Here is a 72,089-nt window from a genome sequence, read left to right as displayed (position 1 = left end):
TCACTTCAAGATTCTGGGCAAGTTTCCAAGAAGCTATGGGAACTCATTTGTCGTTCAGTACTGCATTTCATCCTCAGCCGCAAGGACAATTTGAACGTGTTAACCAAGTTCTCGAAGACATGCTTCGAGCTTGTGTAATTTCCTTTGGCAAGAAATGGGAGGAATCACCTCCATATGCCGAGTTCTCTTATAATAATAGCTATCAAGCTAGTCTGAAGATGCCCCCCTTCGAAGTGTTATATGGACGAAAGTGTTGGACCCCTCTGAAATGGTCAGAAACTAGGGAACGTCCACTCTTCGGTCCGGATATCATCCAACAGGCCGAAGAACAAGTCTGCATTATTCGCGAGAATCTGAAGACTGCTCAGTCACGTCAGAAAAGCCAGTATGACCATCATCACAAAGACATGGTCTATCAACCTGGCGAAAAGGCTTATCTTCGAGTTACACAAATGAAGGGTGCTCATTGCTTCGGGATCAAGGGCAAGCTAGCTCCTCGCTATATCGGCCCCTTCACTATTCTCGAAAGGCATGGAAAAGTGGCATATCAACTGGAGCTTCCGCCAAACCTTTCTCAGGTTCATGATGTGTTCCACGTGTCATAGCTCCGCCGCTGCTTCAAGGACCCAATCCGAGCAGTGGATCATGAAGTGCTCGAATTGCAATAGGACCTCTCCTATAAAGAGCATCCGGTCCGCATTCTCGACCAAGCTGAACGCTGCACACGTCAGAAGGCGATCAAATTCCTCATGGTCCAGTGGTCACATCACTCAGAAGAAGAAGCCACTTGGGAACACGAGGATCGCCTGCGTGATGAATACCCCGCACTGTTTCCTTCTACCTCCTAAATCTCGGGATGAGATTTCTTGTAGTGGAGGAGTTTTGTAACGCCCGGATAATTAGGCTACAGTAAATCTCTGCTAAATATGCCACGTCACCTCCGCCATTGTTTAATCTCGCGTCGGTTCGAAATGTTTCAAATTCAAAATTTAAATAATGTCAAACAACAAATGGTTTCAAACATTGAATCATAAATGTTCGGTGGGTTTCAAATATTACATAGGTAATTATTGTAAAGAGAATACTTTTTTAGAAAATGCCTAAATATTTTAAAATGGTTTAAAATAGAAAAGAAAATAAAGAAAAAGAAAAGGTGAAAAGGAAAACAAAACAAAAGAAAAGAAAAGGGAACCCCCGCACTAGGCCAGTCGGCCCAGCTGCTAGCCAGGCCGGCCCAAACCGGCCCAGGCGCCCCCCACTCCCCTTATCCCCCTCAGACCATCGAAACCCTAACCGACACCCACCCCACTCACTCCCACTCCCCCTCTCCTCTCGATCTCATCCGGATTGGGGAGGGGTCCGACCCCGACGCCGCCCGGGTCAACCGCGCCCACCGCCGCCCGAGGATCATGACGTCGCCGCCGAACGCCGTCACCACCTCGCCGACCTGCCTACTCCTCCTCGTCGGCCTGCAACTCGTCACCGCATCACCGTCGTCTCCGTCTCCTCCCCACGCCCCACTGCCCCCGACCCTACGACCCCGGTGAGGCCATGACCTCCACTCCCTCCTCTCTGTCCGGTGCCGCCTCCCATTCATCCCCGCGCGCTAGCACGGGCCGCTCCGCCCTGACCTCCCCCACACATGCCCACGCCGTGCGCTGCTGCCTCTACTGGCCACTGCTCGGCTCGCTCTTGCCGCGTGCTTGTGCGCCGCACGCACGCACCACCGCGGACCTCGCCCTTGCACCGCGGTCACCATGCTCGACCGCGCGCCTCACGCGTCTCGTGTTGCTGCGGCCTGCAGTCACTGCTGCGCTGCCACCGCTACTGCTGCCCGCGGCTACAACCGCGCCACCCCTCGCGCCTCCCTGCCCAGCCGTGGCTCGCTGCTCGCCGGGCCGACCGCTCCATCCGGCCGCGCCTCGCTGCTCGCCGAAGGACGCCGGCCTGCGCCTGGGCATCCCGCCAGCCCACACTCACCATCACCGGCCCCGCTAGCGCCCGCTATCACGGCCACCTACAACCACCATCGCGCCACTGGCCGTCGTCGCTTTGGCCAGCCAGTGCCCAGCCCCGCCCGCACCGCAGCCGCCCTCCTCGCCGGCGCTCCCGTTCAAGTGGCGCCGTGAGATTTAAATTTTGAATTTGAAAAGTTTCGAACCGACGCGAGATTAAACAATGACGGAGGTGACTTGGCATATTTAGCAGAGATTTACTGTAGCCTAATTATCCGGGCGTTACAATATGATACCACATCCTCTCTTGTGTGCCACATCATCTAGAAAGTCTAGTTGGCATGCATGATACCGCTTATGATAATACCAATACAACCAGCATAAACCGGAAAGAAGGGAGTATGATACTAGCCACAATGGAGACTAGTACACTAGTAACATACACATATACCTAGACTATGTATGTTACTACCTTTATAGTGGGTAGTAACATAAGTGTAGTGTCATGCAAAGCTTCATTTCTTAGGTTACAGACTCATATTGCATTAGGACATGTGATGCTATAGTAACTAGCAAAGTTACTGAAACTATCTCTCTCCTCACTAACTTATTGCCACATAAGCAAGTTTGCTGAGTTGGAGTCGGTGTTACTGCTGAAGTTACTCCCAGTGTGGCTAGTCTGATACTAGCTAGTCGTCTATGATATACTAGCTACCTCACTAAGAGCATGGTTAATAATACAGCCAAGGGTCGGCTATAGGAAGTTGCCATGTCATATACATCCAACCTCTTATCTGGCATGTACAATAATAACTTTTATATACATACTAGTTTATCAATAGTTGGCCCACCTTACATCCTCACAAAGTGTCTTGGGTGTCGTGTTGCAGCTGGCTATACTAACCAAGAGCCCGCTTCTCTTCTCTTTCCTCCAACTAATAAGCACATATATATTATTCTATTCCTTATAGCCAGACTACCAACAGTGGGAGTAACATAGGTAGTAACATCACACATATCTAGATAAAATAGATGATGTGGCAAGCAATAAATGAAGAAATGGAGGAAAGTGGATATGTGTGATGTTACTACCTATGTTACTCCCACTGTGGGTATAGTCTTACTATAGTACCTCCTCCATTTTTGTATACAAGGCCACAAACCCATATTACAGGTACCAAGGTAGAAACTAATGGTCATTTAAGCCAATGTTGCAAACTAGTCTTTTCTCCTCGCTTGACGTAACATAGACTAGTAACATTCTATGTTACTACCTGTTGTGGCTAGTCTTATGTCACTCTATTGTGTACTTACTTGCTCTAATGCATAGTATCATAGAGTAGCTAGTATCACATGTAGTACTTTATTTATATTGTCATGCATGACACATAGTATCATAACATTTATCATGATACGGTTTCATGATATGATACTTAACCCTCTCTTTCTTCATTTAATTAATTCCATGACAGCTCATCAAAATTGCCAAGTTGGCATGCATGATACTAGCTATGATACCCCCTTACTATCATCCTAGCAAAGGTGTATAGATCATTTGTGCGTCGCTTTGTGAGTTTTCATCCGTTTGTTCGAGAAGCGGGGAGAAGTTTCAAACATTTCGGCCGCGAGGTGCGGGTAGTGGCGTAGGCCTAGTTGGTATTTAATTTACAGAAAATTCAGATGGAGTTCGGACATCATCAAAATCGATGTGTGCCTGTGGCGTGCTCTCACGACCCCATGGAAAAAAATTGGTAAAGTTTGGCACACGTTTTGATGACCGCTCCTTCCAAACCGGAGCATCTCACATGAAGGATCATGGTTTTCCAAAAGGAGACATGTTAATTCAAACTCCGGTGGCCTGTGACTTCATCGTTTGACCTCATAAAAATTTCCATGGTACGCAATCACCATTATACCACAGGTTCGATTTTCTGGTGCATTTCAGGTATCATTATCTATATTTAAGACATTTTTTGAGATTAACGTGCATTTTGTGCATAAAAATAAAATTACAACCGGAACTACATGTGCTGTCGAAAGGGATGAGGATCGTCGTTCGATCTGGGAGCATCCAACGGTGCAGACGTATGATCCGTAGGGTTTGGGTTGTGGCCAATCAGAAAGCACGACTCAGATCATGGGCGGGGTGGCGGGGTTTGGTTGGCACACGACTTTCATCAACGAACCGTGTGCTATTTGCAAACCAGATTGCATATTTTTGTTCATATATACTGTAGTGAGATTGATTGAGTGTGCTACCTGTATGATATAATAATAATAATAACAAAAAACAGTTCATATTCATTGCCTGAGCTGACAGCATATCAAGGTCAACATATTAACGATTCTTACATCAACAGAAAACCGGGCATAACTCACAAATTCAATACACGCAACAGTTCTAAATTGAACGAATTAAGTTGTAGGGTAGGCATAAAGACTAGTCTCACGGCTTAATTCCCATGTACATGGGGGAACTGGGATCATTAAGTTGACCCCGAATGAACATGTGTTTTTTGATGATTTTACGCTGCTCTATTAGACGGGTGCGCGATTCCTTGGTTGGCAACTCATCAAATTCATCGTACTTGTCCTCATCGGCAACATCGTCGACACCCAGTGCCCTTCTCTTCCCATGCATCACTAAATGGCCGTTCTTATGCAAGAGGTATACCACAAAGAAAATCTGGGTAGCATCGCTGACAAGAATGAATGGGTCCACGTGATATGCCATCATTGTCCTATTAACACAAGTCTTCCTGTACTCATCAATCCTTACTTGACCAAGAGGGATCCATGCGAACCTAAATAATGCCACCTTAACTTTCACATAGTCAAGCTCCCAAATCTCTTTGATGGTTCCATAGTATACCCTTTTATCAGCTTCATTTACAGTCATGCATTCTATTCGAACAGAGCTGTTCTGATACGAGGTCTTCTTATCACGTTCCTCGGTGTAGAACATGTATCCATTTATGTCATATGCTTGGTATGTCAACACCGTAGGTGATGGATCCTTGTGCCAAACGATTCTTCAACCATTCGGCGAACTTCTTAGTGTGCTCCTTCATCCCCACTTCTGATGAAGGCACCATTGGTAAGAAGCTTTGGCGTATCTCTGCCAAGTGTTCTTCGGCATAAGCGATGAGAACTGGGCTGTTAAGTAGTACCGTCAAATGGGCTTTCTCTGCCAATTCTCCGGGTGCAACCATTTGCATGCCAGGAAGGACTGGCTTACCTTTCAGCCTTCCCTCATGGAGAGAGAGGGGCAAACCTATAGGTCTTTGTTTCCTGTATTCGGTGCAAAACTCAACCACCTCCTCTGCGGTATAACCTTGTAGGATGCTTTCCTCTGGATGGTTTCGGTTCCAACAAAAGCGCTTTAGTATTCCCATGAACCACTCGAAGGGATACATGTTGCGAAGAAACACAGGACCACAATACTTTATCTCGTCGACAAGGTGCACCGTGAGATGGACCATGAATTCAAAGAATGATGGTGGGAAATACATCTCTAGGTTGGACAATATTCTTGCAATATCATCTTGCATATGATCCAACTCTTCAGGATTTACAACTTTCTGCCATAGTTGGTTGAAGAAATCACAGAGGTCAATGAGTGTGTTTCTTATATCTTTGTCCATCAGATTCCTGATGGCCACCTAGAGGATTTGTGTCAATAATACGTGGCAATCATGTGACTTCATGTGTCCCAACTTCATTTTACCTGAGCTCACATCCACGAGACTTCTAATGTTTGCGCAGTAGGAGGAGGGTGTCTTAAGTGACAACAAATAGGTGAAGAATTGTGTTGCTCCTTTTGTACTGAAATTGTAACTCTGCCGAGCTTTGATGAATTTGTCATCATCTTCTGCTTCACTCTTGAGTTGTGATTGATCAGCAAGCATATCGAGCTGTGAACTATCACCATCCTTTCTTTTACCTTTAATCTTGAGAAGAGTACCAAGGATGCTTTCACATACATTCTTCTCTATGTGCATGACATCGATGCAGTGACGTACATGTAGATTCTCCCAGTAAGGTAATTTCCAAAACACCGATTTCTTCTTAAACACTTGATCCTTGGGTGTTAGTTTCACCGTTAAAGGGTGGTTCTTGCCAAGCACAACATTAATTTTTTTAGCCATGTTGTGGACCACCTCCCCTTCATAGGGTCTTGGGCCCTCAGCTGCCTCTGCCGTACCATCAAATTCATCTTTCATGTTTCGGTATGGGTGATTTTTCCGTAAGAACCTACGATGACGCAAATACAATGTTTTGCACGAGTTGGGAAGTCTTCTGCTAGCTGTCCTATCCATGCATGTGACACACCCTACATCTCCCCTTGTTTTCTGCCCTGATGTGTTGCCTAATGCCGGCATATCTTGAATGGTGTGCACCAGCATCACATGTAGATCAAAAATCTCCTTTCTGTAAGCATCATAACATTTTACAACAGATGCATCTGTCCACACTGTCAGTAGTTCTTGTACTAGTAGCTTAAAGTAAATGTCGATGTCATTTCCAAGTTGCTTCACGCCTTGGATAATCATTGACATCATAATGTATTTTTTCTTCATACACAACCAAGGAGCTATGTTATATATGCACAAAAGCACCGACCACATGCTGTGATTGGTGCTCATATCGCCAAAAGGATTCATCCCGTCGGTACACTCCCCGAGCCTTATACTTCTAGGATCCTTGGCAAAATTTTCAAACTTGTTGTCAATTAATTCCCACTAAGCCCCATCTTTCGGGTGCCTCATAAACCTATCCGCAATTCGCTCATCATGATGCCATCGCAACCTCTTTGCCTCTCTAGGGTTTGCAAACAAGCGCCTCAACCTTGGAATTACAGGCAAGTACCAAATAACCTTGAATGGGATTCCTGTCTTGATCTCATCGTCCAATTTGTACTTGTCCTTTGCTCTCCTACGTTTGTATCATGCATGCTTGCATGTGGGACATGCACGATAATCTTTGTACTCACCATGGTAGAATATACAATCATTCACACAAGCGTGTATCTTTTGTACTTCAACTTCCAATGGGCAAACAATTTTTTTCGCTTCGTTCGTGCTTCTGGGGAGCACATTATCTTCCGGAAGAATTTCTTTCAAAAGACCTAACATCTCTGTGAAGCCCTTGTTTGATAGACCGTTTGCTACTTTAAATCTAAGAAGCGCCGAGGTGGCACTCAACCTGGAATATTTCTTTTTGCAAACTGGATACAATTCTTTCTTGGAGTCCGCATCAATGGTTTGCAGATCCTTGTAGCCAATCATATCCTTTTCTGGGCCCTCGAAATCTGCAATCATAGCAGCAAAATCTGGCATATCAAGATTGTCATCATTTGCGTGGATGTCTTGGTTTTCCAGTGGGCGTTTCAGGTTTCCGTTGTTCCATGGGTAGCTTGACGCCTCTGCCCCGATGTTAGATTCAACATCCATGTGACACTGATCGGGGTTTGGATCTCGCTGCCCTGGGTATCTTCATCCATGACCTCCTCTTCACCGGGTCTGGTCCAACGTGTATATCCATCCATGAATCCCCTAGAGACTAAGTGCATCGGGACATCTGCAACTTCATGTGAGTCTGTATTGGCACAATCAATACATGGACACATGATGTAAGCCGCATCACCAATTCTCCTCTTTGTACTTTTAGCCAAATTCATTAACTCTGTCATGCCACTAATAAAATCTGAGGTTTTCCGATTCTTCATCCATCAAGATCGTTCCATCTGCAGCAGACAAATGGAAACTAAAAACAAAACAACAACATTAATACACGGATTAACTGTTGCCCGGAGATGCGTGCATAAATCACAAGGTTTTATTTTAATAATTACTGAGGGCGCCCCATGTTGTTATCCAGACGTGCCATGACAAAAATTAATGGCCAGTCAATTTACAAGCAGAGTACTAGTACAACACTACACTTAGGAATTGAATACCTTAATTAAGCCACTCATGAAAAGAATACCTTAATTAATTAGCCGCGCGGCGACCTCCACCCAGCAGACAGACAAGCGCAATGCGGCGGCACGCCAAGACAGCAGGGTCGAGGAGCAAAGCTTAGTGTGGTTGCCGCCTGAAGTTTGACCTCCACTATCCCGCCATCGACCGCGATGGATGTGCTCGAATCACGCCGTCACCAACCTCGATGGTTAAGCTCCTCCTATCTCCCGCCGCAGACCAAGGATTGACGTCCTATGATGCCACCACCGCCCACCGACTGAGGATTGACCTCCCCTCCGGTAGCCGCTGCCTAGGCCGCCGACACCATCTCTATATGCAGAGCGGCTATTTTTTTGACGGATATCTGCGGAGCGGCTGTTTACATGGTATCTCACTGTAACTCAATTATATGGACAGGGTAGTACATCACATACGGTTATGTAACGGCAACCGTTTCTAACCTACATTTTCTTCTCACACGGTTTGGTGCAGAAATCGTGTGTGACGTTGTAATACCTAACACAAATGACATGTACAAACAATGTGTCGTATACAACATATATATAGTGCCATTAGTAGTTGCCGACTGTTAGCTTATCTCCACAGTTTCCCCATTTCCCCCCAAATCCCTACATAGCCTCCAAATTCCCTCGCGTGGTGCTGACATTGGGGGAATGCGGACGAGTGGTACTGATGGTTTCGGTGCGGCTGCTCCTTCTCGTATCGCCGCCACGACGGCGGTCGCCGCCGAGCACTTTCCTAAGGTCATCAGAAGGTAGGTGTACTACGGATCTGAATCGTCCTGTCAGGTTCCAATCTATCCCGATCTTTTTTAGCATGTCCAAAGTATAGATCCTTGCTGAATGACCCCGCCAGGAAAGCGATCTACCACCGGATCCGGAGCTTGACTCCAGACTCCCACAACACGAGTTCGATTCCAAGTTTTGTGCCACCGAGAAGTACCAAAAGCTGAGTTGTGTGCACGGGCACACTCCCGCTCGATGTGTATGCACGGAGGGATTCGACATTGGCAGGAGGTTTCTCAGTTGCCCCTTAGAGGTTAGTGCTAATTAAGTTCATCATTTTACTTCAGTTAATGCCACCGTTCATCCAGAATACTATTTAACATTGGCAGGGATATGAGGCTTGTGCCTTTGTTAACTGGCTGGATGAAGAATGGCATGACAGGGCTCGGAGTGTTATCACAAAGCTCGCAGAAGTGACGTAAAGCTGAAGAAGAAACTGGCTGATCTGGAATGTACAATCAGTACGATGAGGCAATAAAGAATCAATCACAGGCAATATATGAAAGCAAGAGACAAGAAGGAACTAGCATGTGTAGTTGTGGTTCTTGCATTAGCCATGTTCTATGCGCTGTTTGCAATGATGATTAGGGGTTTTGTTTGATAGTATTGCTATAGCACATCTAGATGTGCTCTAAGTAATGCACATCTAGGTCCTATGCCATTGATGTTACGCGAAGATTCGTGCATATATTTTTCTTTGTCTTTTTTCTTTTCCTTTCTAGTTTGATTATTACTGGCTTTATCAATAAGAAGAGCTCAATGTATTGCTTGCCAACTCTCCTACTCCATTCGTACCGGTACCGGTGCATAATCCCAAAACTCGTTCCTTGTTTTTGTCCTAAAAAAGGAAACCAACCAAATAGCCAATAGGAGTCATGCGCAACCCCGGGAATTTGGAGCGACTGGGTACAAATAATTGCGCTTGATTATATCAGCGGTTAGATAATCCGTCAACCCCCGCTTCAATCCCTGCTTCAATTGGCAGTTCCTCTTCTCTACATACCCCGCTTAAGTGTCCACCATCTTCATCGTCCCCAGCAGGCTGCGCTACACACTGGCACACACTTTGCAGGCATGTCGAGCGATAGCGAGGACGACAGTTCGGCCAGCAGTCTGGCGCCCGATGATAGGTCAACATCGGAATCATCCCGCTCGTCTTCCATGAGTCCAGCGTCGAGCCCAGACCTCTATTATATCCGGTTCATGGAAGGGACGCCGCCTCCGGAGTCGTCAGACGACAACTAGATGGACGAGGAGCCGTCGGAGGATGAAGAAGAGGATGGCGATGATGAGGAGGAATGGTCAAACGAGGAGGAGGAAGACAACAGCAATGACGATGACGACGGTGGCGGTGATGAAAAGCCAATGATCAGCGGCAAGAAGCATCCTCGCCAAGACGATGTCATGGGCCATCCAACAAGAACAACAAGAAGATGAAGGACTAAATTAAGCAGACTGTATATATCTCTGTTTATCCTGTCGATCTCATCACAGACGGTTAGTAATATGTATTCGACAGAGAACTTCTACATTATCGCCAACATGTTGGTTTGTTGAACTGTGTGCCCTGAAGAGTACACAATTCACAAAAAAGACCGTATGGGCTATCTATAATGATCACACACAATTCTGATTACCGACCTGTTTGCCGGGTATCACACACATCTTGTTACGCCGAATCATTTGTGTTCACCTCAGGGCATAATTCTCAGGACCGACGACTCCACCATCCCGATAGGGCAGGTCCGCCTCCCTGTCACCTTCGGCCAGCGCGACAACTACCGGACCGAGCTCATCGACTTCGACGCCGCCCTCATCTGTCAGCCATACAACACCATCCTTGGGTATACAGCTTTGGCCAAGTTCATGGCAGTGACCCACCACGGCTACAACGTCCTCAAGATGCCAGGAAGTGGCGGAATCATCACAGTACCCTACGAAGAAAGAGATGCGGTGTGCTCCCTGGAGCGCGCCTTCCAAGCCGCAGCAATCGAAGACCCTGACAGCGAGGGCACCCTGTACCCTCCTGAGGCCATCCCCAAGAAGAAGAAGCAACTACTCCGTACAGGGCATCAGGAGAGCAGCGTCTCTAGCAGCATCGTCTCAGGATCAGCGCCCGCACTTGGGGCGCTTCCTTCCCTCGCATAGGAAGGCGCGCCCGGCGCCCTCCTTGGGCAAGGCTCGGGGGTTCTCTTCTGGAGGGCCTCAGACCTAGCCAACATCACGAGGGAGGCGCTCGGGCACCACGTGGAGCCGTGCTTCATTGCATGTTTCCCTCAAGAAGGCACAATGCAAAGAGCGCCAGGTGCTCAGGAGTTCATCACCCAGACAACCCAGGAGCTTCAGGAAGCAAAGACCATACGCGGCGACCGCCGCCCACCACCCGGCGCAGCTCCCCATCCCGGCGAGGACGCGGGCTGCGCGTCTGGGTCAACATTCCAAGGCTCAATAGGGCCGTGTCTCAGGAGTGCTTCTGGCCTTCGCATGCTGGTCGGTGCGAGGGCCCACCTCACAGCTACGTTCGCATGCCGTTTGGCCTGCCGAACGTGGCTGTCATCTACCATCATCATCTCCGGAGCATCCTGGCGACTCAGGAGGCCAGGCACCACGCAGTCCTAGCAGAAATGGCGACAGTCCTGAAGGAACCACCCGAGCCCCCAGAGCCTCTTGAGGCTCAGGGCCCTAGTGGCTCGTGAGGAGCGACTCTGCGGCACGCATCATCAGCTACTTTAACACTCCTTCGACAATGGCACCATGTGACATTTTACGGTTTACTCAGATGGGAGCGCCCCTTGGGCTGCATCATTCCCAGGTCACATGGGCTTGCCCCTGCGGCATGTATGTTTCTGTATCTTTAGCTTACTCTGCTGGGGGCGCCCATCGGGCCGCATCATCCCCAGGCCTCTCGGGTCCGTCCCAGTGGCATGTATCATTTTTACATCTATCTAAACTAGCTCATCCCCATGCATAAGTTATCTATCATTCCACCTGCCTGTCTGGTACTTCGATACCATGAACGTCGTATGCCCTTGCAGGCCCGCCCCGACCACCTCATGATTAAGGATGGGCACGGCGTCTGTGCTCGGGTCCGTCCCTACAGCATCGCCAAACCCAAGAGGCTAAGCTCTTGCTCACGGGCCCACCCCATGTACGTCACCTCCCATGGCCCTTGGTGTCCTATCCTCGCATGAGCTAATCGAGGACGGACATGCCAGGGCGCGTGACCCGGTTCCTCGCCACCACGGGAGCCATGCGCCGGTCGTCTTTCTTTAGGATCCTTCGCATGAGAAGTCTAGGAACGACGTCTGTGCTCGGGTCCATCCCTACAACGTCAATAAACCCAATGGCTGAGCTCTATCTAGCGGTCCGGCCCCATTCATGTCATCTCCTGGGGTCGTTGGTGTTTGGCCTTCTCATGTGATCGCCTCAGGAGATTTGTCTGGCGCAGGTTACCTAACCATTTTGCAGGACCGCTGAAGCTATCAAGAATCAAGACCAGGCGCTACCCGCCTTGAGGTAGGGCCTTGTGAGTCCCGTGTTGGCTCACGGGTGCCCAGACACACCTCGTCTAGCCCTGGTGTGTAAGCCACGTGTCTGGGCGGGGTTGTACATGCCCCGGGGGCTCCACTCCGAGGGAGCCCTCACCCACACACTAGTGGAAGCACCATGCTCCGCCCTGGCAGTCGACACGGTCGAGGAGGGCTATGCCCGTGCAAGTGCGGAAGCGCTATGCTCCGCGCTGGTGATAAACAACTGAGGGCGTCCCCATGGCCATACCAACCTCAGGGAGCCACCCGGCTCGGTGTCCAGCCTCACCGGAATGCTTTCCCCTCGGGAGAGTCACGCGAGGGGGCTGGGCATGGGGGCTACACTGAGGTCCTGCCTAGCGTACGCATCCCTGCTAGGTCTCTCGAACCTGGTCGTCATGCACCACTCCCGAGCGGGACCTCGGCGAGGACAGATATGAAGGCTGTCTGAGCGTCAAGGGGGACTCCTGAGCATCGCGACTCAGGAGCCTAACTGGCCACGTAGCCCCTCATTCCTTGGTCCGTCCTGGTGATCGGGACGGCCAATGGCGGCTGAGGTATGCGGGGGGTCGGTCCCTGCCGACGTAGAACACTAGGCCTACTTACGCACCTCCTTTCCGCAAGCTGTTTGCGCATCAAGGGGGACTCATGAGCATCGCGACTCAGGAGCCTAACTGGACACGTAGCCCCCCACTCCTTGGTCCGTCTTGGTGATCCGGACGGCCCAATGGCGGCTGAGGTATGCGCGGGGTCAGGCCCTGCCGACGTAGAACATCAAGCAAACAAAAAGGAAATTGCGAAATCTCAAACAAATATTACAAGGCATACTGTTTTTCGAATACCAAACACAAGTTTAAACACCTACACGAGGCATGGTTCATGTTGCAGAAGCAAAGCAAGAAAAGGAGCCACCACCAAGCCATCTCGTCATCCTTGGACGCCGCCGTCGCTTGCGAAAGGTGCCCCTCCAACAGCGACGTTGCCCTCACCAGCGCCGCCCGCCGGAGTTGCAGGTCCGGCGGCACCGCCAGTCGGGGGCGCAGGGTCGAAGGCGTGGAAATTCTTTAGCAAGGCCTCCACCTGGCTCTTCATGGCTTCGGCAGCGGCTGCACAACGCTCGTCATCCACGGGCTCGAGCAGCTCATCAAGGTCGGCGTCGGGATCACGAAGATGGAGGTGGCTGAAGACGCGCGTCAGTGCAGCAGAGGAGAGCGCACGGGCTTCCCCCTCCACCGAGGGGTCAATCCCGTCGACAACGTCTTCAAGCGCCGCAACAAGATGAGGAAGCAGCTGGGTGGGGCCTTCGTCATCTATCGCCAACGGCTCCTCCAAGCCCTTCTCGTAGAGTGCCCGCAGCGCCACGCGAGACTTCTCTTCAAGGGACCTGAAGGCCATGCAGTCCTCAGCCAGGACCTTCACCTTGGCTTCCAGCTTGGCCTTCTCTGTCTTCATCTCCTGCTCCAGCTTCTCCAAGCGGCTGCGCTCCATGGCCTGTGCCCTCGCCAACTGCCCCGGTGTCGCGACCTCTAACAGCATCCTCTCGGGCCTTCATCTTCTCCTCCTCCACCTTGCGGTCTTGAGCCGCGGCCGCGTGCTCGTCGCGCATGGCCTCCAGCTCGGCCTCCAGTGACCGACAGCGGTCCTGGGGGGCCCCGGCGTCCTTTAGCGCCACCTCGCAGGCGGCCGCGGCATGGGCAACGGCCTGCTTGTCCTTCTCGGAAGCCGCCACAGCCTGGCTCAGCGCCTCCCTCACAGACGCGTCGGACTGCAGCCAACCAGAGATCAGTTCAAGGCGCCCTGCCACCAGTCGGTGTTCAGCGCCTTGGAGGTCGTCCCGAAGCCGCGCCAGTGTGGAAAGGGCCTCCTCCAAGGCATCGGGTGGAGCAGAAGGATCGTGGTCCAGTAATTCAACCAAAGGAGGAGGTTGTGCCGTCGTCAAGACCTGCGAGCTGGAGACGACAGGAAGTGGAGTAACATAATATTTATGCATGTCATAAAAAGTGGCATAAAAAGGGGGCCAATAAACTAGGACGCAGGCAGCATGATTAATTTTTGCCAGGGCTACTATTGGTGGCCTTTGTATTTATATATGGACGGAGTGGTGTAGTACTATCTTTATCTTAGCCTCGTAGGGCTCTCCCAGCGCCTAGGCTCGCCTCCCCGCCTCGCCCACCGGATCCCGCCATGGATAATCCCTTAGATCCGAGGATCCCGCAGGCTGCCCTCTCGCTGTGGCCCGCAGCACTGCTTCCTTTGAGCGAAACCCACATGTGTTTTAGAGGGGATCCATTGCTATGGAATCACAGATCGGTGGCGCCGGAGGACATGCCAGCGCTGCGTTTCAGGTGGTTGGCAGAAAGGGAAAATCGGATCAAGGAAGCGTCACATCGATTGGAGAGAAGTTCCAAGGAGCTGCACCTGGCGCAGCACAAGGCGGAGGCACAAGTCGATCTCAGGGGAGAGATGCCGAGGGATGTCAGCATCTGGCAGCGTCGCATTGATTTCGAGCTAGGGCTAATGGTAGAGATCATATTCACGGAGTCAACTGCGGAGGAAAGAACGCTTATGCCTACGCAATGGCATGAGCACCCGGTGCAACTGTTCAAAAGGGCTGTAGGAGAAGCCAAATCCTGGGACTAGTTGTGGCGGCGCCGCTAGGCATGCATCATAGGCGAGGTGAGCTGCCCTCCATCCCCACCAACGATGCAGTGACCTAGTCGGTTGCTGCTGCAGTGAACTAGCAATGCCATGTCGGTTTGCAACCTTGAGAATCACTCCATCTATATGTATTGTATTCCTGTGAAAATACTTGGCCATTTGAAAAAAATATGGTGATTGATTTATCACTAGTTTTTGAATGCTTGGTCGTGACAATCAACCGAAGCCACAACCAGAAGTCTCCATCGTCTAATACTTTATGGTCGGTCGCACCACCAGACGGTCGGTCGGACCCACGTCTCACTGAAGGGACACACATCGGCTTGGTTTGACATGTACGACCAGTTACATCACTGACTTATGCGACTGCATTTGAGCAGTGTAGTACTCCCTCAATCTCAGTTTACAAGTCTTGCATGTGTACCTAGGTCATTAATTTGACCAACTTAATAAGAGGCATACATTACGAAATATATATCATTACAAACATCAAATATTCTATTTTTAATGATATATTTTTTATGTTAAACACTTTATTTTATATAAGTCAAATTGATGACCTAGATACACGTGCAAGCCTTGTAAACTGAGATGGAGGGAGTACTTGAAATTTATGTTCCACTAAACTCATCGGGAGCTGTTTCGGGCCTCGAAACCAAAACCATCAATTAATCTTTACCTTGTTCCCATCACATTCCAAAGTACTAGTGCTACAATTAAGTGCAAGCCTGCTCACACCTACTAGTACGTACCAGACCTGAACATGTTCCCACTATGCAGGTTTTAGTACTAGTGCTAGTACTTAGGTTGTAAAAAGGGGAACTACCTAACCGAAAATTACTCTACCTTCCTCCTCATAAGTCCTTCGTCCGTCCTTGCCATGGCCGGTGTGCAGAGCTCTAGGTCGAGAACTACTCGTAACAAGGGAGCGGCAACCAAGGCCGTGGAAAAAAGAGAGGGCTCGACACCTCGCAGAGAGCTCGAAAGATCTCGCATGGGCAGGCGATGGCTCCCAGGAGCACCCTAGCCGCGGAGGCGAACATGCCGAGCTGGTGGCGCTGGAGTCGTTATCCCTCGACGGCATGCCTGATCAGCTCAATAAGAAGAAGGAGTTCATCCATGGCTTGGTGGAGCTATTGAAGGAGAGCCTCGATGACATGCTCGCTGTGCTCAATGAGCAGCGGGAGTTGACCGCCGGCTTGGTGATGCTACTGAAGAAGAGCATTGCCTCGGAGAAGAAGGCGACTGGCGAAATCCTGCAACTTCAGGAGGACAAGGCGAAGCTCTGCCACGAGCTCGACCCGCTGAAGGAGGAGAACAGCGGCTGGAATAAGTTGCATGAGAAGAGTAGTTCCTCGATGAAGATGGTGCAGGCCCTCGTCATGGAACAGAAGATGGAATTAGCGAAGGTCCGCATCGAGCACCCGACTGCTGACAAGGTATGTAATGCAGCCATGGAACAAATGATGACGGCTCGCGTCAAGAAATCCCGCGTCATGGACATAATGAAGAAGATGACGGAGGAGACGCACAAGGAGATGGAGGTTGTGGAGGCGATGTAGAAGCAGTTACACCTCCACGGCCAGCAACCCTTCATGTAGTAGAGCAGTGCCTCAGACTTGTGTGTGCGTCTTCCTTCTTTTTTTGGGGTGATAATCTTCCTTCTTCTTTTGCTCCTGTGTTTCTTTTTTGCTTCGGGTGTTTCGTCGCACGTGTCACGTTCTCTGTGAGGCATGAATAGAACAATGCTAACAACGAGAGGACTAGCAAATTAGATCATTTTTATCGCCATATGGCACTGGGCTGTCGTGTTTCGTGCTCCTCCGTCGTACTCCATTGGAAAACTTGAGTATACCGCACGGTTCTTTGCTCCTCCTCAGGTCGTCGGCACATTTATACGAGCAGTTAAATCACAAGGCCCCGCCTCCCAGCAGTAATGAGCCGTCAAATAACAAAGGCCCCCGCCTCTCGTGAAACTGACCAAGCTAGACTGCCCCGCCCCCTAGACTTTTAAAAAATGTATACTTTTGTACAGTAGTAGTATCGATGGATTGCGCCATGGAGCAAAACTAACAAGATGAAATTAAAGAAAAAAGGTGGTACATATAGAGAACGCTCGTCGCCAAATTATGCATTGCTACCTCTTGAGCACTGCGTTGGTTTTCCCTGAAGAGGAAGGGATGATGCAGCAAAGTAGCTGGGTCTCATTCTGTTTGGAGTCCGATTGATATTCCTTTTCTTCGAAACCCTAAAACAGGCAAAAAACAACAATTCTGGGCTGGGTCTCCGGTTAATAGGTTAGTCCCAAAAATAATATAAAAGTAGATAATAAAGCCCAATAATGTCCAAAACAGTAGATAATATAGCATGGAGCAATCAAAAATTATAGATACGTTGGAGACGTATCAAGCATCCCCAAGCTTAATTCCTGCTCATCCTCGAGTAGGTAAATGATAAAAACAGAATTTTTGATGTGGAGTGCTACTTGGCATAATTTTAATGCAATTCTTCTTAATTGTGGTATGCATATTCAGATCTGAAAGATTCAAGATAAAAGTTCATATTGACATAAAAACAATAATACTTCAAGCATACTAACTAAGCAATTATGTCTTCTCAAAATAACATGGCCAAAGAAAGTTCATCCTACAAAATCATATGGTTTAGTCATGTTTCATTTTCGTCACACAAGAATGATCTCATCATGCACAACCCTGATGACAAGCCAAGAAATTGTTTCATACTTTAGTAATCTCAAACCTATAAACTTTCACGCAATATATGAGCGCGAGCCATGGACATAGCACTATAGGTGGAATAGAATATAATGAGGGGGTTATGTGGAGAAGACAAAAAAGGAGAAAGTCTCACATCAACGAGGCTAATCAATGGGCTATGGAGATGCCCACCGATTGATGTTAATGCAAGGAGTAGGGATTTCCATGCAACGGATGCACTAGAGCTATAAATGTATGAAAGCTCAACAAAAGAAACTAGTGGGTGTGCATCCAACTTGCTTGCTCACGAAGACCTAGGGCACTTGAGGAGGCCCATTGTTGGAATATACAAGCCAAGTTCTATAATGAAAATTCCCACTAGTATATGAAAGTGACAAAACAAGAGACTCTCTATCATGAAGATTATGGTGCTACTTTGAAGCACAAGTGTGGCAAAGGATAGTAACATTGTCCCTTCTCTCTTTTTATCTATTTTTTGGGCCTTCTCTTTTTTTATGGCCTTTATCTTTTTTTATATTCCTCACTTGGGACAATGCTCTAGAAAATGATGATCATCACACTTCTATTTATTTACAACTCAATGATTACAACTCGATACTAGAACAAAAGATGACTCTATATGAATGCCTTCGGCGGTGTACCAGGATATGCAAAGGACCAAGAGCGACATGTATGAAAGAATTATGAATGGTGGCTTTGCCACAAATACTAAGTCAACTACATGATCATGCTAAGCAATATGACAATGATGAATGCGTCATGATGAACGGAATGATGGAAAGTTGCATGGCAATATATCTCGGAATGGCTATGGAAATGCCATAATAGGTAGGTATGGTGGCTGTTTTGAGGAAGATATAAGGAGGTTTATGTGTGAAAGAGCGTATCATATCATGGGGTTTGGATGCACCGGCGAAGTTTGCGCCAACTCTTAATGTGAGAAAGGGCAATGCATGGTACCGAAGAGGCTAGCAAGGATGGAAGGGTGAGAGTGCGTATAATCCATGGACTCAACATTAGTCATAAAGAACTCACATACTTATTGCAAAAATCTACAAGTCATCAAAAACCTCGGTACTACGTGCATGCTCCTAGGGGGATAGATTGGTAGGAAAAAACCATCGCTCGTCCCCGACCGGCACTCATAAGGAAGACAATCAAATAACACCTCATGTTTCAAATTTGTTGCATAACATTTACCATACGTGCATGCTACGGGACTTGCAAACCTCAACACAAGTATTTCTCAATTTCACAACTACTCAACTAGCACGACTTTGATATTATTACCTCCATATCTCAAAACAATTATCAAGCATCAAACTTCTCTTAGTATTCAAAACACTCTTAAGAAAATTTTACTAACTTTGAATACCTAGCATATTAGGATTTTAAGCAAATAACCATGCTATTAAGACTCTCAAAATAATCTAAGTGAAGCATGAGAGATCAATAGTTTCTATAAAACAAATCCACCACCGTGCTCTAAAAGATATAAGTGAAGTACTAGAGCAAAATTATATAACTCAAAAGATATAAGCGAAGCACATAGAGTATTCTCACAAATTCCAAATCATGTATGGCTCTATCAAAAGGTGTGTACAGAAAGGATGATTGTGGTAAACTAACAAGCAAAGACTCAAATCATACAAGATGCTCCAAGCAAAACACATATCATGTGGCGAATAAAAATATAGCTCCATGTAAAGTTACCGATAGAAGTAGACGAAAGAGGGGATGCCTTCCGGGGCATCCCCAAGCTTTGGCTTTTAGGTGTCCTTAGATTATCTTGGGGGTTCCATGGGCATCCCCAAGCTTAGGCTCTTGCCACTCCTTGTTCCATAATCCATCAAATCTTTACCCAAAACTTGAAAACTTCACAACACAAAACTTAAAGTAGAAAATCTCGTGAGCTCCGTTAGCGAAAGAAAATAAAAGATCACTTCAAGGTACTGTAATGAACTCATTATTTATTTATATTGGTGTTATAACTACTGTATTACAACTTCTCTATGGTTTATAAACTATTTTACTAGCCATAGATTCATCAAAATAAGCAAACAACACACGAAAAACAGAATCTGTCAAAAACAGAATAGTCTGTAGTAATCTGTAGCTAGCGCAATATCTGGAACCCAAAAAATTCTAAAATAAATTGGTGGACGTGAGGAATTTATCTATTAATCATCTTCAAAAATAATTAACTAAATATCACTCTCCAAATAAAAATTACAGCAGTTCTCGTGAGCGCTAAAGTTTCTGTTTTTTACAGCAAGTTCAACAAGACTTTCCCCAAGTCTTCCCAACGGTTCTACTTGGCACAAACACTAATTAAACACAAAAAACACAACCAAAACAGAGGATAGATAAATTATTTATTACTAAACAGAAGAAAAAAATCAAGGAATAAAAATGAAATTGGGTTGCCTCCCAACAAGCGCTATTGTTTAACGCCCCTATCTAGGCATATTAAGCAAGAATAGATTCTGGTAGGCAATCCATAAGTGGCTCTCATAATAGATTCATAAGGTAATTTAATTTTATTTCTAGGAAAGTGTTCCATGCCTTTCCTTAATGGAAATTGGAATCTAATATTTCCTTCCTTCATATCAATAATTGCACCAATCGTTCTAAGGAAAGGTCTACCAAGAATAATAGGACATGAAGGATTGCAATCTATGTCAAGAACAATAAAATCTACGGGCACATAATTCCTATTAGAAAAAATAAGAACATCATTAATTCTTCCCATAGGTTTCTTAATAGTGGAATCCACAAGCTGCAAGTTTAAAGAGCAATCATCAAAATCACGGAAACCTAACAAATCACACAAAGTCTTCGGAATCGTGGAAACACTAGCACCAAAATCACATAAAGCATAGCATTCATGATCTTTAATTTTAATTTTAATAGTTGGTTCCCACTCATCATGAAGTTTTCTAGGTATAGAAACTTCCAATTCAAGTTTTTCTTCATAATATTGCATCAAGGCATCAACGATATGTTTAGTAAACGCTTTATTTTGACTACAAGCCTGAGGAGAATTTAGCACGGATTGCAACATGGAAATACAATCAATCAAAGAGCAATTTTCATAGTTAAATTCCTTGAAATCCATAATAGTGGGTTTAGCAACATCTAGGGTTTTAATTTCTTCAATCCCACTTTTATCAATTTTAGCATCAAGATCAAAAAATTCCAAATTCTTGGAACGCCTTCTAGGTAAAGCTGGATCATATTCAGTCCCATAATTACCAAGGTTCATATTGTAAAACAAAGATTTAATAGGGGACACATCAATAACTTTTAGATCTTCATCATTATTTTCATAGGAACTAGAAGAACACGCTCTTATAAAGGCATCTTTCTTAGCACGCATCCTAGTGGTTCTTTCTTTGCACTCATCAATGGAAATTCTCATGGCTTTGAGAGACTCATTGATATCATCCTTAGGTGGAATAGATCTAAGTTTCAAAGAATCAACATCGAGAGAAATTCTATCAACGTTCCTAGCCAAATCATCAATCTTAAGCAATTTTTCTTCAATCATAGCATTAAAATTCTTTTGCGAAGTAATAAATTCTTTAATATTAGATTCAAAATCAGAGGGCATATTATTATAATTTCCATAAGAATTTTTGTAGGAATTACCATAATTATTAGCGGGATTACTGGGATAAGGCCTAGGATTAAAATTTCCTCTATACGCGTTGTTACCAAAATTGTTCCTACCAACAAAATTCACATCCATAGATTCCTTATTATTCTCAATCAAAGTAGACAAGGGCATATAATTAGGATCAGAAGAAACACTCTTATTAGCAAATAATTTCATAAGTTCATCCATCTTTCCACTCAAAACATTAATTTCTTCTATCGCATGCACCTTTTTATTAGTAGATCTTTCAGTATGCCATTGAGAATAATTAACCATAGTATTATCTAGGAGTTTAGTAGCTTCTCCTAAAGTGATTTCCATAAAAGTGCCTCCCGCAGCCGATCTAAAAGATTTGTAGAAGCAAAATTCAATCCGGCATAAAATTTTTGTATAATCATCCACAAATTTAAACCATGAGTATGGAAATTACGTATCATTAATTTCATTCTCTCCCAAGCTTGTGCAACATGTTCATGTTCAAGTTGCTTAAAATTCGTAATATCGTTTCTAAGAGAGATGATCTTAGCAGGAGGAAAATACTTAGAGATAAAAGCATCTTTGCACTTGTTCCATGAATCAATACTATTTTTAGGCAAAGACGAAAACCAAGCTTTAGCACAATCTCTAAGCGAAAAAGGAAATAGCTTCAATTTAACAATATCATTATCCACATCTTTCTTCTTTTGCATGTCGCACAAATCAACGAAGCTATTAAGATGGGTAGCGACATCTTCACTAGGAAGGCCGGAAAATGGATCTTTCATGACAAGATTCAGCAAAGCAGTATTAATTTCACAAGATTCAGCATCGGTAAGAGGAGCAATCGGAGTGCTAATAAAATATTGTTGTTGGTATTGGTGAAGTCACACAATTTAGTATTATCTTGAGCCATCATGACAAGCAAGCAAAATAACACACAAGCAAACAAAAAGCAAGCGGGCGAAAGAGGCAAATAGAGAAAGAGAGGGAGGATAGAGAGAGAGGGCGAATAAAACGGCAAGGGTGAAGTGGGGGAGAGGAAAACGAGAGGCAAATGGCAAATAATGTAATTAGGGAGATAAGGGTATGTGATGGATACTTGGTATATTGACTTTTCCGAAGACCTCCCCGGCAACGGCGCCAGAAATCCTTCTTGCTACCTCTTGAGCACTGCGTTGGTTTTCTCCGAAGAGGAAGGGATGATGCAGCAAAGTAGCGTAAGTATTTCCCTCAATTTTTGAGAACCAAGGTATCAATCCAATAGGAGGCTACGCGCGAGTCCCTCGTACCTGCACAAAACAAATAAATACTCGCAACCAACGCAAATAGGGGTTGTCAATCCCTATGTGGCCACTTACGAGAGTGAGATCTGATAGATATGATAAAGATAATATTTTTGGTATTTTTATGATAAAGATGCAAAGTAAAATAAAGGCAAAGTAAATAGCAAAGTAGCAGGAGAACAATATGATAAAGATAGACCCGGGGGCCATAGGTTTCACTAGTGGCTTCTCTCGAGAGCATAAGTATTCTACGATGGGTGAACAAATTACTGTTGAGCAATTGACAGAATTGAGCATAGTTATGAGAATATCTAGGCATGATCATGTATATAGGCATCACGTCCGAGACAAGTAGACCGACTCCTGCCTGCGTCTACTACTATTACTCCACTCATCGACCGCTATCCAGCATGCATCTAGAGTATTAAGTTAAAAACAGAGTAACGCCTTAAGCAAGATGACATGATGTAGAGGGATAGACTCATGCAATATGAAGAAAATCCCATCTTGTTATCCTCGATGGCAACAATACAATACGTGCCTTGCTGCCCTTACTGTCACCGGGAAAGGACACCGCAAGATTGAACCCAAAGCTAAGCACTTCTCCCATTGCAAGAAAGATCAATCTAGTAGGCCAAACCAAACTGATAATTCGAAGGGACTTGCAAAGATAACCAATCATACATAAAAGAATTCAAAGAAGATTCAAATATTATTCATAGATAGACTTGATCATAAACCCACAATTCATCGGTCTCAACAAACACACCGCAAAAAGAAGATTACATCGAATAGATCTCCACAAGAGAGGGGGAGAACACTGTATTGAGATCCAAAAAGAGAGATGAAGCCATCTAGCTACTAACTGTGGACCCGTAGGTCTGAGCTAAAGTACTCACACTTCATCGGAGAGGCTATGGTGTTGATGTAGAAGCCCTCCATGATCGATGCTCCCTCCGGCGGAGATCCGGAACAGGCCCCAAGATGGGATCTTGTGGATACAGAAAGTTACGGCGGTGGAATTATGGTTTTGGCTCCTGCTCTGATCGTTTGGGGGTATGTGGATATATATAGGAGGAAGAAGTACGTCGGTGGAGCAACAGGGGGCCCACGAGGGTGGGGGCGCGCCTGGTAGGGTAGGGCGCCCCCTACCTCGTGGCCTCCTGTTACGTGCCTTGGCGTAGGGTCCAAGTTTCCCGGGTATTATCTGTTGAGAAAATCACGTTCCCGAAGGTTTCATTCCATTTGGAGTCCGTTTGATATTCCTTTTCTTCGAAACCCTAAAATAGGCAAAAAAACAACAATTCTGGGCTGGGCCTCTGGTTAATAGGTTAGTCCCAAAAATAATATAAAAGTGGATAATGAATCCCAATAATGTCCAAAATAGTATATAATATAGCATGGAGCAATAAAAAAATTATAGATACGTTGGAGATGTATCATGCATATAGTACTATTAAAAAAGCTAGTACGTGCTTAAATGGGGTGCTAAATTCTATTAAAGAAATTAGCATACCTATTTAATTCTTGGGTTCTTATTATTTATGCCACTAGTTGTGTATCACTACTCAGTTTTGCCATTAGAAGTTACAACTACTCAAAAATGCCATCGATCCGTGAGATGCCTGCTCAAAAATGCAATTAGATATCTCAAAAATGCCATCGTTAAGTTAGAGGTTTGCTCAAAAGTGCCATTAGACATTGTTATTTTCACGTCAAACCCGTTGACCATGTTATATGACAAAAATAAGCCGATTGTCACAATGATAAGTGTGGCCCCGCTTGTCAGGAGTAACCAAGCGAATAATTTTACATGAAAAAAGAATGCTGTTGGGATCAAGTAGGCCCCACACTTCATTTCACTATAGTGAGATAGAGGGAGAGCTGGCATGTTGGTCCATCGGTATTTATGTCATTATAACATGGCAAAAGAGATTTGAGTCACAATAATGGTGTCTAGCACAACACACCCCTCAAATAAAACTAAGCACCCTAAAATTCTTTGACAAAACTAAGCACCCTGAAATTATTTGACAACTAAACTATTGGCTATATGATGTTGGCCATATATACTGTACGTATATAATGTGAAGAAACAAGTAGTAGTACCATGCCAACTAGAAGATGAACCGTCAAAAATACTAGGATGTACGTACTGAAGAGTTAAAGTAACGAGAAGGAACATAACATAGTTCTGATGCTTAGCACAACACACCCCTCAAATAAAACTAAGCACACCTGAAATTAAACTAAGCAACTAATCCAGTAAACACTGCATTAGAACCACCATGAGCAATGACGCTGCCACCTTACTCGGACTCCTCGTCATGTGCTCGACTTCTCCCTTGTCCCTCTTCCTCTTGGCCGATACTTCTTTGCTTGAACCGCTCACTTGGCTCTTGATCTTCATACAACCCTTGTAGATATTGAAACAAAGGTAGGCATCCATTGCAGCATAGTGGATGTGGTCTATGTCTAGTACATTCCACTTCCATGCACGATGAAACTTGGGTGGAGGTTTCTTCAGTTTACCGTACGAAGGATGAACCATGGCTCCTGCCAGGGTCAGCATTGAAGGGTGATCATGGGAGGGCACCAGCTCATTCTTCTGGAGGTCGAAGGGCTTGCCTACAACAAGTCCTATCTGACCCAGGACTCTTATGTCGGTTGTAAAGTCTACAATAATGAATTTGACTAGGTTGCCTGTGAGGAAATTCTTAAATTCCTCGCACTCAACGTCAGCATGGCATATGTGGTAGACCAAGCACAAGTTATGCACGCAAACCTGGATCACGGCGGGCTTCATCATATCTTCCTCGTTTATATTCTTCTCTTTGCCCAGGGCTATGGTGTACTCAACATCTAGCCCAGCGACCCACTCATCATTTGAGTTTTCAAACATGCATCTGAAGCGAGCAAGGTATCCTTTCACCATCGCGGAAGAACATGTGTAGATGACATCAAACTCATCGCTGGTGATGGTTCTAACCTTGTACTCACTGCCGATCATGAAGATTTGGGACGCCATGGATTTGGGAGGAGGGTTAGGATTAGTGGAACTGCCGTAATGTGAAAGGACAGGACGACTAGGAGCGAACTGCCGTAATGTTAAAGGACGCCCGGGGACGAGTAGGAGCGAACTGCCAGCGGTTTTTCGATTGTAAAAATGCTGAGTGGGGCGTGAGAATGACAGGGTAGTAGCTTGCGTGGTGGATAAATGGACTCATGCACAGTACTATGGGGGCCCAATTAGATGTCATGTCTACTCGACGCCCAATTAAATGGCTTTCGATGTCATGTCAAGCATCCGGAAAATTACATGTGATACAAAGCTTTCATTCTCCCATGATACGGGATTTTGGGAGCCCTTGGATCTGAGATCGAACAGTTGCATGGTGTGATTCTAGACATATGCATGAATATCCTATCCTGGAGGGTTATTCTGCAAAATTTCAGCAACTTAGCATGCGACTGTTCGATCTCAGATCCAAGGGCTGCCAGCAGCCCGTATCATGGTCGCACCTACCATGACCGTTGCCTCGCTCGCGCGTTCGCGCCCTTGGAGATTTAACATGGTGCGTTTGGCTATCTGATGTTGGCATGTCATACATAGTCATCACTTAGTCACTCATACAACAAGGTTAGCTATAATGTTGGATATAAGAGTATTTTTTAACTTCTCTCTATCTCCTTCATCGTAGTATTTATTGCATTTGCCAAGGAGTGACCTCTTCCAATGAAATGGTGCTTAGATGAGGTGCTAAAGGCATTAAATGGCTTAGCAACTTGTCGGTGTACAAAAAGAGGGGTATGCTTTTTGTACCCCTATAACTGTGCACGGGCAGTCTGAGCCACCGACACCACCACACTGAGCAAGGCAAGGGAGGTGAGCCAAGGTAAGGCTGAAGCTCAGGAGAAGCAGAACGACGCCAAGACCAAGACCACAAAGAGCGAAGGGGACGAAGCGGACCCCCCGGCAAGATCCTTGCCGGGAGGCGGTTTTAGCAAACCCGGCAAGACCCTTGCCGTGGCAGCTCGCCCCACACCTACGGAGTGAGTCACCCTTGAGTCCACTGCCTCCATGGGGCAAGGATTCGGGAGACATCCCCGTGGTGGCATGCAGATCTTTGTGAAGACATTCAAGATCAGATACACCCTTTAGAAGATGATGATCCTTGGCGGGATCCCAGCCAAGGAGGACCACAAGGCCCCCGGCAAGAGCCTTGCCGGAGATGATAGCAGGCGCCACGGCAAGACCCTTGCCGGGGCCCCGGCAAAGCCCTTGCCAAGAAAACCCGTAGGGCCACCATCAGGCCCATGCCAGTCAAACCTCCACCGCCGTTCGCATGCAGCTGCCGACCCAACCAGCTGGGCAGGCACCTGCGTGGCGGCATGCGGATCTATGTGGAGACCCACCACTGCGCCACCTCAGCTGCCTGCCTGCCTACATGGCACCACGGGCGCCGCTGGCCAGGGCGCGTGTCGACGCGAGAGGGAGCGGCGACGGACGAGACAGGGCTCTCCCCCGTCCCCGATAAAGCAAGGACACCTGGGCAAGACGCATTAAATGCGCCTTGTCATGTAATGCGAGGGATAACCTCACATCACTGTTCCCTTTCCACCTCCTGTGTGCCACTGCGGCAACCCCTTTCCTATAAAGGGAGGCCCGAGGCGACCAGGAGGGGGATTCATCCTTTTGGAGCTCCTCACGCCCCATAGCTAGCTCAAGAACACAGATATACAATCCACCAAAGCAGGAGTAGGGTTTTATGCATCCCCGTGGCCCGAACCTAGATAAACGAACCGTGTGCTATCTGTTTGATCCGCTCTTCTCACGACCCCGCGCCCCGCAACCGTAGTAGGGATTCTTGTGATCCCATAGGTGTCGTTCCCACCGACATCTTTGGCGCGCTAGGTAGGGGGCGCAGTTGTGAGAATCGGCTTTAGCAGTTAGTTCGACGCTTCTTCATCGTCATGGCACCCAAGAAGAAGACGACGGTGGCGGTTGGCCCGTCGGAAGCCGGACATCCCGTCCCGACGTGGGCGAGCAGCGGACCGGTCGCAGAAAGGACCCGGGGCGCCGTTCGCGAACACCAACACCGTCCCAACAGCTGGAGCTTGGGAGGCGGCGATGTTCGTGCGCCTGGTAACGGGCCGCACGCCGCCAAATCCAAAGACGGAGCCAGGCCCTCCGCGGGTGGCGCGGGGCCTTCCAAGATCGCTACCGCCCTGCCCGAAGGCGATGTGAGGGCCTCCAAGACTCCCACGCCGGCGCCGACGGCGCGCTCCTCTCAAGCAGCGCGCGACGAACGGCGCAATCACGCCGAAGACCCCGGGCGTCGCCGCGGGAAGAGCCCCGAGCGCCACTCCCGGGAGGTAGAAGACCTGCCCGCTCGCCGAGGCACTGGTGAAGATGGCATGCGACCACGGGGTCGTGATATAGCTCCTTCTGACATGGTCAGAAGTCGAAGCGCGTCGCGATCCGTGCAGGTTTCGCTGCCACCAACGCCAGCAGAAGCCCTGGCGCGCGCGCAGGTGCTCCTCGATTTTCCTCCCACTACGGGGAAACTCGACGAATGGAGAGCCACTATCCGAAGCCTTGTTGAGGTGGCCAACAAAGACGAACCGAGTCTAGTGGAGCCCCCGGGTCGACGCTCCGACGGAGTCCCACGCACCAGTGGCAGGAAAGTCGGTCGCGCCACGACCACGGTGCACTCGCCTCCTCCTCGCCCGGTACCGCGGACGCCAGCCCGTCGCGACGTTGCGGGCGATGAAATCTCCATAGCGTCGTCTAACCCGCGGACCCACTGTGACCAGTGCCAAGTCCTTCAGGAACGAGAACATGAAGACGCTCGAACCACTATCGAGCGCAGGCGCGGAGCGCGCCACCAGTCAGACAGGCGAGCAGGGCCTGCTGCGAACCACCCGGCACCAGAGAGTCCTGGAGGCCTACCTTACGAGGTAGGCTGTCCGGCTTTTACCCGTGAGCTGCGGCAGTTCCAGTGGCCCACTCACCGCACCTTCAAACCTGACGTGGGTGAAAAGTACAGCGGCAAGACCCACCCGTCCGAGTTCCTCAGCATCTACACCATTGCGATGCAAGCTGCCGGAGCCCGCTACGATAAGGTGCTTGCGAATTACTGTAGGATCGAAAGTATGTCTAGAGGGGGGGTGATTAGACTACTTGACCAAATAAAAACTTAACCTTTTCCCAATTTTAGTTCTTGGCAGTTTTTAGCTAATTTAGGACAAGTCAAGCAATCATCACATAATTCAAGCAAGCATGCAAAGAGTATATAGGCAGCGGAAAGTAAAGCATGCAACTTGCAAGAATGTAAAGGGAAGGGTTTGGAGAAATCAAACGCAATTGGAGACACGGATGTTTTTCCCGTGGTTCGGATAGGTGGTGCTATCCTACATCCACGTTGATGGAGACTTCAACCCACGAAGGGTAACGGTTGCACGAGTCCACACAGGGCTCCACCCAAGGGTAACGGTTGCGCGAGTCCACACAGGGCTCCACCCACGAAGGGTCCACGAAGAAGCAACCACCCACAAAGGGTCCACGAAGAAGCAACCTTGTCTATCCCACCATGGCCAACGCCCACACAGGACTTGCCTCACTAGCGATAGATCTTCACGAAGTAGGCGATCTCCTTGCCCTTACAAACTCCTTGGTTCAACTCCACAATCTTGTCGGAGGCTCCCAAGTGACACCTAGCCAATCTAGGAGACACCACTCTCCAAGAAGTAACAAATGGTGTGTAGATAATGAACTCCTTGCTCTTGTGCTTCAAATGATAGTCTCCCCAACACTCAACTCTCTCTCATAGGATTTGGATTTGGTGGAAAGAAGGTTTGAGTGGAAAGCAACTTGGGAAGGCTAGAGATCAAGATTCATATGGTAGGAATGGAATATCTTGGTCTCAACACATGAGTAGGTGGTTCTCTCTCAGAACATATGAGTTGGAATGGTGTGTGTGTTCTGATGGCTCTCTCTTCGAATGAGAAGGAGGTGGAGGGGTATATATAGCCTCCACACAAAATCCAACCGTTACACACAGTTTTCCAATCTCGGTGGGACCGAATCAACAAACTCGGTCGGACCGAAAATGTAAACCTAGTGACCGTTAGAGATTTTCGGTGGGACTGACATGCAACTCGGTAGGACCGATATGGTTAGGGTTTGGGCATAACGTAATCTCGGTGAGACCGATTACACAAACTCGGTGAGACCGAATTTGGTAATTAGCTAACCAGAGAGTTGGTCAGGCAAACTCGGTGGGACCGATTTGCTCTTTCGGCGAGACCGAGTGGAACTCGGTGAGACCGAAAAGTTACAAAGGGGAAACACTGAGTTTACATTGCAATCTCGGTGGGACCGATTCGCTCTTTCGGTGAGACCGAAAAGTTACGAAAGGCAAACAGAGAGTTTGCAACCCCATCTCGGTGAGACCGAGATCCCTATCGGTAGGACCGAATTGCTAGGGTTTGGCAGTGGCTAATGACAAGTGAAACTCGGTGGCGCCGGTTAGGAAGAATCGGTAGGACCGAGTTTGGCTTAGGGTTTAGGTCATATGTGGATATGGGAAAGTATATGAGGGTTTTGGAGCATATCACTAAGCACATGAAGCAAGAGGCTCATTAAGCAACACCTCATCCCTCCTTGATAGTATTGGCTTTTCCTAAAGACTCAATGTGATCTTGGATCACTAAAATATAAAATGAAGAGTCTTGAGCTTTTGAGCTTGAGCCAATCCTTTGTCCTTAGCATTTTGAGGGTTCCACTTTCACATCCATGCCATGCCAATCATTGAGCTTTTCTGAAATAATCATCTTGGAATAGCATTAGCTCAATGAGCTATATGTTGTTATGAATTACCAAAACCACCTAGGGATAGTTGCACTTTCAATTACTTTCCGTTGGCTCTTAAACCCAACGCCATGTCATGGTTGATGCACTTGCCGGTAGACTCTATTTCCTCCTGGTCGGATTTGTGCCATGAGTTTGTGGGCGCCTTTACTGGAGGCCGCCAAGCCCATGGCCAAGCGAACGACCTACACGTCATTCCCCAGAAGGGAGGTGAGAGTCTCCGCAAGTATATACAGAGGTTCAGCCGGATACAGTACAATATCCCTAATGTTCACCCTACCGCCATCATCAGCGCGTTCCATCAGAACATGCGTAACCGCAAGATGCGCGAAGAGCTGGCAATGAACAAGGTGAAAGATGTAGCAGAACTCTATGTTCTTGCTGACAGATGTGCCCGGGCTGAAGAGGGAAGGTAGTACCCCGGCGAAGACGCCGGCGTGGAAACCGACTCCTCAGATGAAGATACTGCCGCCCCGGCGAAGAAGGGCCGGCGCCGCAACAGGAAGCGCAGAGGTAAAGCCGTGCTTGCCGTCGAGGGATCTAATGACACCGGCTCCACCAAGAAAACCAAGGCAGATGACCCCGGCAAGGAAATTGCCGGATGTGTCGCCTGCCGGGCCTTGGCGGTTGCCGAGAAGCCAGGAAACTCCGACAAGCGATACTGCAAGATCCATCACACCAAAGGCCATGCTCTCCAAGACTGCCGACAGGTTGAGCTCCTCGCTGAGAAGCAGAGGGCTGAATATGAGAGGCGGGACAAGGAGAAGGGCCAAGACGGTGCTAAGGGGTCCGGCAAGAAGCGTGATGGCTAGGTGGGCCGTCACGGCAAGGATAAACAATAGGAGAGGCCCGCCCAGTGCCGTGACAAAAAGCCAGAAGATGACGATCACGAAGAGGACGACGAATCCGGCGACCAAGAGTTTCAGAAAGCTACAGAGGCCATGTGCGTCGACGGCGGCGCCTCGCTGCATACTTCTCACCGCCAGCTTAAACAGTGGGCGCAAGAGATTACAGCGGCAGAGCCGTCGTTTGATGCCCAAAGGCCGCTGAAGTGGTCCAGCACACCTATCATTTTTGACATTGAGGATCACCCTGATCGCACTACTGCGGTCGGGTGCTTGCCATTGTTGGTTTCACCAACAATACGCAACCTCAAGGTGAAAAAGATGCTAGTCGATGGCGGGGCCGGTCTGAACTTGATCTCGCCTGCCGTGATCGAGAAACCGCAGATTCCTGATGGAGACCTCGAAGAGACGGGCACGTTTCAGGGGGTCAACCCGGGAACAAGCCAACCTAAGGGAAAGGTCACGCTGCCCGTGACTTTTGGAAGCGATCTGAACTACAGGACAGAGAGGATCGTGTTTGATGTTGCCAAGATCCCCTTGCCCTACAACGGGATCCTTGGCCGCCCAGCGCTGGCCAAGTTCATGGCGGCGTCACACTACGCCTACAACACCTTGAAGATGCCAGGACCTGTGACGATCATCACCATCCCCTCCGATAAGAAAGATGCGCTGATTTGCGCTGACCAACTATACCAGCAAGCAGTTGCAGCAGCTTCCGCCACTAGGGCACTTGCTCCTGCTGCTGGGACCCCGGGAGGGAAGAAGAATAAGAAGACCGGTGAGACCTCAGACACCCACTCCGGCAAGCGCACCTCTTCGGAGTGTAGCGCTCCCGTCGAGGACGTGCCAGAGAGCTCCACCGGCAGAAACAAGAAGCCCGGGGCCATACCACCGGGAACCAAGAAGGTTTCTGTCAATGAGGATGGCACGGGAGGGGCTTTCACCATAAGCTCCACCCTTGACGACAAATAGGAAGACGCGCTCGTCACCTTCCTGCGGGCGAATGTCGATGTGTTTGCATGGCAAGCTTCCGACATCCCCAGCGTTCCCAGCGAGGTGATTGAGTAACACCTTGCTGTCTGTCCTCATGCGCGGCCCATCAAGCAGAAGGTCAGAAAGCAAGCTTTCGAACGACAAGAGTTCATCACAGAGGAGATCCGGAAACTGGAAGCAGCGGGTTTGGTAAGAGGAGTGCTCCATCCAACGTGGTTGGCCAATCCAGTCGTAGTGCGCAAGGCTAATGGGAAGTGGAGGCTGTGTATTGATTACACAGATATCAATAAGGCTTGTCCTAAGGACCCCTTCCCGTTGCCGCGCATCGACCAGATTGTTGACTCCACAGCTGGGTGTGATTTGTTGTCATTCCTCAATGCCTACTCCGGCTACCACCAGATCTTCATGACAAGAGAAGACAAAGAGAAAACAGCATTCATCACCCCATGTGGTATGTATTGTTTCATGCGGATGCCTTTCGGGTTGAAGAGTGCTGGTTCGACGTTTGCAAGGGCGGTCCAGATTGGTTTTGAACCCTAGCTCCATAGAAATATGGAAGCTTATATGGATGACATAGTGGTCAAAACCAAGGACAGGGCAACCCTCATACCGGATTTGCAAGAAACATTTGCAAACCTGCACAAGATCAATCTCAAGTTGAACCCTGAGAAGTGCGTCTTTGGCGTCCCGTCCGGCAAGCTTCTCGGGTTCTTTGTGTCACATCGTGGGATAGAGGCCAATCCGGACAAGATCAAAGCTATAGAGTAGATTGAAGCACCCAAGCGAATCAAGGATGTGCGTCGGCTTGCTGGTTGCGTCGCCGCCATGGGCAGATTCATTTCCAAGTCTGCCGAGCGTGCCCTTCCCTTTTTCAAGATCCTAAAAAAGGTGGGCCCGATGGAGTGGACGCCAGAAGCCGAAGCAGCATTGCAAGATTTGAAGAAGTACCTCTCCTCCGCGCCAATACTAGTTGCGCCTAGGCCACAGGAGCCGTTGCTGCTATACCTGGCGGCAACGAACCAGGTGGTCAACGCCGCACTAGTGGCACAGAGAGAGGTTGACGACGAGGTAATGGCAGTGACAGAGCCCGACATCACCAATGTAGAGACGACACAGCCAGTTGAAGTGCCGTCGAACAAGAAAATGATGCAGCACCCGGTCTACTTTGTTAGTTCCCTCCTGCAGGGAGCTAGATCAAGGTACTCCGGCATGCAGAAACTGCACTTCGGCCTTCTTATGTCCTCGAGGAACCTGCGTCACTACTTCCAGGCACACGAGATCACTGTCGTCACTCGCCTCCCTCTGCAACAGATATTGCACAATCCAGATGCAACGGGAAGAATTGTGGAATGGGCACTGGAGCTGTCCAGCTTTGGCCTCAAGTTTGAAAGTACTTCGAGGATCCAGAGCCAAGTCCTGGCAAAGTTCATTGCAGAATGGACTGCAACGCCTGACGAAGAAGCCCAAGAGACTGCTCTCCCCGGCAAGGAGGCAAGTTGCAGTTGGATCATGTACTTTGATGGAGCTTTCTCCTTACACGGCACCGGGGCTGGCGTACTGCTTGTCGCGCCCACCGGAGAGCACCTCAAGTATGTGATCCAGATGCACTTCCCCAGGGAGGTGTCAACAAACAACACAGCAGAGTACGAAGGGCTGCTCGCCGGTCTTAGGATTGCGGCGGACCTCGGAATCAAGAAGCTCATCGTCAGGGGCGACTCGCAGCTCGTCGTCAAGCAAGTCAACAAGGACTACCAGAGCCCGTTGATGAAGACCTACGTCGATGAAGTGAGAAAGCTGGAAGAGCGTTTTGACGGTATACAGGCTGAATACGTTCCCCGAGCAGAGAACGATATCGCCGATTACCTGTCAAAACGCGCTGCCCTTAAGCTACCTGTGGAACCAGGTACCTTTGTGCTCCAGCTAACTCAGCCATCCGTTGATCCATCAATAGAGCTAAACAAGAGAAGGGAATCAGGACCCGGCAAGTACTTTCCCGCCGAGCTCCCCGGAGCCGCCGGCAAGGATGTTGCCGGGGACACTGAGCTCGCCACGGGACGGCTAGCTCCGGCGGAGCATCAAGCTCTTGCCATCGAGACAGCCGCTCCTATAGTGGAGGAAATGCCTTTAGTCCTCGCCGTCGAGCCCCAGGCTCCAGCATGGGCACAACATACCGTCCGATTCCTCCAAACAGGGGAACTTCCTGAAGAGCAGGAAGAAGCGGAAAAAGTAGCCCGTCGCTCTACCATGTACCAGTTCGTCGATGACGTCCTGTACATAAAGAGGACGAATGGCGTGAAATTGAAGTGTATCCCTCGGGAGGAAGGACTGGAGCTGTTGGCGGAGATAAACGGAGGCATATGTGGATCCCACATCGGGTCAAGGGCCCTTGCCGGCAAGGCATTTCGGCAAGGTTTCTTCTGGCCCACCGCCCTCCAGGATGCGACGACACTATTCACCAGGTGTGAAGCATGTCAGTTCCATTCAAAGAAGCTTCATCAGCCAGCTCAAGCCCTTCAAACCATTCCTCTCTCCTGGCCCTTCTTAGTCTGGGGGCTCGACATACTGGGCCCTTTCCCCCGCGCTGTAGGGGGCTCTGAGTACTTGTACATTGCAATCGACAAGTTCACAAAGTGGCCGGAAGTGGAGGCAGTGAGGAAGGTCACAGCTCAGTCAGCCGTCAAGTTCTTCAAAGGACCAGTGTGCCGTTTTGGTGTACCCAACAAGGTCATCACCGACAACGGCACACAGTTAACAAGCCGCACCTTCATGCAATATATCCAAGACCTCGGCAGCAAAGTCTGTTTCGCTTCCGTTGCTCACCCACGAAGAAATGGTCAACCTAAGAGGGCAAACGCTGAAATACTGTGAGGCTTAAGGACCAAGACCTTTGACAGGCTGCACAAGAGTGGAAGGCACTGGATTGATGAGTTGCCGATGGTTCTTTGGTCGATCAGGACGACGCCAAATCGAGCCACCGGCCAGACACCCTTTGCCCTGGTATACGGGGTAGAAGCAGTTCTCCCCACTGAACTCATATACGGGTCACCTCGAGTGCTCTCTTATGATGAGCTTGAGGAAGAGCAACTGCGGCAAGATGACGCAATGCTCCTTGAGGAAGATCGTCTTCGGGCGGCTGTGAGAGCAGCACACTACCAGCAAGCCTTGTGCCGCTACCATAGCCGCAAGGTTCATGCCCGAAGCCTTGAGGAAGGCGACCTTGTCCTTCAGTGCGTTCAATCGGCCAAGAATTCCAACAAGTTGACACCAAAGTGGGAAGGCCCTTATCGGGTAATACGAGTCACCAGGCCCGGCGCAGTCCGCCTGGAGACCGAAGATGCCGTTCCAGTGAGTAACTCCTGGAACATTGAGCATCTTCGCAAGTTTTACCCGTTAGGCGCGGCTTGTCGGCCCCCCCCGGCAAGCCACCTTTTGTACAAGCATTGCCGATGATGCATGTAACCCTTTGTACAAAGCCAGGCGCAGACCCTGAGCACAAGTAAATGAAGCGCTGGCGCCCTAAGTTATAGCATGCATGCTAGGTCGAGTCTCGTCCTTGGGTAGGGTTGATAGTGCTTAGCGGCGACTAACCCCTAGCTTAGAGGTCGAGTGTGCATCTCTTTGTCTTTCTTTTGTCTTCATTGGTTCACAGGGCACATGGATATCCGTGCCGAACCACTTGGGGAGGAAAAGAAGATGAACAGACCAGCATCTAGCCCCCGGCAAGCCAGCATTGCCGGGGGCTGCAAGAGCAAAGATTCACCCACGGCGAACCAGAGTTGCCGGGGCTGCATCTTTAGATAAGTTCTTCATCCCTTATCATGCATTCCATTATGGACAGAGGTATGTGAAACCTCGTTTTCCCCTAAGCTACCGTGCTCCCATAACTCAAGGCCCTAGGGCACGTTCCTGGGGCCAAGTTTGGTCGTAGTCACGGCAGCGAAAGGATGAAACAAGGAGTCAGAACCCGCCTCATCCCTGCCTCCGCCAAAGGCGTGAGGAAGGTCGAGCGAAGTGGGAAGACGGCAAGGCCTGTTGCCGGGCAAGGAAATGTTTATCTTGAAGATATCAAGGATTTACTCCTTGTCGTGGGTTCTACCCACAAACAAATGACCCGGCAAGCATCCCTTTTTCATTAAAAACATTCCACCCAGGTACAGTCCATAGGGAATGAAAAACATGAATGATGGGATTACAAGTTTTAAATTCAGCTAAGGCCCGAAGGCTTACAAACTAAAAAGAGATAAGGTGCCTGTAATCCCTTTCTTGTCCCTCTCCTCAGGAGGCAGGTCAACGAGGCGAAAAGGGCAAAAGGGGCACCTAGGCGAGCTACGGGTGGTAGAAGACACCAAGAGAACATCTCGGTGGCCGTCCGAAGGCTGGATGGTGATGGCGGCGCCGGAAGCAGAGCTCGAAGACGAGGCGCCAGGACGTCAGCACGCGTCGAAGGCGTTGGTGCCCGCGTACTCTAACTTGACGGCCTTGCCGCCCGCCCTCTTCCTCTTCCGCAGCCTCCCAACGCCAGCCGCCCAAGGAGACGACCCCGGGAAGTTCAGGGAGCCGGCGACGCGGATGATGGGGTCGCCGGTGCCGCACGGAGCGGCACCCGACACCTAATCGGACCCGTCATCCTGCCGCCTACTACCCTCATCGTCGTTGCAGCTGTCCTCCTCGTCACTCTCGCCCGAGGAAGAGTCTTCACTATCAGAAGAGCTCTCCACGCAGCACCTTGCATGGGTCCCAAAGCACCCGAAGACCTTGACGGAGAGAAGGCCACCCTCCATCAGCTTAAAATGGAGAGTGAGCCCCTCCATCAAGCGGTGGATATGGGCAAACGTCTTCCATCCCCGACAGAGATACATCACGTGAGGGGCGGGGAAATCGATGCGGGCCCACGGGCCACTGATCGCGCAGCCCCTCATGTGCAGCCACAACGACTCCGGCGGATCCATCTCCATCTCCCGCGCGAATGGAGTCGGGAGACAAAGGCGACGGTGAGGCGGCCGGCGTAGCCTGACGAAGAACTCGCAAGGGTCATCCCCAACGTGGCCCTCCACGGGGGGAAGAACTGCTGGCGGAGGCGAGGCCGGCGCGCCGCCCCGTCCTCCTCTTCCCCGAGCGCCTCGGCCTCGCCCACGGCCTCGCCCCCTCCCCCTTCCCCTTGCGGCTGGCTCTGCCACCGCGGGTGCAGGAGAAGGAGGGACGCGTTGTCGAGCGGCGACCCTCGCCGCCACCGTTGAAGGACCAGGATTCCCTCTCTCCATGACGGATGGAAGGGGGGAGCAGAAGCTGAAGAAAGGAGGAGATGAAGGAATGCGGGACGCCATGCCCCCCTCCCGCTCTTTATAAAGGAACGGGGTGGGGGCTCGGCCGCCCCGCTCACCCAATCAAGATGCGGAAGGCGCAGGGAACTGGGACCGACCCGCCGCCCCAGCCCGCGGCGGCCCGGTTTCCCGCCTCCACCGTTCACCACCCCAAGCGCATGAGAGCCACGTGGCGGGCATGCAGGACCGAGGCGACAGGTGAGGCGACCTCTCCCCACCCCGTGATCGTGGGGAGTGGACGCCTTGAAGACCACGCCTCGGCCCCGTTCAGTAAATGGGCCGCGCCTCCACGCCTCCCTTCGTTTATGGGGAAGGCGCAAACCGCCCCCTTTACTACGACGTGACGCATGCATGCAGAGCTCAGCCCCACGCATGCCGCCCACGTCACACACGCCTCCCCACGCCGCGCCACACGCGGGAAGCATGGGAAGCACAGCGCGCGAAGAGACTTACCCCGGTAAAAACCACCCCGCCTGCCCGCGCACCGTTTTTGGGCCTAGCCCAACGACGCGATTGCGCTTATGTGTGGCCCAGGCCTGGGGGCTCCCGTCGGTGTACAAAAAGAGGGGTACGCTTTTTGTACCCCTATAACTGTGCACGGGCAGTCTGAGCCACCGGCACCACCACACTGAGCAAGGCAAGGGAGGTGAGCCAAGGTAAGGCCGAAGCTCAGGAGAAGCAGAACAACGCCAAGACCAAGACCACAAAGAGCGAAGGGGACGAAGCGGACCCTCCTGGCAAGATCCTTGCCGGGAGGCGGTTTTAGCAAACCCGGCAAGACCCTTGCCGTGGCAGCTCGCCCCACACCTACGGAGTGAGTCACCCTTGAGTCCACTGCCCCCATGGGGCAAGGATTCAGGAGACATCCCCGTGGTGGCATGCAGATCTTTGTGAAGACATTCAAGATCAGATACACCCTTTAGAAGATGATGATCCTTGGCGGGATCCCAGCCAAGGAGGACCACAAGGCCCCCGGCAAGAGCCTTGCCGGGGATGACAGCAGGCGCCACGGCAAGACCCTTGCCGGGGCCCCGGCAAGGCCCTTGCCAAGAACACCCGTAGGGCCACCATCAGACCACGCCAGTCAAACCTCCACCGCCGTTCGCATGCAGCTGCCGACCCAACCAGCTGGGTAGGCACCTGCGTGGCGGCATGCGGATCTTCGTGGAGACCCACCACTGCGCCACCTCAGCTGCCTGCCTGCCTACATGGCACCGCGGGCGCCGCTGGCCAGGGCGCGTGTCGACGCGAGAGGGAGCGGCGACGGACGAGACAGGGCTCTCCCCCGTCCCCGATAAAGCAAGGACACCTGGGCAAGACGCATTAAATGCGCCTTGTCATGTAATGCGAGGGATAACCTCACATCACTGTTCCCATTCCACCTCTTGTGTGCCACTGTGGCAACCCCTTTCCTATAAAAGGAGGCCCGAGGCGACAGGAGGGGGATTCGGCTTTTTGGAGCTCCTCACGCCCCATAGCTAGCTCAAGAACACAGATATACAATCCACCAAAGCAGGAGTAGGGTTTTACGCATCCCCGCGGCCCGAACCTGTATAAGCGAACCGTGTGCTATCTGTTTGATCTGCTCTTCTCACGACCCCGCGCCCCGCAACCATAGTAGGGATTCTTGTGATCCCATAGGTGTCGTTCCCACCGACACAACTCAAGTCCCCAATGCATAGGTGCTTAGTTTCTTGTTGCTAAGTTTGCTTCATTTAATTAGCCATAGACTCAAAATTGTCTTTTCACCTAGGGACACGTGCTTAGCCCGTTTCTTCCTGGGGTCACCAAACTAGTCTCTTTCTTCTTAATTAACTTGCCACATCAGACTTTATGCCTATGTGGCAGTCTTAGCACCTATAGGAGCAAGTACAATAGTGGGCTATAAGCCCGCTTACATGGCATTTTTGCATATGTGGAGGAAATAGGCAAGGAAAAAGTTGAGGAGTGGGCTCTCATGCAAGAGCCAGCCTCTACATGGTGGAGCATTGGGAAAGGAACCTATATACCATGGAGGTGGTCAGGAATCGGGAGACTCACGCCGGTCGTAGCGCCACAGTTAAAATGATAATGGCAAGTCAAATCACGGGCCCCACCTATACAGCAGTAACTCAATGTCAAATCACACAGCCCTACGTTTGCAGCAGCCTACTCCCTCATCTTCTCGCGTCTCTGTCGAACCGGCTAGGCAGAACTGCCCCGCCTACCACGCGGGAAAGCCCTGCCCTTGACTTTTAAATAGTACAATATACTAATTTTGTATCCATGGATTGCGCCATGGAGCAAAGCCTCAAGAAAACGGAGGCACACATGTATGGAGTATATAGCATGCCCGTCGCGTTCGCGTCGCACCCCGGACGGTCGGTGGGTCTGGCATGCCGCTCTCCGAATGGAACGCGCGTCATATTGAGTTTGCACACACATGTGGGACTGGAATTGAGAACCGACCATAGGCACACTCCCCGGCCCCACAAGTCAGGTGAGTTAATAGAAGAGAGAGACGAGTGATAGTACTAGAGAAGTGTTGTACAGACGTTGGTGCCTGGATGATCCCTGCATGACCCGGAAGATCAGTTCGTCCATGCATGTGACCAGACTCTAGCAGACACGGCTGGATTGGCTATCGTCTACATATCATGCAGGCTGTGTTGTACAGGGCTGTAGTTCCGATGAGAAATCTAAAAAAAGGTTTCTTGTCAGCTTGCAATATTAGGTGTCATGTGCTTTAGATCACTGCGAGGGTTAAACAGCGACAACTGAGTTCCTCCAAGGCTCTGGTCTTTGGCGGCACATGCACGAAGACTACTCGGCTGCCATCTAGGTCAAGCCGGCTATGTTAATTAGGACATCTATCGATGGACCCCTTTTCTACAAGTTTATCTTTAATTTGAGCTTTGATCCTCGTCTAGTTTGTCCGTCGGGATTCATGTTGTCTCCTTGGGTCAGTGAGGTTATGGTTTCTTGTCCCATGGAATTTTTTCATGTTATATGTTATAATCTGGTGCTTCAGATCAAAATGATGACAACTGCGCCTCCATGGAACGTTCACGAAGACTTCTCGACAGTCATTGATGAGGTGAAGCCGGCTCCGGTAGACAAAAGAAAACTACTCCACTATATAGGCAGATGCGCTTGCTTGCTAGTGTTGCTCTCTTCACACTGTCTCGTCCTCTCTAGATCTAAACATGACAGTGGTGGTCACACTCTCTCTCTCTCTGCTCACCGCTGGTCATAGATCCAGCCAGATCCTCTCCGCCGGGGAAGGTGAGAAGGTGCAATGTTCACACGGTCTTCCTCGGCAACGGCTCTTACCCACTGTCGGCGTGTCCCAATAAGCGTGCCTTGCCGTTCTCTCCCAAGCACCGCTGGCTAGGGAGGGCCTCCGACCCCTTCTTCCTTGCTGCCATAGTGTGGGTAGATCCGGCCTCCCACCGCCCACCTAGCGACATCCCGACGACCCTCAGGTATAAATTCCTTCGAAACCGGCCTTGCTCTACTTCCCGAGCTCCTGACATTGCTGCATTTGTATCTTTCACTATATCTCAGCCCCCCTAGTAGATAGGATCGATCGGCTATTCAAAAGCCTCCTAAATTTTTACTGTTAAGAGGTAAAAATAGTTCATGCACTCGAATCTAGTACTACTTGGTTCAAACAAGGAAGAATGGGGGTGGGGGTGGGGGAAGATTTGTTACCTGAATCTAGGACTTGGTCGAAAGAGGAAATAATGGGGGCGAAAAGTAGCAGAGACTGGCTATCCAACTGGTCTCTTGGTCTAGTAGGGAAATAAAGGGAAACACAGTACAAAATCAATATAAACCCGATCTATTGGTTGAAAAAGGAAAGAAAGTGGGGACTAGGGGACAAGTCAACAGAGTATGTCCAACACTAGATTTGCTAGCCTCACACAGTATAAGGTGGCTATACCGAGCAAAAATGGGACCAACCTAGATATCCTGTTCTGATGTTTCTTGCCCCGAGCCACTCTTATGTAATGCCACTTGTAAAATGTAGCAGTCGCACTGTTAAAATTAAGGACACGTTAAACCAATGTTGTTTTCAATGTAATGCCTTCAGTAGTATGAATCAATGGCACTTTTTTCATGTCCTGCTAAATTTCCCATTAAGATAAGTTGCTTCTTTTCGTTAGAACTGCAACTGTCCTGGTCCGCCTACTCTCCCGTGCCCAAATACCAACTTTGTAGCAGCTGTTAATGTAATGTTGCTGGTAAAATGAAGCAATGGCACCATTAAAGTAATGTCGCATTTAACGGTTGTCATTGTTAATCTTAATGCCCACACTAATATCTAGCAATGCTGATGCTTTAGAAATCGCTACCGTCCTTGTAGGATTGCCATTCAGATAAGGAACATGCTTCTTTTCATTTGAATATGTTTCATCACTTGTTAGTCACCCTCCTTTCCACCTTTTTTGTGCAAACAGAGATATACATTTCACGCTTGATCTTAGTTGAACTGCACAAATGATATCCAAATTATAGTTGAACATTCCAGGAGCTTCACAACCAACCTTGATGTTGCTCAATTTTATTGCAACTAATGAAGAAGAAGCTCTGTGGGTTTCGTTTTCTAATAAAAATGGAACTGGGGCTGGAGCCCTTTTCTTAAAAAAATGAAGAAGCTGCTAGCTCATGGGACATTGCTTCAGTTTAGGTGAACTGCACCAAAAGGTCCCATGAATTGAATCATCCATGTTGGTGACTGGTTTCACCCCTTCTACGATGGCGTTCACTGCAGATATGGTTCCCATCACGAGGTATGTTCCTTTTTGGGTCTGACCATTTGCCTAAGATCCTGCATGTTGAGTCTGCTCTTGTGCTACTGTTTTGGCACTGCCATGATAAAGCAGTAATGCTATTATTTTGCACCTTAATCAAGTGGCACTATTAATTTGAGGCAATGTTTTGGCACCGGTAGTGCCACTAATTTTTTTTATATATCGAAAGAGGGGGTTTCCTCCGATTTCATTAAAGAAATCCAACCATAGAGAACCATTATATGACAACATCTAAGTGTAAACGGGTAGTTATGCAACTACTACTAGAACGGACTAAGTACTAGCAGGAGACAAGTTCGCCACATAAGCGAGGCAAGTAGGAGGATGCAGCACCAGCTCGACCAAGTTTGGATTACAACCCAAATGCTACCACAGAAACATCATGGGGGAAGATAGGGACTGAAAGAGCCAGCTTCAGCATCCCAGTCTAAGCACTCCCATGAACGAATACTCCTGTGGCTCCGGCTGGCTCTGCACCCTCATGAATGACACACCGAACTCAATCGATTCGTTATCCTCTGGGTGCTTAACCTTCGACCTGTACACCCATCACCTCCGCCCGACTTTCGCCTCGGGCGAATCTGTCCGCTCCATCGCCCAGAGGAGATACACGATGAACTCGAAGGACTGTTGCATGACTGCCGCCGAGGAGTACATCTCCGCCCTCATCGCTGTCGTCTCGCTCTTTCGCGTACATTCCCACATGGCCCTCACCATGCTTGAAATCTCCCACTCATTGTTAAACCAAGTAAGGATCTCCTTCAACCTGACTAACTTTGCCTGGTCGCCACCGGTGATCTGCCTGATTCGCTGCTGCATCCTCTCCATAGATGTCGTTCTGAGTGGTCCGGTGCTAGATTTGGAAGATGAGGGGAGAGACGATGGTCTTGCAATAGAGAAGAGGGAGAGGCGAGACGGTGGTTTGGGAATGGAGATGATGGAGAGGTGAGGGGGTGGTTTTGCAATGGAGAAGAGGGAGAGGCGAGACGGTGGTTTTGGAATGGAGATGATGGAGAAGAGAGGAGGTGGTTTTGCAATGGAGAAGAGGGAGAGGAGCGTGCGGCAATGATTTAGGATTGGACGAGAGGACTGGCGCGCTGTGACTGGATTAAAATCAAAATAAATTTACCCTTCAATTAAGAAAGCGACCGCACATTAACTAGTCTCTCTTTTATTCTGGGTCATAATTGACCATGATTTTCACAAATAAAATATATGTTATACATTGCAAAAATAAGATAATTTGAAAGTACACATAGATACGAACGAAACGATACAATTTTCGGTGACATGCATTCACATTTTGCTTGTCAAATACAGTACTGTAAGTGCATCTAGTGCCACCCCTAGTTGGTTTTGGAGTACTGACGACAAACCTAGTCGAGGGACTAACGTGTTTGTGAGAATTGCAGGAAAACACAGGTAGAAGTCCCTCATTGATTCGGTTTCACTACCAGAGATGACCCCTAAAAATGTACGAAGACATTGAAGACAATGGTGGTTTATGAAGATATTCATATTGAAGACAATGACATGAGAAGACTCCCTATGAAGCCTTTGGGACTCAAAGACCTAGATCCTTCGTAGTTTTATTTCATTCATGTTGTGTCATAAGAACCACCGTACTGTTAAGTGGGGTCGAAGAGAACCAGTCAGAATGACTGAAGTGATGCCAAATTCAAATCCTATGTCTTCGAGCGAAGACTTTGAGAGAAAATCTTGTCCAGAGTCAGACAAGTCAGCTTTACTTGTAGCCCAAGTAAAGTTGCCGTGTGAGTTCGAAATCCGACCGTTGGTACACGTGTCAGTTCCTTAGTGACCCAGGGTCATTTCGGACAGATCCGGGTCGGGTTGCCAAGTGGCTATAAATAGTCCACCCCCCACAACCTTAAATGGTTGGCTGCTCAGATTTCAGCGCACGGCTTTTGTCGTTTGAGAGCAACCCACCTCGAAGCCTTTGAAAGAAAAATTCCCAGTGAGGAGAAAATCCCTAACCACCCAGAGCCAGAGTAAATTGGGCATCACTTAAGTCTTCGTGTCTGTGTGATCTGAAGACTTATTACACTTGAGGACTGTGCATCCTCCAGACGGTTAGGCGTCGCGTTCTGAGCATCCAAGAGAAATTGTGGATTGCCAGTGAACGAAGTCTGTGAAGGTTTGGGAGTCTACCTTGAAGACTTACCAGAGTGATTGGGCGAGGTCTGTGTGACCTTAGCTCAAGGAGAAAACGGTGAGGACTGGGTGTCTTGGACTAAGTTTCCTTGACTGGGTGTCCGGGACTGTGTGTCCTTTGGTTTAAATACCTAGCCGCTCCAACCAGACGTACAGTTGTCACAGCAACTGGAACTGGTCCAACAAATTATTGTCTTCAACGTGTCACTGGTTTCATCTTCACTTCCCTTCACTTACAGTTATTCATTGTGAAGCCATTGCATGCTTGCTTTATCTTTTGTCTTCACAACATGAATGTATGATCTGTTTGGCTTCATAACTTCTTCCTACTTGATCCTTATTACACTGAAGCTGTTTGTCATTGCGCTTTCACTCTATTGAATACATGACCATGGATGGCCTAGTGTAATCTAACTTCCGCTGCATAGTAATAGGCATAATCTTCACTGTTTGTCTTCATAACTCTCACGTTTTGAAGACTTTCATAAAAATCGCCTATTCACCCCCCCTCTAGTCGATATAATGCACTTTCAATTGGTATCAGAGCAGGGTGCTCCCTTGTTCTGTGTGATTCGGTTTAACCACCTGGAGTTTTAGCTATGTCGACTGCAGGGATAATCAAAGTCTCCGCTGCTTGCCCCGTCTTCGATGGAACTGAATATCCCTACTGGAAGAATAAGATGCGCATGCATCTTGAAGCCATTGACATCGACCTATGGTATGTCGTCGAGAACGGCGTTCCCAAGGCTGGAGATGTCACTGCTGCTGATGTCAAGAAGTTCACTCAACTGGACTCCACTGCCAAGAATATCATATGTGGTCATCTGACCAAAGGACAGTATGGCCGTGTGAGTGCTTTGAAGACATCCAAACTAGTCTGGGACTGGCTCTCAAAGGTCAATGAAGGCATATCAACCCAGAGAGATCAAAGAATCAGTGTCCTTCGCAATCTCTTCAACCGCTTCAAGCGAAATGACAATGAGAATGTCCAGCACACCTTTATCGGCTCACTGACATCACAAATGAGCTTCAAGCCCTCGGCGCCACTGAGATCACCAAACATGAAATCGTCAAGACGCTGCTGAGATCACTTGATAGTTCGTTTGACATTCTGGCCCTGATGATTCAAGAACGTCCTGATTTCAAGACACTCGATCCGTCTGACATACTTGAGAGGCTCAACACACATGAGTTTCAGCTTTCTGAGAAAAGAGACATCTACGGTCCAAACTATGGGCGAACTCGCGCCTTGAAGGCAAAAGCTGTCTCCTCATCTGAAGAAGAATCTGACTGCAGTTCTGATGATCCTGAAGACATTGGAAGAGAACTTGCAATGCTAGTGAAGAAGTTCCAAAAATTCACTAAGAAGAAAGGCTTCAGGAAATCTTCACGATCAAGCTCAAGGAATGATGAAGCTTCTGCTCATGACTACAAGAAGAAAACATGTCACAAGTGCAAGAAAACTGGACACTTCATCTCTGAGTGTCCACAGTGGGACAATGAGAACAGAAGGAAGAAGAAGAGCAAGGAATATGATTCTGACGACAAGAAGAAGAAGAAGAAATACTCAAAGTCTTCTTCCAAAACTTCATCAAAGTCTTCATCACACAAGAAGAGCTCATCTGGCAAGGCACGTGCGTTTGTTGGAAAGGAGATGGATTCAGAGGAGGAGTCCGCATCTGAGGAGGCAGAGGTGGAGTGTGAGGAGGAGTCTGATTCTGGCATTGCGAGTCTGGCTACAGCATACGTCGCCAAGTCCATCTTCAATATTGAAGACAATGACTGCATCATCGACACCGACGCAAATGACAAGAACGACTCCACTCCTACCTACTGCTTCATGGCACGCGGTGCCAAGGTAAACACACGCACTACTCGCTATGAAACATCTAGTGACGATGACTCTGAATGTGATTCAAAACCTAGCTACAAAACACTTGCTAAAATTGCAACTGAACAACAGAAAGCTATGGAATATATTCAAAAATTGTTAGACAGAAGCGATGATCTGTTGGGTGCTGAAATGACTCGATCTGAATCCTTAATTGAAGACATAAAAAACCTTCACGTTAAGTATCAGGAACTTGAAGATCGTCATGATACTCTCTCAACAACTCATGAAAAGCTTTCCTATGATTATCTTCAAAGGAAGCAAGAACTTGAGAAATTGAGGGTGGCTCATGAAGATCTTCAAAAGGAAAACAAGTCACTTCACGCTGAATAGATCAGTCCCGCTCAGGAAGGATTTGAACCACCATGTCTTAAATGCATTGAGCGTGATAATGCTGCTTCTATTGCTGAATGTTCCACTGCTACTACTGTTTCAATATCTTTAACTGTTGACGTGGTAACTAACCCCTTTGCTGAGGATACCACTGCTATTGCTGATGAGAATGCTAGGTTGAAGACATTGCTTGAAACAGGGATGTACAAAAGTCTGAAAGGGCATCAGACATTATGTGATGTCCTTAAGAAGTAGATTCTGAACCGAAACCCTAGGAAAGAGGGTGTTGGGTTCGTGAGGAAAATTAATGCAGATGGGTCTTACTGGAAACCTGAGCAGTACCCCAAAACCACATGGGTTGCTGCAAAGGAATCCTCAGCAGATCCATCCAATCTGTCTGGCTTCACTTGTGCTAACCCAATTATCATTGATGAATCCTTTGATGCAAACTATAAACTGTTTAAGAATCAGAATGATGAAGTGTTTGCCAGGTACATTGGTACTAACTGTAGGAATGGACCGCCTATGAAGAAGATCTGGGTTCCGAAAACATGTCTGGAAAATCTTCCTGTGAATGTCTTCATGACACCTCACTTGAAGAAGACAAACCTCAGACCAAAGGCTTCATATGGTCCAAATGCTTCATACAAACAGGGGACTCACCTGAGTCGCACTAACGCAAATGTTTTGCAGGGGAACCATACTCAGGCATTTGAATATGAGAGTGGTTCGTCGAACCATCATGTTCATATGACCAAAAATTATTCTGCTTATTCCTATGTGTATTATTGTCCACCTGCTAGACTGTTTGCTAAGGTTCCAAAACCAAAATTCTCAGATGCTGCACTTAGACTTATAGCTTCTAAGCCACCCTTGATGTGGGTGGTTAAGAAAGCTTAACTCTCCTTTGCAGGGAAAGGTCTCCAGCACAAAAACAAAATCTTCTGATGCTATTGCTGGGGACCATAAAAATCTTGTGGGGCGCAAGATAAAATGCCCAAATGGCATCATTATGTACTTGGTTCCTGAATCGCATGCCACTCTCCCCATTAGTCCTAATCTGGATCTAAGTTTTCATAACCCACTGGTTTTTCAAATGTTTATGCTTCACAACACTCTTCGTGAAGCCTATCCCCCTAACTGCACTGTAGGGTACGATACCAGCGAATTCAAAGTCTTCAGAATGGATTATTGACAGTGGGTGTACAAATCACATGACTGGCAGAAGAAGCCTTCTTATGGACTCAACTTTACGTCCATCCAACAAGAGCCACATTACATTCGCTGACACTGGTAAGAGTAAGGTATTGGGTCTAGGTAGAGTTGCAATCTCAAAGGATCAACACATGGATAAAGTCATGCTTGTTGAATCCCTTGGCTTCAACTTAATGTCTGTCTCAATGCTTTGCGATTGGAATATGATTGTAATGTTTGGCAAATATCGCTGCCTGGTGCTAATGGAATCTGACAAATCTCTAGTGTTTGAAGGGTATAGGAAAGGTGATTTGTATGTGGTAGATTTCTCAGCAGGACCACAACTTGCAGTATGTCTTCTTGCAAAAGCTTCAGAATGCTGGCTTTGGCATCGAAGGCTTGGGCATGCTGGCATGAGGAACCTCCACACACTTGCGAAGAAAAAGCACGTCATAGGCATCGAGGGCGTCAAGTTTAAGAAAGATCACTTATGCGGTGCTTGTGAAGCAGGGAAGATGACAAGGGCAAAACATCCTTCGAAGACAATCATGACTACTACACAACCCTTCGAACTGCTTCACATGGATCTTTTCGGTCCCACTCAATACTCAACTTTTACTACTTCTGCATGCCTCTATGGCTTCATAATTGTTGATGATTATTCTAGATATACTTGGGTGCACATAATCCTTTACAAGACTGAAGTGCAGGATGTCTTCAGACGCTTCGCAAATCGAGCTATGAACAATTTTGGCGCCAAGATAAAGCACATCAGAAGTGACAATGGCACTGAATTCAAAAACACTGGTCTTGATACATATCTGGACACCTTGGGAATCACACATGAATTCTCAGCTCCATACACGCCACAGCAGAATGGCGTCGTCGAACGCAAGAACAGAACACTCATTGAGATGGCCAGAACAATGCTAGATGAATACAAGACTCCAAGAAAATTCTGGACTGAAGCCATTGATACTGCATGCCATACAATCAATCGTGTTTATCTTCACAAGCTCCTGAACAAGACATCCTATGAACTCCTAACTGGCAAGAAGCCAAATGTCAGTTATTTCAGAGTATTTGGTGCAAAATGCTGGATCAAGGACCCACACCACACCTTAAAGTTTGCACCAAAAGCACATGAAGGCTTCATGCTTGGATATGGAAAGGATTCGCACTCCTACAGAGTCTTCAATCTCTTCCACTACAAAGTGGTTGAAACAGTGGATGTGCGATTTGATGAAACCAATGGATCACAAAGAGAGCAATTGCCAAATGTGCTAGATGAAGTTCCAGCAAATGAATCAATCAAGCTTATGGGAACTGGAGAAATTGTACCTTCTGAAGCTCAACCTGAAGAAGAACTTATCATCTCAGCACCTGATCCACATGAAGACAATGCTCAGCCTGAAGATATGCCTTCAAATGACCACATAGATCAGCAAGAGCAAAGTCTTCGCCCCACACACCCTCGTGTTGCAAATGAAGTACAAATTGACAAAATACTGGACAGCATCAATGCACCTGGTCCACTCACTCGTTCAAGGGCAACTCAGCTAACAAACTTCTGTGGGCATTTCGCATTTGTCTCAATATCAGAACCCAAGAAAGTTGAAGAAGCCTTCATGGAACCTGAATGGATTCAAGCTATGCAAGAAGAGCTTCAACAGTTTGAGCTGAATAATGTATGGGAACTGGTTAAGCGTCCTGATCCACGGAAGCACAACATAATAGGCACCAAATGGATATACCGCAACAAGCAAGATGAGCATGGTCAAGTTGTCAGAAACAAAGCTCGTCTAGTTGCTCAAGGATATACTCAAGTGGAGGGCATTGACTTCGATGAAACATTTGCTCCTGTGGCTAGGCTTGAAGCCATACGCATACTGCTGGCCTATGCAAATCATCATAACATACTTCTATATCAAATGGATGTGAAAAGTGCCTTTCTCAATGGCAAGATTGAAGAAGAAGTGTATGTTGCACAACCACCTGGCTTTGAAAATCCAAAACATCCTGATATGGTATACAAGCTCAACAAGGCACTGTATGGCCTCAAACAAGCCCCTAGGGCCTGGTATGATACACTCAAGTACTTTCTGAAAAGCAAAGGCTTCACACCTGGTTCCCTGGATCCCACTCTTTTCACGAAGACATATGATGGTGAACTGTTTGTGTGCCAAATATATGTGGATGACATTATCTTCGGCTGCACCAATCAGAAGTATAGTGAAGAGTTTGGATACATGATGCAAGAGCAATATCAGATGTCCATGATGGGCGAGCTGAAGTTCTTCCTCGGTCTTCAAATACGGCAACAACGCAACGGCATCTTCATATCTCAAGAGAAATATCTTAAAGAGTGCCTGAAGAAGTTCGGTATGCAAGACTGCAAAGGCTTCACAACACCAATGCCAGCCAAACATCATCTGGGTCCTGACGACAATGGTAAAGAGTTCGATCAAAAGGTATACCGCTCCATGATTGGTTCTTTGCTTTATTTATGTGCATCTAGGCCAGATATCATGCTTAGTGTTTGCATGTGTGCTCGATTTCAAGCGACACCAAAGGAATCGCATCACTTAGCTGTGAAGCGAATTCTTCGATATTTGGCTCACACCCCAACTCTAGGATTATGGTATCCAAAGGGCTCAGAGTTTGATCTGGTTGGATTTTCGGATGCTGATTATGCTGGTGACAAAGTTGATCGCAAATCTACATCAGGCACGTGTCATTTTCTGGGACGATCACTTGTATGTTGGTCTTCAAAGAAGCAGAACTATGTATCTCTCTCCACTGCTGAATCTGAATACATTGCTGCTGGATCTTGCTGCGCTCAGCTTCTGTGGATGAAGCAAACACTCAAGGATTATGGCATTCATCTGAAGCAAGTGCCACTCTACTGCGACAACGAAAGCGCCATCAAGATTGCCAACAACCCAGTTCAGCACTCGAAGACAAAGCACATTGAAATTCGTCATCACTTTCTCAGAGATCATGTTGTGATGGAAGACATTGATATCATACACGTCAACACTGAAGTGCAATTGGCAGATATCTTCACAAAGTCCTTGGATGAGAAGAGATTTTGCAAGTTACGGTGTGAGCTAAATATCTTGGAATCCTCAAATGTCCTGTAATCAAGCACACATCCTAACACTTAAGCATATTGATGACTTAGATGTGCAACACACGAAGTAGCGTATATCTTCAAACAATGAAGACATACATTCTAAGTGTGAATACATTAATGTGAAATGTGACTTCGGAGCGCCACGATAATTGTGCGCCGTGTCTGGGTCTAATACTTCCTATACGGTGGGTAACGCCACCACCAAACGTTCCATTTTGAAGTGTTTCTCTCATGGCGTTACCTCTCAATGTCTTCAAAATTGGTTTGGCTTCATTCTCTGTATGTCTTCATGATTATCTTCACTGCATTGATTATATGGATATATATGTACTGATGTTCTGTCCTCTACAGCATTCACTTATAGCTATGTCTTCTTGGTTGAATCTTTTGAACTAAGTGAATGTGATCGGACCCTAACCTCTCTATGCTTTCTATCTCAAACTCCATCTCTCCAAGTCATATGCATTCTGTTGAAACTGTCAAATGTCTTCACTGTGTCCTTGTCAGCTGAAGACATAGTGACAACCATAAAAGTCCGTTTTTAATGCTCATTCCTCCACATAAGATCCGGAGAAGAAGGAACGTCCTCCCGACAATTTAGGCGTGCGTGGGACGTGGAACAAATCCCAATCGTCCTCTAACTGGCCACGCGTGCCTCAAATGCGAACCGCCAGGGGTACCTGCGTAATAGCGCAGTGCCGCCTCTATCCCTATAAATATACGATTCACTGCGGTCATTATATCCTTCTTCCACCCTCGCACGAACCCTAGCGCCACCGCTAGCACTCAACGACGCCGGCAACGAAGCGCTTCACTGCTGCAACCTCTCCGACGCCGTTTTCACGCCGACAGCGGACATCACCTTCTCCGCCGTCGCCGTAGGTGTCTTCCGTCGCCAAGTTAGGGCACGGAGGATCGAACTGCTCGGCCTCAACTCTCATTTCGTCTAGCAGTTCCAAGTGTGGTAAATAAAACCTCTTTTTACAGTCTCTTTTGATCCTACAGTTCAGTCACTTTCTGCCATAAGAAGTTTCTCTTCACACCAGTTAAATCTCTCGCTGCATCTCATAACATGCCTAGTATATTCACTTGTGCTTCATAAAGTAGTTAGATTCCTCACTTGTACTGATCTATGGATTCGTACAAATCTGGAACCAACTTCTTATCTATAATTGAATGTCTTCGCATAATAAGGTCAATATCTTCTAAACCGATTTATCTTCAAAATCTTCTGAGAATGCATATGACCTCTTCCCCTTCCCTCGCACCTTAATGCTGTCACAGGTACATGTCCGTGGGAGAATCCTTTGGTTCTCATAGTCTGCATTCATTTGCAGAGTACTTGCAGCATCACATCAACTCGCCTGAAGCCAGTTCTTGCAAAAGGAACCCTTTGAAGCCTTTGAACATCTTGAAGCCTTCCAAGTTATTCATGGCTTCAGAAACAGTAGCAAGGAAGGGAGGCAGACAGCGACGTGGTGAAACGTCCAAAGATCTGCCTGATGAATTGGCAGAAATGTACAAAACTGATCCTGAAGAAATCTATGGTCAGCGCAAGACACGAATCCAATGGATTCGAAGATATTGGGCAGAGCAATGGTTCCACTACCGCTTCGTCACTCAGGAATATGCGGAGAAGTGCGCCATCAAGAGACCTTGGGGAGATGTATTATACAAAAATCTCGTACCTAGGTCCAGAGACGAAGCCATTGCTCAAGGCTTCTATCCATGCATGGTGAGAGGACCACAGCCAGCTGATGCACATCCGTCATCACTTCTCTGGTGTCGCGATGATAATCTCTTCAAGCGCAACTTTCAGTTTGCACAACAGTCAGCAAAGATAAACAAGAAGAAATTTGGGCTTGATTTCAACCCTGGTCCCTCCTCACCAAGGGCAGATGGCACACGCACCGCCGATCCCAATATCATCGGGCCGTATGCCAATCTTGCAGGCCTCATCACTCGCATCCTAGTCCAAGGGACTGCTGTGAATGACCCTCCAGCAGATACTGAGTCAGATGACGCCCCTGCTGCTCCGAAGCCAAAGCAGAAGAAGCCAAAAGCTCCAAAAGCTTCAAAGCCAGCCGTTTCTCCCAAGATCGCAAGAGTGAAGCCTTTAGCAACTGCACCTCCTGAAGCCAGTGTGCAGTCAGAAGACTTATCACGAGTGTCCAAGCCCCAAGAAGCCAAAAAGCCTCAGCCACACACAGGCAAAGAGCTCACAGCTACTGACATTCTGCGCTGCGAAGCCATTGATCTCTCAAGCGATGAAGATCTTGGAGATGATGCTCTTGAGCAGCTCATCAAGAGCAAGGAGGAGGCTGAAATCTTCAACAATCTGCCTCTGTTTGATGTCGCCATCATCCACAACTTCATCGATGAATGGTTTGACACACCAGACATAAGCTTCAATGATCTGCAGCTTCCCATAGGCCTCAGCGTTGCCTTTCAAAGTGCAATTGCTTCAGAACTTGCAATAGCCCAGCGCATTGTAGAACTGAAGCAGAAAATTGATTATGAAAAAGCTCAGTTCAAGAAGCACGTGGCCAAGCTCAGTGTGCAAGAAGTGAAAAACTTCAAAACCATGTTGCATGAGCTGAAAGAGAGCTTCCTGAAGATGCGTGCTGAAGCTCAAGGCTCGCGAGAACGCATGAAGACTTTGGCTGATCACTGCGTGCAGGCCTACAATGAGGCAGAAAAGTGCAAGGCGCTTGGGCGTCCCGGCATTGACCCCAGGATGGCCGCGAAGAAGAAAAAGAAGGTGGCTGTGACCGAACCTGAAGCGCCAAGGTCAGAACCTGATGCTCCAATTGTCTTCCCCGCTGCAACGACTGGCTCGAAGCCAAAGAGTCGATCAACCGCCTCACAGCACAAGAAGACACGGACTGCAGAGGCTAAAGCTAAGAAGAGAAAACATTCTGAAGCCTCTCCTTCTAAACCCATCATCAAGAAGCGCAAGACAAAGAAATCTCGGGCTGCTCCCACAGAGCCCTTGATAGTTGAACCGCTCTGCGTCCGCTATCCTGACGTAGATCGTCAGTTGACAGTGCATGAGCCTGCTTACATAGAGGCTCCGCACGCTGAAGACATTCCAGCAGCCAACCCCAATGCTGCTGAAGACATTGATCCCCAAGACAATGTGCAAGGTGATGCAGCCCTTCCTCAGCTTGAGACAAGCGAACAGATCAGTATTGGTCGTCCATTGACGCCAATCACACAAAATGCGTCGTGGGCAGATAGCCCACATGAGGAAGATGAGCCCCATCCCACTGCAACTCCACCAGCGCCTACACTCCATAGGCTTCGCAAAGGGCCAAGGGCTCAGGCTGCTGAAGACATTCCGGCTGCATCAGCCGAAGAGCAAGCAGAAATACCACAAGCTCCAACTCCCCCGCACCAACAAGAAGAAGTTCTCAAGGAGAACGTGCCTGAAGCTGAAAATGTTGAGGCTGCCACAAACAACGCCGAAGCAAATGTGGAGCCCTCCCCAAAAACAGCTTCAGAAGACACCGAAGCTACTGCTCCTGAACATTCTGTGCCTGAGTCTGCTGCCGGACCACAATTCAACTATCATATTGCGCACAGGCCCCAGGTCCAGAAGCCGATCCCATGACTACCAAGGTTCCCAGGTCCTGCATCAGCTCCTGGTTCCTTCAACATCAACGGCTTCAGGGCAGATAACACGTTTTTCGACCGCTCCAAGAACCCTTATTCAAGGGAACGGATTGTATCAGATAGGTTCTGGAGCCATCAACAGCGCAGCTATTATTCATGCATCCTCTACAACCAAGGCCGCATCTTTCCTCACAAGCGCCTTGAGGTTGAAGCTGTTGCAGGTCTGCCTGGTCTGGAAGAAGCACTGGATTGCTTCAAGCAAGTGGGTTTGCTGCCATTTATCACTGACGAAGAGCACTGGAACGAAGAGCTTCTGCTCCAGTTCTATGCCACGTTGCATATCAAAGGCTATAACAGAGATCCGAAGACATGGATTCTGGAGTGGATGACAGGCAATATCCATCATGAAGCCAATGCTTTCGACCTAATTGAGCTTACCGGCCTTCCCACTCCTGGCGAATTCTTTGAAGAAGGGTGCCAACTCCATGCTGAAGCAATTGAAAGCATATTTCAGCGTCCTGAGCCAGATATGAGTCAGATGCTCTCAATGATGAAGCCATTTCCTCCAAATGCACCCTATCCAACTAGGTTCTTCGTTGAAGACTTAGAGTACCTGCCCAGAACAATATATCACATCATAAGGCGGACTCTCTGGCCAGTCAAGGGACACTCTCGATATGCAATGATTGATGGTGCAATGAAGACTCTCATCTTCTGCATTCTTCATGGCAAATGCTTCAATGCACAGGATCTCTTCATCCGTCAATTTGCAGCATCTGCTTCAGAACTGTTTGGATTAAAGTTTTATGCTCCTTGGGTTATGAGGCTGATCAAGCTTCACTCTGCAATCTCCTATCAACCCTTAGCCCACAATCATAGGATATTTTTGCCAGATGTGGACACATCTGCTGAAGCAATATATCCCGAGCCGGCCAAAAAACCACTAAGTCTTCAGAATGCAGAACACCAGAGCTTCACTCAAAATATTGAAGGTGTTGAAGCTCTCTCCCGAGTGTATCCAATGGCTGGCACCACACGTGCCCCTGCATCAACTGAAGCCACCAACAGCACAGCTGCAAAGAGACCCAAGAAGCGCGCTCGTGCACTCAATGACAGAGAGCTTCTTGTGGCTCTTCACCAAAAGCAAGATAGGCATCACGACTGGCTCAAGAGGCAGATGAGAAGCATCATGCAAGACGTCAATCGCATCAAAAATATGGCAACAAAGAATGCATTTGTCACACACGAGACCTGTCGCCGCACTTGGAAGGGCCTCACCATGATGTGCCCTGAAGCTGAACTGCATGAGGATGGCTTCACAGAGCACTTCAAATTTGACTCCACGCCTCCAAGAAGAGCGGTGATGCGCAGCACACCATCACTTGAAGAGTCAGAGTTCTCTTCTTCTGCTGCCACCGTGTCTGCCCGGATTATTGAAGAAGAAGACGACGCGACATCATCTCCACCTGCTTCAAAACGCGTCGAATCTGCACCAAGCTCGTCTGCACCGCCGCCAAACAACTCCACCGACCCTGCTGCGCCTGGAAACGCGTAGAAACCTCTATGTCTTCAAACCTTTTTGGTCATCACTGACAAAAGGGGGAGAAGCATATGATGGTAATAGTCTTCAAGCGGGTCAATATGGGCGGGTGTCTTCATATCTTGCTACATTTTGCTTCGTGCTTACAACTCCCGTTTTTGCTACATTTGCTTCTTTGAGTTGTAACACTTAGCCTTGATGGCCGTCTGCTACCTGCTTGTCACTCCGTTATGCGAAGATAAATTCCGCATGTGCGACGATAAATTCCGCACTCATCTCATTCTGCAGACGTCCATTTTCCATTATGCATGTCATTATCTTCATATACTTTCACATGCATAGTGGATTGTCATAAGTTGAAGTGGATCTCCACAAGTACAACCTGCCATGTGCATTTGCATTCAAGAAGAAAATTACTTATATGCACATCTTCAGGGGGAGCCCTTGCAACTTATGAAGACAAATTCCTTTACTATTTCACAAATTATGTTCCCCATTGAAAACTTCAACTAGTTTGTCATCAATCACCAAAAAGGGGGAGATTGTAAGTGCATCTAGTGCCACCCCTAGTTGGTTTTGGAGTATTGACGACAAACCTAGTCGAGGGACTAACGTGTTTGTGAGAATTGCAGGAAAACACAGGTAGAAGTCCCTCATTGATTCGGTTTCACTACCAGAGATGACCCCTAAAAATGTACGAAGACATTGAAGACAATGGTGGTTTATGAAGATATTCATATTGAAGACAATGACATGAGAAGACTCCCTATGAAGCCTTTGGGACTCAAAGACCTAGATCCTTCGTAGTTTTATTTCATTCATGTTGTGTCATAAGAACCACCGTACTGTTAAGTGGGGTCGAAGAGAACCAGTCAGAATGACTGAAGTGATGCCAAATTCAAATCCTATGTCTTCGAGCGAAGACTTTGAGAGAAAATCTTGTCCAGAGTCAGACAAGTCAGCTTTACTTGTAGCCCAAGTAAAGTTGCCGTGTGAGTTCGAAATCCGACCGTTGGTACACGTGTCAGTTCCTTAGTGACCCAGGGTCATTTCGGACAGATCAGGTCGGGTTGCCAAGTGGCTATAAATAGTCCACCCCCCACAACCTTAAATGGTTGGCTGCTCAGATTTCAGCGCACGGCTTTTGTCGTTTGAGAGCAACCCACCTCGAAGCCTTTGAAAGAAAAATTCCCAGTGAGGAGAAAATCCCTAACCACCCAGAGCCAGAGTAAATTGGGCATCACTTAAGTCTTCGTGTCTGTGTGATCTGAAGACTTATTACACTTGAGGACTGTGCATCCTCCAGACGGTTAGGCGTCGCGTTCTGAGCATCCAAGAGAAATTGTGGATTGCCAGTGAACGAAGTCTGTGAAGGTTTGGGAGTCTACCTTGAAGACTTACCAGAGTGATTGGGCGAGGTCTGTGTGACCTTAGCTCAAGGAGAAAACGGTGAGGACTGGGTGTCTTGGACTAAGTGTCCTTGACTGGGTGTCCGGGACTGTGTGTCCTTTGGTTTAAATACCTAGCCGCTCCAACCAGACGTACAGTTGTCACAGCAACTGGAACTGGTCCAACAAATCATTGTCTTCAACGTGTCACTGGTTTCATCCTCACTTCCCTTCACTTACAGTTATTCATTGTGAAGCCATTGCATGCTTGCTTTATCTTTTGTCTTCACAACATGAATGTATGATCTGTTTGGCTTCATAACTTCTTCCTACCTGATCCTTATTACACTGAAGCTGTTTGTCATTCTGCTTTCACTCTATTGAATACATGACCATGGCTGGCCTAGTGTAATCTAACTTCCGCTGCATAGTAATAGGCATAATCTTCACTATTTGTCTTCATAACTCTCACGTTTTGAAGACTTTCATAAAAATCGCCTATTCACCCCCCCCCCTCTAAACCACCTCCACTCCTCTCCTGTTCCAATCTAAATCCAGCGCCGCTCCTCTCCCGTTCTAATCCAAAACCAGCACCGCTCCTCTCTCGTTCTAGTCCAAAACCAGTGCCACGCCTCTCCTCTTCCATTCAAAAACCACCGCCGGTGAGTGAAGGTGCTATGGAGAAGTAGGTCGATGAAGGAGTACAACCGATACGTGAGGATCGCAGATGTCTACCTTGTGAAGCTAGCTAGGATGTTGGAGATACAGTCTTGGTTTGACAACAAGGACCAACTAGCGGCGACGGTGACACCCATGGCCAAATATCTGCAACAAAGCGAAAAGGCGGCCATACTCCCGAAGGGAGTCGTGCGGGAGTACATAGAGCTGCTCCTTTGGGCCATGGAGCAAGCAGATTCACCGAATCCAATCGTGAGGCAGCGGTGGTGGGAGTATCGATCCGAGATGGAGCATCCACCAGAGATTGAAGGATCGAGCATCTAGAGGGTGCCGTTTGTGAGGGTGTCGTGCCAGAGCGAGCCGGTGGAGTCTTCGTCATCCTCTCCTTCACCGTTCACATCGTCTCACGAGGAAGTTGTCTGCCTCTGAGGAATAGGAGGGGACTGCCCCCCAGCCCAATAGTCAGACAGGTTGTGAATTGTCAGGAGGAGCTTAGGGTTGTTAGTATTTGCAGGTTGTGAATTGTGTTTTGTGTTGTGTATTTTGAGAGTACTTTCAGATATGAATGACTTTTGAATTTCAGATTTGCAGTATTGAGCATATGATGTATTTTATGAATTCTAGAGATCTATTTTTAGCACTTAAAAAATGTAGTTTCATAGGAGTATAAAAGTGCAGACAATGCGATTCTCAGAGAAGAAACTGCAAGTTCAGTTTCAGATAAGAAACTGCAACTTTCAGAGGCAGAGCATTTATATTAACACGACCTTTTCAAACAGGGATAACATCATATTGGAAGTTTTATTCGTGGTCGAAAATGGAACTACTAGCCAGTTAACATCATGCTGATCAACATTCATGAATAGCACATCTTCATATGGTGCACTGTCAAGAAGATATGCTATTTTCAAAATGCCCACACAATGTCGAGTGTGCGAAACTAAGAGAAAATGAGGGACGAAGTTTTGGCAAGTGTTGGACTGGTGCGTGTAGATGACAATGGGGACCCACATGTCAATAATGGCAGAGGCAAAAATTTGGAGATATTTTCCATGCATCAGGTGGAATCGAACCCAGGCGGAACAGCGGTCGGGTAGTGTCACATGGCCACTAGGCTAGTTCAATAGTTTCGATAGAGATAAGGCACTGCCTCAGGTGGTCCGATCTCGTCCTGCGCCTTTGTGCACTCGCCGCCACGCTGCTGTCTACCATTGTGAATATGCTGAAAAACGAGAGGAATCTGGAGAGGACTGTACGTGGAGAGGCGGACAATTGGGACCCACCAGGTCTATGCCGTGCGCAAGCAAGTGCCTCATTGAAAAAATACTTCCTCCTAATTCTATACTAACTTTGGGGCCCACGGGTTTGTCAACATAGTTACATTTTTAGGTGCTTCAACGTAGTTACTAAAAGAGATAAATATACAACGAAGCCGGGGAGCTGGCATGTATCATTTATTATCACTGGGGCAACAAGTATCAGCTGGGTTGTGGTCTGCCCCGTCTAGGATTTTTTTTAACATGCGCATCCTACGACATGCCGGTTTGTATTTTCTTGAGGGCCGTCATGTATCGACCGGCCTATGGACCTCCCATCCGAGGTTTTATTTTTTCTGAAACATCAGCATCCCAACTTATGTATTTTTTTGAAGAAAATCCAGAGGTCTGTTCTATTTTTCTATATAAGAATAGGAACACCTAGTCCAACTTATGTTTCCCTTCTAACTATTTTATATATATTTAAATTATATTATATGTTATTATATATTATTGTTATTGTCATCATATATTTAACAAATACTTACATCTGTAAGAAAACAACATCCCACATCTTATTAACTTATAAAAATAATTTCTTAACAATAAAATCCCGGATTTTTTTGGCAACGAAAATCCTTGTGATTGTGTACAAAAGGTGTTGGAAATATGCCCTAGAGGCAATAATAAAAGCATTATTATTATATTTCTTTGTTCATGATAATTGTCTTTATTCATGCTATAACTGTATTATCCGGAAATCGTAATACACGTGTGAATACATAGACCATAATATGTCCCTAGTAAGCCTCTAGTTGACTAGCTCGTTGATCAACAGATAGTCATGATTTCCTGGCTATGGACATTGGATGTCATTGATAACGGGATCACATCATTAGGCGAATGATGTGATGGACAAGACCCAATCCTAAGCATAGCACAAAGATCGTGTAGTTCGTTTGCTAGAGCTTTTCCAATGTCAAGTATCTTTCCTTTGACCATGAGATCGTGTAACTCCCGGATACCGTAGGAGTGCTTTGGGTGTATCAAACGTCACAACGTAACTGGGTGACTATAAAGGTGCACTACAGGTATCTCCGAAAGTGTCTGTTGGGTTGACACGGATCGAGACTGGGATTTGTCACTCCATATAACGGAGAGGTATCACTGGGCCCACTCGGTAATGCAACATCATTATGAGCTCAAGGTGACCAAGTGGTTGATCACGGGATCATGCATTACGGTACGAGTAAAGTGACTTGCCGGTAACGAGATTGAACAAGGTATTGGGATACCAACGATCGAGTCTCGGGCAAGTAACATACCGATTAACAAAGGGAATTGTATACGGGGTTGATTAATCCTCGACATCGTGGTTCATCCGATGAGATCATCGTGGAGCATGTGGGAGCCATCATGGGTATCCAGATCCCGCTGTTGGTTATTGACCGGAGAGTCGTCTCGGTCATGTCTACTTGTCTCCCGAACCCGTAGGGTCTACACACTTAAGGTTCGGTGACACTAGGGTTATGAAGATATGTATATGAAGAAACCCGAATGTTGTTCGGAGTCCCGGATGAGATCCCGGACGTCACGAGGAGTTCCGGAATGGTCCGGAGGTAAAGAATTATATATAGGAAGTGTTGTTTCGGCCATCGGGACAAGTTTCGGGGTTATCGGTATTGTACCGGGACCACCGGAGGGGTCCCGTGGGCCCACCGGGTGGGGCCACCTGTCCCGGGGGGCCACATGGGCTGTAGGGGATGCGCCTTGGCCTATATGGGCCAAGGGCACCAGCCCCTATAGGCCCATGCACCTAGGGTTTCCACCAAGGAGGAGTCCAAGTGGTGGAAGGCACCCCGAGGTGCCTTGGGGGGGAGGGAAACCTCCCCTGGCCGCCGCACCAAGGAGATTAGATCTCCTGGGCTGGCGCACCACCCCCCCTTGGTCCTCCTATATATAGTTGAGGAGAGGGAGGACTTCATATCTCAGCCTTTGGTGCTTCCTCTCTCCCCGTTACGTCTCTCTCTCTCGTAGTATAGGCGAAGCCCTGCTACTGTGACGCCCTGCATCCACCACCACGCCGTCGTGCTGCTGGATCTTCATCAACCTCTCTTCCCTCCTTGCTGGATCAAGAAAGGAGGAGACGTCATCCGTTCCGTACGTGTGTTGAACGCGGAGGCACCGTCCGTTCGGTGCTAAGATCATCGGTGATTTGAATCACGTCGTGTTCGACTACATCATCCCCGTTCTTTGAACGCTTCCACTCGCAATCTACAAGGTACGTAGATGCATCTAATCACTCGTTGCTAGATGAACTCATAGATAGATCTTGGTGAAACCGTAGGAAATTTTTTGTTTTCTGCAACGTTCCCTAACAAAAGGTTGGTAAGATTTAAGGACCAATGTAATAATAAATCACTTATTATTTAAATATATTTATAACAAAATGCTCAGTCCCTATTTATTTTTTGTTAACATTGCTGCGCCTAACCCAACATTATAATTAGAATCAGCCCAGCAAAATCATGTATTTCGAGAAAGTGCAAATGGCTTGTAATTTTTTAGGAAAAAATAAATGGGCCACATGGACGCTACATTATTTGTTCACCCAGCCCAGCAAATGGACTGTAATTCTTAAAAAAAGAGATCAAATTGACTGTGAATTCTGAAAAATGGGTTGAATTTGTGCCACATTTTTGGAGGCAGAAATGTGGGCCAATAAGTCGAAGCCAACGCAAGTCTTTGTCAACTTAGTCAATAAATGATTCTGACATCGTCAGCCATTGGATTCACATCCAACGACCGGCATCCATCTTCAATCTCTCTCTTCTTCTTCCTCCAGCGCCGTCGGGACCACCTGCTCCGGCCACCTGCTGCTAGTAGCTCTGCTTAGCACGCTTCACTATGAAGCGCTACCCCACGGCCGGCGAGGCCATCCCTCCACACCTCCTGTTCTTCTCCACCGAATGCCGAACCACACCACACCAGAACCAGTTAACCCTCGTACACCTCTCTGTTTGCAACTCCACTCCCGCGTCTTCCCATCTCCGGCTCGTTGCTGTACGCGGCCCTGCCGTCGTCCACCACCTTGGATGCGGTTGGCGCTGCGTGGTCAACGTGGTCAACGACGACATCCATCGGAAGTGGACTGTACATGGAGAGGCTGATAGCTGGGTCCATGGCCGCACACAAGGAAATGCCTCCTTATTACGCGCAAAATAATGATTCCTCCACCTGACAGCTAGGACCCACCGGAAGGGCCTCTGTATTTCGCGAAAAAACGCCCCCCCCTGCTAACAGGTCGGAGCCACCTCCTATATCTTCACACGCAAGGAAGTGCCTCCTTATTACGCACAAAAAAAATGAATACTCCCCCTGCTAGCTAGGACCCACCATAGTGGGAGGCTGACTTGTGGGCCTACTAAGTTGACGGGGACGGAGGGCTTTGTCAACTTAGTCAATATGAACGATTCTAGCTCCAGCGACCAGACGATGTCCATCCAATGGCCGTAGTGTTTTTTCAACCTCTGGTCTTCTTGCCCTAGCCGCCCAAACCAGCACCGAGCATGCCGCGAGCTCCTGCCTCCCGTGGCCGGCTGTGATGCTGCGGAGGCCTCACCGCCCCTACTACTCCCACCGCTGGCCAGGCCATCCCTCTACTCACCCATACCCCCTGTTATTCTTCGGCGACGACGGCCTCACATCGAAGCTGAACCAGTGAACCCTCGTACTCCTCTCCGCGTGGGCATCCACTGCCGCGTCTTCCCCGGCTCTGCGTCGTCCCCTTCCAAGGCCTCGCCGTCGTCCATCGCCCTGGTGCTCTCGGTGCGGCGTGCTCAATGTGGTTAAGGAACGACTTCCATCGGAAGAGTATTGTACATGTAGAGGCAAACAGCTAGGTCCACGACCGCAGCAAGTGCCTCCTTATTACGCGGAAAATAATGATTCCTCCACCTGACAGTAGGGACCCACCGGACTGGCCACCGTATTTTGCAAAAAAAACATTTCCCCCTGACTGCTGGGACCCACCAGCTACATCTTCGCACACAAGGAAGTGCCTGACAGTCGGGCCCACCAGGTCGAAGCGTACGTAGCGTTGTCATTCTGGTCGTGAACGTGTACGTATATACTGGTCGATCGGTCTGTCTGCAAGCTGTAGCGATGAACCGTGGCTGTGTAAGGAAGGGAATGTGTCATTGTAGAGGCGCGCATGTAGGATGTCACACAGTCCCGTTAATATCATATACACGTACGTACAGCAAGGGTGCATGAAAGTAAATACGACCACGTACGTACATACCGGCGGGGTCTCGAATGCCTACTCGCGCATACATACGGCCAGGGCTCATGTACATGGCTGGTCGGACTGGAGAAACTGCGTCATCGTGTTCATCGGGAGCCAACCGACTTGGACGGAACAACCGATCGAAATGAGGCCTGGCGTACCGCAGAATGGAGGAAACGGCCTTGTGTTCGACCAGCCACGGTCAAAATGGGATCCTGTTCATCGGGAGGGGTCTGGCATACCACAAAACGGAGGAAATAGACTTCTCTTGGACCTCCTACGGTCATAACGGGGTCCTGTTGATTGGGAGGGGTTTGGCGTACCGCAAAATGGAGGAAATGGACTTGTGTTGGAGCGCTACGGTCGAAACGGGGGTCCTGTTCATCGGGAGGGGTGTGGTGTACCGCAAAACGGGGCTCCACGGGATACTATTCATCTCCACCATCGACTGCCTCCCAGGCTACTGTTCATCTACCGTCGACCTCCTTCAGCCTCCACCTATGACTGTTCTTCCACGGGCTCCTATTCATCCAGCCTCCACCGCTCCTCCACCGGCTACTATTCAACCAACCCTCTCCACGGGGTCCTGTTCAACCACCCCTCCACGGGCTACTGTTCATCCAGCCCTCCACTGGCTCCTATTCATCCAGCCATCCACTGGGTCCTGTTCATCTAGCCCTTCACGGGGTCCTGTTCATCCACCCCCAACCGGCTCGATCGAGGTCCTGTTCAGCCAGCGGCAACGGCCTCTACTACCACGGGGTCCTGTTCATCCAAGCCCCCACCGGGAACTGTTCATCCAAATCCCCCAACAATGCTCACTGTTCATCAAGGGAAGGAGGCAGAAGGGTTTGATCGACTTCAGTTAGCAGCAGTAGCGAAGGAATCACTCGGGTTTAGTTAACAACAAGGGATCGATCGTGGTTTAGTAACATAGCTAGTGCAATCGCTCGGGTTCAGTAAGAGCCCAACGCCTCGCTCGGGTTTAGTTAGAGAGCAATGCCTCGCACACACGTGCATACATGTACGTGAGAAACGCGCAAACCTCCATGCATCGCTCGGCCCCGACCACCCACCTTAACCGGGAACTCCCCGATATTTTCCTCGCCCTCGCTTCTAGCACGTTTTTTCCCATCATGCACGCCCAAAGAATGTCATGCAACCGCGTCTCTGGCCCGCCCAGGATGAAAAGCCCATTTTCTGTCATGATTTTTTTGTCATAGAAGTAGGATCCTACCACATCTATGATGATACCGGGTTTTGTCACAATTATCGTCATAGAAGTGTCATAAGCATGCCATATTTTTTTCATTCGGCCCAAAATGTCATGGATGTGTCGTTTTTTGTAGTGGGAGGGTGTCCGGCTCGAGGGGCTTGGAGATCCAAACATAGCTGGTGTTTAACTTAGGGGAAGAGGTGTTTTTAGATCGTTCCTCGATGATTGCTACCAGACGGGTGATCGGCGGGGAATTAATTTCCCACTGATCGGGTTTGAGCCCGATCCGATCGTAATCCGTTTCTAGCCGGTGTCGGTGTCAAAACTGGTAGATCTCGGGTAGGGGGTCCCGAACTATGCGTCTGAGGATCAATGGTAACAAGGGACGACGGGGACACAATGTTTACCCAGGTTCGGGCCCTCTTAAAGGAGGTAAAACCCTATGTCCTGCTTGATTGTATTCAATGAGTATAGGGGTTACAAGAGTTGATTTACCTCGAGATCGTAATGGCTAAACCCTAGCTATCGAGCCTATGAGAATTCTGATAGCTTCCATGGACTAAACCCTCCGGTTTACATACACACGGGAGGGGTCTAGGGTTATACAGAGTCGGCTTGTAGGGGAAGGAAGTAACATATCCGGACACCAATCCATCCATGCATATATGTGTTCTATTTGGACACGAGGGAAAGTATTCTGCTTGTATACTTACGGCCCATCAGTCCGGCCCATATCAAATAGCCTAGACACCCCAGGACTCCCTCAGCGGGCGCCGTCGACTTCGCTGCAGGCTCCATCGTCCCCTTCAGCGAGTTCAGTGTCTCTATCGCGCTCGTCCCCAACGAGTACCCTAGCGGGGTGCTCAACGTCACCGACTCCCTCGTCCCCGTTAGCTGCGCCATCTCCAGCGATGTGGCGGATCTCTGCACCTGTGTGAAGGTGCTCACCACCGGCTCAACTTCCTTTTCGGCTAGCACCGCGGCTAAGGCCCCCGCGGCCAAGGACGCAGCGGCTCGCACCAACCTGGCCGACCCGCTGCGCGCAATGCTGCAGAACCTCAGATTCCCCATCACCACCAACGTCGACGCCAGCCAGGCCAGGTCCTAGCTCGGCAAGGAGCGCGTGTGCCTGCTGGACGAGTCCATGATGCTTGCTCCTACGCAGTGCCGACTGGAGTCCACCTAGCGGGACCGCGACGCCGCCTATGGCTTCACACCGGCAGCGGCCGAGCCCAGCCGGGTCACCGAGGTGCGGGCCCGGGGTGGCGCCATTAGCCGTGCGTTGGACCTGGCCCAACCCGTCTACGACACCCCCGTCAAGAACATGCACGCCACGGAGGCGGCCACAACAGATCTGGAGACCCTATAGGGCAAGGAGCTGCTGCAGCGGCATCAGTGTGTCCGCGAGCTTCTCACATTGCGAACACGCAGTAGAAGTTCCCGACCCACCCGCGGCGTCCGGCTCGCGACGCTCCAAGGACCTCGAGCCCCTGGACACCCAGCAGGAATCTTCTCCTTGCCCCAGCGAAGCCCAGTCCGGGAGAACATGGAATGGCCGAACCCGCCATGACCGTGCCCTGATAGCCGGCAACAACTAGGGAAACATGCCAGCTCTAGACGATCGGCGCCAACAAGATCTTCCCCCGTCATCTGGCCGCCATGCCCGTCCGGCTGTCTATGTCCCAGTCGCTAGCCGGCTGGGCCCACATGACATCAAAAAAAATGATGCTCTCCACCACATCGAGTAGGTGGCCATCTCCCTTGAGCTGGAGGAGGACAACGCGATTGGCCCGGCCTGCTTCCGCTCGAACATCCGCAATGAGCCCTTCTCCAAGGGGTTCACGCTCCCCCGCGACACCCCCAAATACAATGGGACCGCCAAGCCAGAGGATTGGCTCACTGAATACACCACCTCCATCAGAATCACGAGCGGCAACCAACGTTTGGCTGCGTGCTACGCCCCACTCATGCTGCAGGGCTCAGCCCAAACATGGCTGAACAGCCTGCCGGCTGGCAGCATCAACTCCTTCCTCGACATCGAGAAAGCCTTCATGCGTAACTTCACTAGCACATACAAGCGGCTCGATCGGCCCTGCCAGCTCGCCATGTGAGTCCAGGGGACGCAAGAGACTGGCCGCCAATACCTCACGTGCTAGACCGAGCTACGAAATAGCTACGAGGGGGTCCATGAGGTCAAAGCCATCCAATACTTCTTGGACGTGTGCCGAGATGGTACCCTGCTCAAGCACAAGCTTCTGCGCTCTCAGTCGACCACCATGGCCGCGCTCGTGGCCACGGGGGACAAGTATGCCACGACCGATGCCGCCATGAAGACTCAAGTTGTTGTGGACGATGCCGGCAAGGCATTGCCGGCACCGCCCTCCAAGCCGGCTGGCGAGAGTAGTCGCCAGCAGAACAACCACCCCGACAACAAGCATAAGGGCGAGCAGCCAGCTCCCCGTTATAAAAACCACCTCGTCGCCGTGGCCGAGCAAGCGCCCCCTGCCGAGCAGGGCGGCAACCGGTGTCAGTGAACCAGCAAGACCGCCTGGCAACCTGCCATGAGCTTTGAGCAGATGCTCGACCCTCCCTGCAAGCACCACAACGGCACGAGGACCTCCACACACACGATCCGGCAGTGCGCCATCACCCAGCGCATAATGAGGGGCGACATCGCTCCGCCTCCTCCGCCGGCATCAAGTGTGGGGCAGCCACCTCTGCCTTCCTCGCCGCCGCCGGCAGCCGGCATGATACGCGATGAGGTGTTCCCCAACTCGAATGCTTGCTACACCGTCTTCACTAGCATGGGCGGAGACAAACATAGCGAGCGCCAGCTTCGACAGGAGGTGAAAACCGTCATCCTGGCCGTGCCCGAGTACATGCACTGGTCAGATCGCCCGGTCAACTGGACCCGGGAGGACCACCTAGCCATCGTGCCTACTCCGGGTGGCTACGTCCTCATCCTCGCCCCCACTGTACTTGCTGAAAAGCACACCTGCAAGTTCTCGCGGGTTCTCATCGATGGCGGAAGCAGCATCAACATCCTCTACCGTGACACCATGACCAAGCTCGGCATCGAGGCGAGGCAACTGGAGCCGACTTGGACTTTATTCCACAACATCATGCCGGGTCTCCCCTGCTCCCCAATCGGCCAGATCCGGCTTGATGTTCTGCTTGGCACCAGCCACCACTTCTGGTGCGAGCCCCTCGGTTTCTAGGTTGTGGAACTGGCCAGCTCCTATCTGGCAAAGTTCATGGTAGTTCCCCACTATGACTACCTGAAGATGAAATGTCGGGTTCCAAGGGCCTCATCACCGTGGTTGGTGACTATAGGGAATCCCTGGAGTGCACCCGAGCTGGCTCCAAGCTGGCTGAGTCACTGGTCATAGCCGAGGAGCGGCGCCAGCTCGACCGGATCATGGCACTGGCCGGCAAGCAGCCGGCTGTGCCGGTCCCGACCAAGGAATCAGCCGGTGAGGCCTCATTCCAGTCATCCAAGGACACTAAGAAGGCCCTCTCAACCCGACTGACCGTAGCTGCAGCCGGTACGTTCTTGTGGGCACCTGCCTCAGCAACAAATAGGAAGGCGAGCTCATCGAATTCTTCCGTGAGAATTGAGATATCTTTGCATGGTCCCCAAAGGACATGCCGGGTGTTCTGAGGAAGTATGCTGAGCACAAACTGCACACCCGCAAGGATGCCAAGCTTGTCCGCCAACCGCTATGCCACTTTTCCGAGGAGAAGCGGAGAACCATCGGTGAAGAGATCACTCGGCTGCTCGGAGCCGACTTCATCATGGAAGTGTTTCACACGGAGTGGCTGGCCAACCCAATCCTCGTCCTAAAGAAGAATGGCACATGGTGCATGTGTATCAACTACACCAGCTTGAACAAAGCATGCCCCAAGGATCCTTTTGCCCTCCTGCGGATAAATCAAGTGATCGACTCCACGGCCGGCTGCGAGCTCCTATCCTTTCTGGACGCTTACTCCGCATCCCCGAAGACGTCCTTCATCACACCCTTTGGGGCCTACTGCTACATCACCATGTCGTTCGGCTTAAAGAACGCCGGCACCACCTTCCAGTGCTGCATGCAGAAGTGCCTGCTGGAGCAACTCGGCCGCAACGTGCATGTCTACGTCGACGACATCATGGTGAAGACCAAGCATCACCTCACGCTCCTAGCCGACCTCAAGGAAACCTTCACCAACCGGTGCTGGTACTAGATCAAGCTCAACCCGGACAAGTGCGTATTCGGCATGCCAGCCGGCCAGCTACTCGGCTTCCTCATCTCGGAGTGTGACATTGAGGCAAACACAGAGAAAATCAAGGCCATCGAGCATATGCGCAAGTCGACCCGGCTGTGTGATGTCCAAAAGTTCACTGACTGCTTGACCTCTCTCAGCCGGTTTCTCAGTCGGCTGGGTGAGAGGGTCGTGCCCCTATATCAGCTGATGAAGAACATGTCGTCATTCGAATGGAATGACCAAGCGGACGAGGCTTTCCGTGACCTCAAGCGCACGCTCTCCATCGCGCTCGTTCTGGCTGCACTGGCTAAGAAGGAGCCGCTTCTGCTATACATCGCCGCCACCTCGTGGGCGGTCAACACGAAGCTAGTGGTCAAGCGTCCGAAAGAAGGCAAGATCCAGCCGATCCAGTGTCCGGTGTACTACCTGAGCGAGGTGCTCTCCGCCTCCAAGCAGAACTACCTGCACTACCAGAAGATGTGCTACGCCGTGTACCTCACTATCAAGAAGCTAAAGCAGTACTTCTAGGAGCACACCATCACCATGGTCAGCACGGCCCCATCGGCGATATCATGGGCTGCTGGGATGCATCCAGCCAGGTGGCCAAGTGGGCCATCGAGCTGGCCAGCCACACCATCCTCTACGAGCTGCACACCACCATCAAGTCTTAGGCGCTGGCCGACTTGCTCATTGACTGGACAGAGATCCATTACCTGCCGCCGCCGACCGACTCGACCCACTTGCGCATGCACTTCGATGGCTCCAATATGCGCTCTAGCTTGGGAGCCGGCATCATGCTCTCCACCCCAAGGGCGACCGACTGTGGTACGCACTACAGATCCACTTTGCCTCCTATAACAATGTTGCCGAGTACGAAGCTCTCATGCACGGCCTCCGGCTGGCCAAAGAGATCGGCATCCAGCGCATCCTCTGCTACAACGACTCAGATTGGGTGGTGTAACAGGCATCTAGCGAGTGGGATGCCCGAGACGCCAACATGTCCAGCTACCGCTTCCTGGTCCAGCAGCTGACCGGCGGGTTCGAGGAATGTGAGTTCCTCCATTTCCCCCGTGCGGACAATGAGGCTGCCGACACGCTGGCCATGATAGGCTCAACCCAGCAAACAATCCCCCCTGACGTCTCCCTCAAGCACTTGCGGAAGTCGTCCATCAAGTCGTCTCCCGACGCCGAGTCCATCTTCGTCTCGGACGACCCCGCAGCATCCACGCCCAACCCTGGAGGGCCCGGCCCAGCCTCGGGGGCTGCCAGCCTGGTCCTGGGGGCCGCCAGCTCTATCTTGGGGGCTGTTGCTCCGGAACCCGTCAAAGTGGTCATGTTCACCGTAGTGACGACTCCATCTTGGGACCAACCAATCGTCGCTTTCCTGGAGAGTGGAGCGCTTCCCATGGACGAGAGTAAGGCCCAACAAGTGCAGCACCGGGAATCCACCTACAACATCATCAACCACGAGCCCGTCAAGCGCAACGCGAAGGGCGTGTTTCGGTGCTGCATCGAGCATGACAAGGGCATAGAGATCCTCCTCGACATCCACCAGGGTGAGTGTAGGCACTATGCCGCCTTGAGGTCCCTGGTGGCTAAAGCCTTCTGCATGGTTTCTACTATCCCACAACCCTCAAAGACGCCGAGTCACTGGTCCACAAGTGCCAGGGCTGCCAATGCTTCAGCAAGCGCAGCCACCAGCCAGCTACGGCCCTCCAGACCATCCCAATCACCTAGCGATTTGCTGTCTAGGGGCTTAACATGGTGGGGCCCTTCAAAACTGCCTGAGGCAGCATGACACACTTGCTGGTGGCCGTCGATAAGTTCACGAAGTGGATAGAGGTGTGACCAGTCAAGAAGCTCGATGGGCCGAAGACCATCGGATTTGTCAAAGACATCGCGGTTCGCTACGGCGTCCCGCACAATATCATCATGGACAACGGCACCAACTTCGCCAAGGGCGCACTGGCGCAATACTGCTTTGTATCCGGCATCCGGTTCAACTTGGCCTCTGTCGCGCATCCCCAATATAACGGCCAGGTCGAGCGGGCAAACAGCCTGATCCTGGCCGGCATCAAGCCACGACTCGTGAAGCCTCTCGTACGCTCACCCGATAGCTGGCTCGACGAGCTGTCAGCCGTCCTGTGGAGACTCTGGACAACGCCCAACCGATCGACTGGGTTCACCCCATTCTTCCTCGTCTACGGAGCCGAAGCAATCATCCCCACCGACATCGAGTTCGACTCGCCCCGGTTCATTATGTACACGGAAGTCGAAGCCAAGGAAGCTTGCGAAGACGACATCAACCTGCTCGAGGGGGCATGCCTTTTGTCGCTCAGCCGATCGACCATCTACCAGCAAAGCCTACGACACTACCACAAGAAGAAGATCAATCCCCTTGCGTTCTGCGAGGGCAACCTCGTACTCCGGCTCGTCCAGCAGCAAGCCGACCAACAAAAACCGGCCTCCCCTTGAGAGCGCCCCTTCATCGTCAGCAAAGCCCAATGTGACCGCAACGGTACTACCTCATCGACACACACAAGCCGAACAAGCGCAAGAGAGACACAACCGGTGAAGAGACAAGCCGGCCCTGGAATGCAGAGCTCCTCCATCCGTTTTACAGTTAGCTGTATGTATATATGTATCACTTCCTTTTGAGTTCAATCAAAGAAATAGGTCCCCCGAATGACACTCGGGGCTACCTATCCTATCAAGTACCGTGTCTCGCACACCTTTATGATT

This window comes from Triticum urartu, chromosome 1, assembly GCF_003073215.2.
Source record: "Triticum urartu cultivar G1812 chromosome 1, Tu2.1, whole genome shotgun sequence".
In the NCBI taxonomy this organism is placed as follows: domain Eukaryota; kingdom Viridiplantae; phylum Streptophyta; class Magnoliopsida; order Poales; family Poaceae; genus Triticum; species Triticum urartu.
This window is presented reverse-complemented; position numbering follows the sequence as displayed.